Source organism: Lathyrus oleraceus, chromosome 4 (assembly GCF_024323335.1).
Source record: "Lathyrus oleraceus cultivar Zhongwan6 chromosome 4, CAAS_Psat_ZW6_1.0, whole genome shotgun sequence".
Classification (NCBI taxonomy): Eukaryota; Viridiplantae; Streptophyta; class Magnoliopsida; order Fabales; family Fabaceae; genus Lathyrus; species Lathyrus oleraceus.
The window spans coordinates 158,394,729-158,466,817 of NC_066582.1; the positions used below are offsets into that span (position 1 = coordinate 158,394,729).

The following is a 72,089-nucleotide window of genomic DNA, read 5'->3' on the forward strand; positions in this document are numbered from 1 at the left end:
GTACTGTCAGAACAGCATTGGACACTGGTTGCGGAGTAAGTTTTCATGTTGAATAATCCTTTTTGCCGTTTCTTTGTTTTTAATGCTTGGTGGCTCGGTTTACTTGCTTATAGAAGGTACCTTTCAATTGTTTCTTGATTGCTCTAACAATATAAGCTGTGAACAATTATGCAGGTTGCAAGCTGGGGAGCATACTTGCTAAAGAGAAATGTGATAGCTATGTCGTTTGCTCCAAAGGATAACCACGAAGCACAAGTTCAGTTTGCACTGGAACGAGGAGTACCTGCTATTATTGGTGTTCTTGGTACAATCCGTCTTCCATTCCCATCAAGAGCCTTTGATATGGCTCAGTGTTCTCGATGTCTAATACCATGGGCTTCAAATGGTTAGTGTTATAAATCTAATCTAGAATATGGTATTATTAGCATCTTTTGAACGTAGATGATGATACGCTTGAGGAGGAGGGTGAATATTTAAAAATCTGAGTGAAACGTTGTTTAGGGAAATTAACTTGTTCACTTTCTACTCGAAATTGAATGCAGATGGCACGCAGCTAATGGAAGTCGATCGGGTTTTAAGGCCTGGTGGATATTGGATTTTGTCTGGCCCTCCAATTAATTGGAAAACGTACTACCAGACATGGAAGCGGTCGAAGGAGGATCTGAAGGCAGAGCAGAAAAAAATTGAGGATTTAGCCGAAAGTCTTTGCTGGGAAAAGAAGTATGAAAAGGGTGATATCGCTATCTGGAGGAAGAAAATAAATGCTAAATCCTGTCAAAGAAAGTCTCCCGATTTATGTGATTTAGATAATGCTGATGATGTTTGGTAAGTCCTGCTCATCTTTACACGCGTCATTCAAACATCTGGACCGTTACAATCGTTTATAGTTAGAAGGATTTAAATAATTTTGTTCTTATGGTTCCAAAATTTTGGACTATGATGTGCTCATGAATAACTTTTCTCTATGCTCCGAAATTCGTAACGGTAGGTACAAAAAGATGGAGGTCTGCAAAACCCCTATCCCCGAGGTAACCAGCAAAACCGAAGTTGCCGGTGGGGAATTGAAGAAGTTTCCTGCTAGGCTTTTCGCAGTTCCTCCTCGAATAGCTAAAGGCCTTGTTCCAGGCGTAAAAACTGAATCTTATCAAGAGGACAACAAATTATGGAAAAAGCGTGTTACTAATTACAAAAGAATTAATAGATTGATCGGTACGACAAGATATCGAAATTTGATGGACATGAATGCAGGCCTTGGAGGATTCGCAGCTGCACTTGAATCACAAAAATCTTGGGTGATGAATGTTGTGCCCACAATTGCTGACAACACTTTAGGTGTTATCTATGAAAGAGGTTTGATCGGCATTTATCATGACTGGTTAGTTTCTAAAATTATCTTATTTCATTAAATTTCTAATTCTGCAACACTTCCTTACAAGTCGGTTTTTCCTATACACGCAAAAAATGAAGGTATGAAATTGCAATGACATTATTTTTCTTTCTTTAGGTGTGAAGGCTTTTCTACATACCCAAGGACATATGATCTTATTCATGCTAATGGTTTATTTAGTTTGTACCAGGACAAGTAAGTTTCTTCCTTTTTCATTCACAATTCATCATAATCTCATAGTGATAGTCAGAGCCGTCTCAAGTTTTTGGAGGCCTTCTGTATTCTAGCCGCAATTTAGTCCTGACAAAATAAATAGAGGCCCTATTTAAGCATATGATTTAACCGTGACAATATTTTATGAGGTCTTATTTAGCCATGGTTCAAATCATGACACATGGTCCTAATGATAGTTGGTAACTCGAACCACATTCGGTGAGATAAGACTTGAAAAATGTTTATATAAATGTTTTACGGTCCTCAGAGTTAGGTTCAACTTAAATTCTACGATGTTATCAGAGTCTGTCTGTCTAAGATTCATTGGGCCACCCGTCATAAGTTCATGTACTAGATGATCAGTTTCGACATAATATAACCAAAGTATTGCTGATTTGATTAACAGGTGCAACCTAGAAGACATCCTTCTAGAGATGGACCGAATCTTGAGGCCCGAAGGATCGGTCATAATCCGCGACGAAGTAGATGTGCTTAACAAGGTTAACAAAATTGTTGGAGGAATGAGATGGGAAGCTAAAATGATGGATCATGAGGATGGTCCACTTGTGCCTGAGAAGATATTGGTGATTGTTAAAGAGTATTGGGTTGGCACTAGTAAAAACAACACATCCAGTTAAAGGACTAAAACAAGATGTCTTCAAAGCTTAGTGTGCAAGATTCAAGCTTTATAAGAAAACTAAAGCAAAGAAGAAATGGAAAAAGTGATGAATAAAATGAAAAGAGAGAAGATTAATAGAAGCCAAATACAAGCAAAGATTGGTTATGTGAACTTATTCTACGTCTGCCTTTAATCAAGTGTAGAAGTGTAGATAAAATAGTTTTAACTAGTCTTTTTTTAATTGATTTTGGAGGATTTAGATCAGCAAGTTTTAGATCCTCACCCAAATAAATTAAGTTGGGAGTGAGTTCTCATTGAATGATGTAAGAATATTTAAATGTTTCAATTATATCCTGTTCGATATTTAAAAGTTTGTTTTGCTACTTTTGATATGGTTTTGGAGATGATAATAGAAGAATATTTGAGTAATAGTTTCTTTGACTCGAGAGTAGGAGAAGAACATTTGAGTAATAGTTTCTTTGATTTGAGAGTATTTTATAAGAGGTAAGAACGATAGCCTTCCATACTATATACTATGGAAGCCTATATTTGAAATTTGAAATTTATTTAAAATTGTGTCTGGTGCAAATAATTGAGGACAAAATACATACTCTGATATTCATTTTTTTTAGTACATTCATTTTGAATTGAGTTGGGCATTTGAGTGCTAATCTTGTAGGTTCACCCTAACGTCACCTTGTCGGAGATCAACACCACCGATTCAGTATCGTTTGTTTATCAATTGCATCTATTTCTGGTCTATTTCTGGTTCTAGTAGGAAACAGTGGCGACGTCTGTGAGACCATTGAATCAAGAACAATTATATCGTATGCGATCTAATTGATCATCATTTTTAACTTAGAAGAAAACGAACAATTGAACCTAGATCCAAATTCAGATTTACACTAGAATTATCAAAGAATGGAACTAATTCCCCTCAAAATCATACTGAAGGTTCCTGATCAACCTTCTAATCTCACATCACCTCAATTATCCGTAGCCAACACGTTACTGACAGTGTCGACTTCAAAGATACAACGAGTTTATGGTTATTGCCGACGAACATCTATTACCGAAGCATCTTTTCCAATTAACAAAGGATCTCCGAACGATGGACGGAGACCGTCTCAGGCTAGATCTAACCGATCATGATGAATATGTTATTGCGATTAAAGCCACATAATTGCGACGAAACTAAGCGAACTTCCGACCAAGATTACCCACGGTTGAAGCAGTAATCAGCGTGGATAGTGCTACACATCGCCATGACGCAAAATGTTAGCCATTCCGACTCTATTATACTATGCATTCCTCTCACCACTTAGATCTATACCGCAGTTGCTTCCAGTGGCGGTCCGCTGGTAAGATTCCTCTTCCATCTGACTGTTTAACATTGTGTTAGGGAATGAAGATGTCTGGGGCGCAAATACATTCAGATAACGAGGGCATTAAGAAAACTAGAATTACGAGCCACCCTATGATCACAATAGTTTCCACCGATGCAGAAGTCCATACGAGATAACTCGTAGACAACGTCCTCAAAGCATCCATTAAAAGCATCCATTATAGGCCTGGCGTGGCCATACTACCAGATCTCCATAGTTGGGCCCATAGGATAACATAAATTCATTGAATACGCACATAGAAACAACACCTCGGACCCTGGTAGCAGGGAAGCAAAGTCTCATCAAAGACACATTTGGTTGACATTTAGATTTAATTCCTTGCATGACCTCGTCAATTCGTAAGGAGATTATCAGGAGAAGGAAGCGAGCCAAACTCCATATGTGAGGGTCGAGGATTCCGGCCTTTCAAAGAATCTCACCTTTGTTTGACCATATCCTCGACCCTAGTAGAATCCAATTGTACGCCAGAATACAACTCCCACGTCTCCTATAAGCATACCACCAATAACTGTTATTTTGTTCTTTCCATAATTAAAATTTGATTTCATTTTAAGTTTTACACCGCAAGGGTTATCAATTTATCATTAATGATGGTTTTTCCATTTATAAGAAATGATATATATATATATATATATATATATATATATATATATATATATATATATATATATATATATATATATATATATATATAACGTTGATACCAAGAGACAAAATTCGAATGATATAAGTGAAGCCAGTGTATGGCATTTCCGCTAGGGCCCTATTAGCATCAAACATTTGAAGGAACTCCAAAATGTTGGTCGTCTAAAGTCATTTAATTTTGAATCATTTGAAACATGTGAATCATGTCTAATGGGCAAGATGACAAGGTCACCATTCATTGGTACAAATGAGAAGATTCCCAAGATATTAGCTCTCATACACACCAATGTGTGTGGACCTATGAGCATAGAAGCTAGGAGAGTCTATCGATACTTCATTACATTTACTGATGATTTTAGTAGATATGACTAGATCTACTTAACAAAGCATAAATCTGGGTCTTTTGAAAAAAATTTCAGCAAGGAGTTGAGACATAAACATGAAAAAAGATGAATGAACTTCGATCAGATTGATGGGGGTGAATATATGAGCCAAGAATTCGAGCATCATTTAAGGAGATGTTGTATTCTAACACAATTGACTCCACCAAGTACACCTTACACCACAAATGGATGGTGTATGTGAGAGGAAAAACATACATTGTTAGACATGGTCCGCTCAATGATGAGTTTTGTTGATCTTCCTACATCACTTTGGGGTTATGCCTTCACTACCGATGCTTTCACACTAAGCAGGACTCTATCGCGATCAGTTGACAATATAACACATAGATATGGTATGAGAAGCCTCCCGACTTGTCACTTCTGAAGGTTTGGGGTTGCGAGGCTTATGTAAAGCATTTACTAGCTTGCACATATATCAGACAAATGCTTATTTATATGTTACCCCAAGGAAAAAGGGGTTATTTTTTCTACAATCCCATTGAGAACAAATTATTTTTTGCTTGGAATAATGTCTTTTTGGAAAAAGATTTCTTTTCCAATAAGTCAAGTGGGAGAAATGTTCAGCTTGATGAGATTCAACCCAAGCAACAAACTCTACAGCACGTGAATGTGAGGGCAAAGATCCCTTGTCCTTATTTTAATGATGCAAAACCTTTTTAGTTGCTCATAATGTGTGCTTTGGACGGTGTCATCATATCATAAAATGCATTCATCCTCAAACATGCTCAAAGTATAAGTGAAATGAGTCCATGCATATAAGAGCATTTCATAAATGTGAATCATGCACTTGATCATCATTGGTACCTTAGGTTCATAAGAAAATGGTTTGAATTGACCAAAATATTCAAAAAAAATCTTTTTTGACAGTTTAAGAATTTTGAGTTGACTCATGACTTGGAGCGTAACTGTCTGGTGTGAACGGGTCGAGTCATGAGTCGACTCATGACTTGGAGCAGTAGAACTATGAGTTGACTCATGACTTGGAGCGTAACTCTCGGTTCTGAACAGGTCGAGTCATGAGTTGACTCAACTCTAAAAAAAACCTTGTTTGAGTTGACTCATCCCCTGTTTGAGTCGACTAATTGGCTGTTTGAGTCAACTCATTGGCTGTTTCATTTGAACCATGTTGCCATGGGTCTGAACAGGTCGATTCATGAGTCGACTCAACTTTAGAAAAACCCTATTTGAGTCGACTCAACTGTGTTAAAATGTCGACTGGTCGCTGTTGGCACTCAATTTTCTGCTGTGCATTTTTGTAAACTTATTTTGTTATGTATGTTACTTTGTCCATGCATCATATAAATATTCTAGCATCTTTTCTTCAACATTTAACAAGAAAAGTTAAAGATATACACCAAAGTGCTCATCATCTTCATTCTTCATTGCATTTCTCAATAATCACACATAATAATCTTTGTTGAGCATTATGCATTGCTGTTGTGATAACATTCAAATAAGATTGGATTATCTTAGTTTGGGTTGAGACTTTGTGTGGGTTTTTCTTGAATAAAACCATTGAGGTTTTGTCCTCCAAGAATTGGGGGGTTTTGCACTAACCTTTGCTTCGCAGATTCAGCCAAGTGAAAATTTTGAAGAACAGAAGGTTCGGTCAAACAAGTAGCGGTAACCGGAGGATTGTGAAGAAAGCTTAGGGTTCAAGTGACTTGCGTTCGAAATCAGCCGAGCTGAAGTTTTAGAGAACATGACATTCTTGCAATAAGGTAGCGGTAATCGGAGGTTTGTTCGAAGTGCTTAAAGGACTTGGTTCAACTCGAATCAAGGGGAGAGAATAGAATAGGATCTGCAATAACTCTAGGGGTTGATTAGTGATGATCATTTATTCTCTTGTATTGACTTTGCAACGTGTTAATAAAAACATCTCAATTCTAGATTTAGAATTGACAGTAGACGTACCCTAAGCGAGGACGATAGGGGAACTGCCTCAACAAATCTGGTCTTGTTCTCTCTATCTCTTAACTCTTTAAATTCTGCATTAATTATGGTTTATATGAAATTAATAGTAAAATCAATATCGCTTGATTGTTGTGCATAGTAAGTGTTCGATAAATTGTTGCAATCACTTTGATTGCAACTGAGTAAAATTCTGCACATTCAGTTTCAGTGAAATTGAAACTTGGTGTGGAGTGCACACCAAGTGTTCGAGAAAATTAATCTCACACAAACTTAGTAATATTGTACTTGATCTCTTATTGTGTTTAAGCATTATTAGAGGTAACTATATCAAGGATTATAGTGGTTAATCGATTGATTTAGATAGTGGTTGATAATCTTTATCTTAAGTAATTCCATCCGGTTTCACGCATATCCGATCTTTCCATTAACGGATCGTTTAGACGATTATAATCTAGGGTGCTTTCGCAACCGTTAAAAACATTTTTAAAAAGCGCTAAATTTCAAAACTGATCTATTCAATCCCCCTTCTAGATCGGTACTATCGTCTAACAAGTGGTATCACGAGCACCAATTCATCTAGTGCTTCGCATATAACTTCTTAGAAAATGAGTAACGATCCTAAAGGGGCATACAATAGGGCACCTATTTTTACTGGTGAAAACTATAGTTATTGGAAAGATTGTATGCGTATCCATATCAACTCTATTGATAGGAAAGTATGGAAAGTCATCGAAGATGGTCCTATGGAAATAACCATGACCAATGCGGATGGTTTTGTTATACCTAAACCTGAAGCACAATGAAATGAAGAAGATGAGAAAAGTATAGCTATGATTGGAAAGTCAGAAATATGCTCATTACCGCTTTAGGTGTTGATGAGTATTATAGAGTTTCCCATTGTACTAGTGCCAAAGCTATGTGAGACTCATTGCAAATTATCCATGAGGAAACCAATGATGTCAAACTAGCTAGAATCAACACTTTAACTCAAGAATTTGACCTTTTTCATATGGAAGATGGTGAAACCATTGCCGATATGCAAAAGTGATTTTCTCATCTAATCAATCGGATAAATGCTCTTCGTAGAAATACCCCTAATGATGTTGCTACTAATAAAATCTTAAGATGTCTTAACAGGGATTGACTACCAAAAGTCACCGCGATTAAAGAAGCCAATGATCTAAGAACATTGGACATGACAACATTGTTTGGCAAGCTTCAAGAGCATGAACAAGAGCTCATGAGTCTTGAGAAACATGAGAGGAATCAAAAGAAGGAGAAAAAGGAGAAAGATAAGAACACCGAAAGGAAGTCTATCGCTTTAAAGGCTTCAAAATATAAGTCATCCACCAATGATGCGTGTGAGAGTGAATCAAGTGATGACGATAAAGATTCGAATGAAGACATGAGGCTGTTTGTAAGGAGTTATAACCGATACCTTAGAAAGAATGAAGTCCAACATTTGAATAAAAATCTTATCAACTACAAAAGACAATCAAAATTCCTGAATCAAGAGGAAGGTAAGACAACACAGTCAAAAGGATCATGCTTTAATTGTGGAAAGGTCGGTGACTATAAGTCGGATTGTCCCTTGCTGAAGAAAGACAAAGGAAAAGAAAAATGACACAAAAAATCTAGCAAGGATAGAAGAGCATACATTGCATGGGAGAGCGATAATGATTCCTCAAGCGATGATAACTCAAGTGATGAAGAAGAAATCGCCAATTTTTGTCTTACAACTCATCGAAAGAAGAAAAAGAATGTAAGTCATTCTAAATATGATCATGTTGATAAAATGTCCTATTGTGATTTGCAAAATGCTTTTATTACTATACACAATGAGGCCAAGGAAGCTTTCAAACGCCTAGCCTCAAATAAGAAAAAATTCTGCTATTTAGATAATAAGATTTCTGATTTCGAAAAGGAATTAGAAACTCTCAAGAAATCTATGATAGAAGTTACTAAAGTAAAAACTGAAGATGATAAGGGATTCTGGTTTGGATGGTCCGAATGTGAAACCTGTCACATTTGGCAAAGAGAGGTTAGAACTCTTCAAGCCAAACTAGACAAGACTTTACAAACTAAAGTTACTTTTGCTATTGATCAATCACATTTTAGAAGTAACATGAATACTCTTTATCAAAAATACACTTATGTGGTAAAGGATCAAGTTAGTAAAAGCAACTCTCATCCTAACTTAAATTGTCTATATTGTTGCAAAAAGGGACATACTATTGCTAAATGTTGATTTAGGAGATTTCTAGTCCCTAAAGGTATTTTTCAATGGTTGCCCAAATACAACCAAAGTTTCACTAACACACTAGGACCCAATGAAAATTAGATACCTCCTTCCCTTGTTTAAATTTGTAGGTGGAATGTCTTGAGAATACGGAGAGAACATGGGTTCTCGATAGTGGATGCTCAAGACACATGACGGGTGACATCTCCTTGTTCTTTGACTTTGTGGCTAAGAAGAAAGGGTTTGTAACCTACGGTGATAATAAAAAGGGAGCTATAGTCGGAAAAGGTAATGTAGGTAATCCCTCCTCTACTACTATCTGAGACGTCCTCTTAGTTAAAGGCCTTAAGCACAATATCATTAGTATTAGCCAATTATGTGACAAAGGATATAAAGTATTGTTTTTAAAGAGGAAAAGATTGAGCGTCTTAGCAAATTTCTACTAGAACAAGGATTCTCAAGAGGGAAGGTTGATACAACCCTTTTTATTAAGCGTCAAGGAAAACACTTTATCTTAGTTCAAGTCTATGTAGATGACATTATTTTTGGATCTACTAACATAAATCTGGTCAAGGAATTTTCTAAGTTGATGCAGGGAGAATTTGAAATGAGCGTGTTGTGGGAGCTAAATTACTTCCTCGGACTTCAAATCAAGCAACTTGAAGAAGGAACTTTTGTGAGCCAAACGAAGTATTGTAATCACTCAAGCTCTTCTACATGGCAAACTCCAAAGTAATCGACACTCCAATGCCTACTGTTGTAAATATGGATCGGGATGAAAATAGTAAGGCCGTAGATATAAAAAGGTATATAGGTATCATCGGATCTCTCCTCTATCTTACTGCATCTCGACCAGACATTATGTTTAGTATATGTATGTGTGCTAGGTATCAATCATGTCCCAAAGAATCACATCTAAAGGCCGTCAAACGCATACTTAGATACCACTATGGTACTTCAAAGTATGAGCTTTGGTTTTCTAAGGGAAGTGATTTCTTTTTGGTTGGCTACTCCGATTCCGAATTTTCCGGTTGCAAATCGGATAGGAAAAGCACTAGTGGAACCTGTCATTTTTATTAAAATTCCTTAGTGAGTTGGCACAACAAAAAGCAAGTTTCAATTGCCTTGTCAACAGCTGAGGCCAAATACGTTGCTGCGGGTAATTGTTGCGCTCAAATTTTATGGCTAAAACAACAATTACTTGACTTCAATGTTCAACTTGAACGTATTCCCATTTTTTGTGACAACACAAGCGCCATCAATTTAACCAAAAATCCTATACTACATTCACACACTAAACATATTGAAATTCGGCATTACTTCCTTAGGGATCATGTTGAGAAAGGTGATGCTGTCTTCGAGAATGTTGATAGCAAAAATCAACTTGCCGACATTTTCACAAAACCACTTGCGACGGAGCCTTTCTTCCACATCCATAGGGAACTTGGTGTTCTCGATATCTCGGATCGCGTTTAAATAAATATATTATGCCTGTCTATTCCTTGATTTATAAGTGCGGCTATGTGAGGGCACTCGTCGTCCATCACCATTGGAGGTAATATCGTTCCTATCCATTTGACCTATATTGATCAATTATGTATGTATGTACTTGATTTATGTAATTCTTGATGTTCATTTGATGGCTTGATCTAAGTTTGATCAATTTCTATGTTTGAGTTATACTTGAACTTGCTTAGCTATCATATTTAACATGCATGTTACTGGTTTTAGTTATTTGTCTTAAAGTTAATGCTAAACAAATGTAGCAATGTTATTTACTTATTTTCTTTTACTCCGTGTAATATTTATGCTTATACTTCTTCCATTGACTTCATGTTATGTGCATGGTTGTTGATATCTATATGTTGCAAAGTCGTTGACTAAGTGCTTATGAATATCTTTATATCATGTTAACCATTTCATTGTTTCTTTTTGATGTTGTCAAAGGGGGAGAAGCAATGGAAACACAATAGCTGATTTAGCAGATTTATAATAGCAGAATATAATAGCAGAATGTTTGAAGGCATGCATAAAATCAGGGGGAGGATGTCTATCAAAGTACGCGATTAGGATGTCTATCAAAGTACGATATTTTTCCACGGTTTGCCATCATCAAAAATGGGGAGTATGTGAGGGTAAAGATCCCTTGTGCTTATTTTAATGATGTCAAACCTTTTTAGTTGCTCATAATGTGTGCTTTGGACGGTGTCATCATATCATAGAATGCATTCATCCTCAAACATGCTCAAAGTATAAGTGAAATGAGTCCATGCATATAGGAGCATTTCATAGATGTGAATCATGCACTTGATCATCATTGGTACCTTAGGTTCATAAGAAAATGGTTTGAATTGACCAAAATATTCAAAAAAACTCATTTTTGACAGTTTAAGAATTTTGAGTTGACTCATGACTTGAAGCGTAACTGTCTGGTGTGAACAGGTCGACTCATGAGTCAACTCATGACTTGGAGCAGTAGAACTGTGAGTCGACTCATGACTTGGAGCGTAACTCTCGGGTCTGAACATGTCTAGTCATGGGTCGACTCAACTCTGAAAAAACCCTGTTTGAGTTGACTCATCCCCTGTTTGAGTTAACTCATTGGCTGCAAAAAGGGACATACTATTGCTAAATGAGGATGGTCCACTTGTGCCTGAGAAGATATTGGTGATTGTTAAAGAGTATTGGGTTGGCACTAGTAAAAACAACACATCCAGTTAAAGGACTAAAACAAGATATGTCTTCAAAGCTTAGTGTGCAAGATTCAAGCTTTATAAGAAAACTAAAGCAAAGAAGAAATGGAAAAAGTGATGAATAAAATGAAAAGAGAGAAGATTAATAGAAGCCAAATACAAGCAAAGATTGGTTATGTGAACTTATTCTACGTCTGCCTTTAATCAAGTGTAGAAGTGTAGATAAAATAGTTTTAACTAGTCTTTTTTTAATTGATTTTGGAGGATTTAGATCAGCAAGTTTTAGATCCTCACCCAAATAAATTAAGTTGGGAGTGAGTTCTCATTCAATGATGTAAGAATATTTAAATGTTTCAATTATATCCTGTTCGATAATTAAAAGTTTGTTTTGCTACTTTTGATATGGTTTTGGAGATGATAATAGAAGAATATTTGAGTAATAGTTTTTTTGACTCGAGAGTAGTAGAAGAACATTTGAGTAATAGTTTCTTTGATTTGAGAGTATTTTATATATTATGGAAGCCTATATTTGAAATTTGAAATTTATTTAAAATTTTGTGTCTGGTGCAAATAATTGAGGTTTAGTTCATCTCAAATTCCATTTTACTTGATCCAAGATATAAATTTTGATCCAAGATATAAATTCAGTTCACATGGAAAACAAAATACATACTCTGATATTCATTTTTTAGTACATTCATCTTGAATTGAGTTGGGCGTTTGAGTGCTAATTTTGTAGGTTCACCCTAACGTCACCTTGTCGGAGATCAACACCACCGATTCAATATCGTTTGTTCATCAATTGCATCTATTTTTGGTTCTAGTAGGAAACAGTGGCGACGTCTGTGAGACCATTGAATCAAGAGCAATCATAATTGAATCCAAAGATCTGTCGTATGCGATCTAATTGATCATCATTTTTAACTTCGAAGAAAACGAACAATTTAACCTAGATCCAAATTCAGATTTACACTAGAATTATCAAAGAATGGAACTAATTCCCCTCAAAATCATACCGAAGGTTCCTGATCAACCTTCTGATCTCACATCACCTCAATTATCCGTAGCCAACACGTTACTGACAGTGTCCTTTGCTGAAGGAAGGTAAGACAACACAGTCAAAAGGATCATGCTTTAATTGTGGAAAAGTCGATCATTATAAGTCGGATTGTCCTTTGCTGAAGAAAGACAAAGGAAAAGAAAAATGACACAACAAATCTAGCAAGGATAGAAGAGCATACATTGCATGGGAGAGCGATAGTGAGTCCTCAAGCGATGATAACTCAAGTGATGAAGAAGAAATCGCTAATTTTTGTCTTACAGCTCATCGAAAGAAGAAAAAGAATGTAAGTCATTATAAATATGATCATGTTGATAAAATGTCTTATTGTGATTTGCAAAATGCTTTTAGTACTCTACACAATGAGGCCAAGGAAGCTTTCAAACGCCTAGCCTCAAATAAGAAATTTTTCTGCTACTTAGAAAATAAGATTTCTGATTCTGAAAAGGAATTAGAAACTCTCAAGAAATCTATGATAGAAGTTACTAAAGTAAAAATCGAAGATGATAATGGATTCTGGTTTGGATGGTCCGAATGTGAAACCTGTCACATTTGGCAAAGAGAGGTTAGAACTCTTCAAGCCAAACTAGACAAGGCTTTACAACCTAAAGTTACCTTTGCTATTGATCAATCACATTTTAGAAGTAACATGAATACTCCTTATCAAAAATACACTTATGTGGTAAAGGATCAAGTTAGCAAAAGCAACTCTCATCCTAACTTAAATTGTCTATATTGTTGCAAAAAGGGACATACTATTGCTAAATGTTAATTTAGGAGTTTTCTAGTCCCTAAAGGCATTTTTCAATGGTTGCCCAAATACAACCAAAGTTTCACTAACACACTAGGACCCAATGAAAATTAGGTACCTCTTTCCCTTGTTTAAATTTGTAGGTGGAATATCTTGAGAATACGGAGAGAACATGGGTTCTCGATAGTGGATGCTCAAGACACATGACGGGTGACATCTCCTTGTTCTTTGACTTTGTGGCTAAGAAGAAAGGGTTTGTAACCTACGGTGATAATAACAAGGGAGCTATACTCGGAAAAGGTAATGTAGGTAATCCCTCCTCTACTACTATCTGAGACGTCCTCTTAGTTAAAGGCCTTAAGCACAATCTCATTAGTATTAGCCAATTATGTGACAAAGGATATAAAGTATTGTTTTTAAAAGATTGTTACATGATTGAACATAATAATAATAAGAATGATGTGCTTAAAGGCTGGAGGGAAAATAATGTATACATGCTTAACTTAAATGAAGTATCTTTGACTAGCGCTAAATGTATCGTCTCCATGAGTGAAGACTCGTGACTTTGGCATAGGCGATTAGCGCATGTCAACTTTGACTTGCTAAATAAAGTTGTCATAAAAGATCTAGTAATTGTTCTTCCCAAAATCAAAATTTCAAAAGATCACCTATGTGATGCTTGCCAAATGGGAAAACAAACAAGAATCTCGTTTAAATTTAAAAATATTGTTTCCACAACGAGACCCCTTGGACTTCTCCATATGGACCTTTTTGGGCCATCCAGAATTAAAAGTCTAGGTGGAAACTACTGTAAAGGCAAATTGTCAGACAACATACAATCACAAGTTTCGATGATGACAAATTACCATCATGGACGAATCGGCATTGTCGATTCCATGTCTACAAACAAATGCAACACATCACTTATCATATCCTTTCCTATGCTTATCTAAATCTGTTATAACTCATAAAACATATGTGGACAAAGTGTGATCATGACGAAATGCATGAAAATCACAAAATACGAATTTTTGCAGATTTGAAGGCCTTGAGTCGACCATAAGGGTCGGCGCATAGCCCACGGGTCAGCGCATAACTCAGACCAGTTGGTGACTGGTCAGCGCATGCTTGCTTGAGTCGACCACATGTCGGCGCATGGCATAGTGCTGTTGGCCACGGGTCAGCGCATGGAACACTTGAGTCGACCATAGGGGTCGGCGCATTTCCCACGGGTCAGCGCACGCCGACCTATGGTCGACCGCTCGTGCGTAAACTCAGTTTTCTGAGTATTTTCCACTGTTTGAAAAGCTGTTATTTTTGGTTGGTTAGCTAGTTACTATAAATAGAAGTCAAATCACTTTTATCAACTAACATTTGTCAAATTGATTTCAAGTGTTCAAGGAAACAAGAAAGAGTGAAATAGGTGTCCAAGATTCATCATCTTCATCTTCAACATTTCACAACTCATCAACTACACACAACCATTTTTGATGTGCTTCGTGATCGGTTAAAGGTGATAAGGTTCGAAGCTGAGATCGGAGAATCCGGTTCGGGTTGAAGCTTGTGGCAGGTTCTTTCTTGAATAAAACCGTTAGGGTTTTGCCCTCCAAGAACGGTTTGTGTTTGGGGTTTTTTGGACGAATTGCTTCATCAATATTCAGCTGAGCGAAGGTGATTGAGAAGAGGAAGTCTTCATGAGTCTAGTAGCGGATTCAGTGATATTGAAGGGAAGGATTCAGGTTCGATTCGTTGTGGTTGAGATCAGCCGGGCCGAGGGTTTGAAGAACAGAAGGTTCTTCAACAAAGGGGCTGGAATCGGAGGTCTATCAACAACAATCAAAGGTCTTGATTCATCTTGAATCAAGGAACAAAGAGAGGAAACAACATTCAACACCTTGAGAGTTCTGTTGTTTACTTGCTTTGCAATCCTTGTATAAACGGTTAAATTCTACAGGTGATATCTAATTAAATCATCTCAATTCTAATTTTAGAATTGATGGCAGACTTACCCCGAAGCGAGGACGGCGGGGGAACTGCCTCATTAAATCTCTGTCTTCTTTAATTTTCTGCATAATTGTTTTTCAGCTTAAAAATTAAGTGATTTTAGTTTAAGCACTTTTACCAAACATTGATATTAATTGAGTAAGAGATTAAAACTCTGTTTTTGAATCCCAAGTACAATAGTATATTGTACTAGATCAATTTGAATTACTTACTCAACACAAATATCACTTGGAGTGTTTATGCATACCAAGTGTTTGATAATTTGCCTAAACCAAAGTTGTCTTAAGTTTGTAACTAGTTTGATTTGGTATTTGGATCATTGGAACTAGAAATCCTAGTAAGTGAAACATATCATTGATTGTGCAAATAGTGTAGTGATTTGTATTTCACTTTATCTCTAATCCATTAGCTTAACGCATATCCGGTTTTCCAATAACGGTTCGTTTTAGACTATATTTTTCCTCGGCCGCTTCCGCACTTAAAACAAATTTTCAAAACCAATTTTAATTGGTAGCGCCGACTCAAATTTTAATTGGGATCTATTCAACTCCCCCTTCTAGATCTGTGCCATAGTCTAACAAGTGGTATCAGGAGCTCCGGTTAACTCCGTGCTTCAAAATATAACTTTGACAGAAAATGGCTAATGAACCTAAAGGGGCTTACAATAGAGCTCCCGTTTTCAATGGTGAAAATTATAGTTATTGGAAAGACTGTATGCGGGTGCACATAAATTCCATAGATAGAAAAATATGGAACGTTATTCTCAATGGTCCAATTGAAATAACCATGACCAATGAGAACAATGAATTAGTGCCTAAGCCCGAAGCACAATGGACCGATGATGATGAAAAGAAATACAATTATGATTGGAAAGCCAAAAATATCCTAATCTCCTCATTAGGTGTAGATGAATACTATCGTGTATCCCATTGTCCTACTGCTAAGGCCATGTGGGATTCACTACAAATTGCCCATGAGGGGACGAACGATGTTAAGTTGGCTAGAATCAACACACTAACACAAGAGTTTGATCTCTTTTTCCTGGAGCAAGGGGAAACCATTGCTGACATGCAAAAGAGATTCACTCATCTCATCAATCGATTACATTCACTTGGTAGGCCTGTTTCCAATGATGTTGCTACTAATAAGATCTTGAGATGTCTTAACAAGGAATGGCAACCGAAAGTGACCGCCATCAAAGAAGCAAATGATCTTACCACATTAGACTTGACAACATTATTTGGCAAACTACAAGAGCACGAACAAGTACTCTTGAGCCTAGAACAACATGAAAAGAAAGATAAGAAGGACAAAGCAAAGGTGAGTGAAAAGAAGTCAATAGCTCTAAAGACTTCCTCCTCGAAGTCTCAAGCAAAAGAGAAAAGTGATTATTCATCAAGCGACGAAGAAGAAGAGGACAAGAGCGAAGATATGGGGCTGTTCGTTAAACGCTACAATCGTTACGTGAGAAAGAACGGCATCCAACACTCCGAGAAGAACTTGGTAAACTTCCGGAAACAATCTAGGTACTCTAAAAATGATGACTCAAAAGGTAAAATGACTAGAGGCTCGTGCTATATATGTGGAAAGCCGGGTCATTACAAACCGGAATGTCCGATGAACAAAAAGACAAAAGAAAAGGAATCATACAAATCACATAATAAATCATCAAACCCAAGGAGAGCATACATAGCTTGGGAAAGTGATAGCGACTCCTCCGATGATGAAAGTTCTAGTGATGAAGATGAAAATGCAAACCTATGTCTCTCTGCTCATCAAAAGAACAAAAAGAAACAGGTACGACATGCTAAATATGAAAAATCCTCTAGTATGTCTCATCATGAATTGCAAAATGCTTTTGATACTTTACACTGTGAAGCGAAAGAGGCCTTTAAAAGGCTTGTCTCAAATAAGAATTTTTTTTCTCATTTGGAACATAAAATTCAACAATCCGAAAGGAAACTTGAGGCACTTAAAGCTTCTATAGTGGAAAGCACAAAAACAAGTTGTGAGGACCTTAGAAGTAGGATGATTAACTTTGGGTGTGATACTTGTTATATTTGGCAAGGTGAGGTAAGAAACCTAAAGGCCAAACTTGACAAGGCTCTTGAGCCCAAGATTACCTTTGCTATCAACAAATCAAACTTTCGAAAAAGTATGGTTAATCCATATCAAAAATATAAATATGTTATAAAGGATGAATATAGCAAAGGCAATCAAAATGTAAATTTCTCTTGTCTTTATTGTTGCAAGAAAGGCCACTCCATTGCTAAATGTAGGTTTAGGAGATTTTTAGTTCCTAAAGGCATTTATCAATGGATGCCCAAATGCAACCATTTCGTTCCTCACCATTCAGGACCCAATAAGCCATTGGGTACCTTCTCTTGTTAATTATATTGCCATAGGTATAATGCCTCGAGACTACCGAGAGAAGATGGGTTCTCGACAGTGGATGCTCAAGGCACATGTCAGGAGACATATCACTCTTCATTGACTTTGTGGCTAAGAAGAAGGGATATGTAACTTATGGTGACAACAACCGTGGAGCAATACTTGGTAAAGGTAGTGTAGGTAACCCTTCTTCCACTACTATTTCTGATGTATTGCTTGTCGAAGGTCTTAAACACAATCTACTTAGCATCAGTCAATTATGTGACAAAGGATACAATGTATCGTTTTCAAAAGATTGTTGCAAAATTGTACATAATGATGATAAGAAGAGTATGTTTAATGGCCTGCGTGTGAACAATGTCTATATGCTTGACTTAAATGAAGTATCGTTAACAAGTGACAAATGCCTTGTAACAATGAGTGAAGATTCATGGTTATGGCATAGGCGTTTAGCACATGTTAATTTCGATTTACTAAATAAAGTAGTCTCAAAAGATCTAGTCTTAGGTCTCCCCAAAATAAAATTCACCAAGGATCACCTTTGTGATGCTTGTCAAAAAGGGAAGCAAACGAGGATCTCATTTAAATCCAAAAATATCGTTTCAACAACGAGACCTCTCGAGCTTCTTCATATGGATTTATTTGGGCCATCTAGGATTAAAAGTCTAGGAGGAAACTATTATGGTTTCGTAATAGTGGACGACTTTTCTCGATTTTGTTGGACTATTTTTTTAGTAAGCAAGAGCGATACGTTCGCCGCCTTTGAAAGATTTGCTAAGCTTTCCCAAAATAAACTAAATACAAACATTGTTGCAATTAGAAGCGATCATGGGGGTGAGTTCGAAAATCACTTATTTGAAGAATATTGCGGTAACCATGGTATTGATCATAACTTCTCCGCTCCACGTACTCCTCAACAAAATGGGGTTGTGGAGCGTAAAAATCGAATTTTGGAAGAATTGGGAAGAACAATGATCAACGAAAGTGGCTTACCGAAATATTTTTGGGCCGACGCCATTAGTACGACTTGTTATGTTCTGAATAGGGTGCTCATTCGCCCCATTCTAAATAAAACACCGTATGAGATTTTAAAAGGGCAAAAGCCAAATGTTTCTCACCTACATGTTTTTGGTTGCAAATGTTTCGTATTGAATAATGGAAAGGAAAACTTGGGAAAATTCGATTCCAAGGCCGACGAAGGTATCTTCCTCGGATACTCTCAATCTAGCAAAGCATATAGAATATACAACAAACGATTACTTGCTGTAGAAGAGTCTGTACATGTCACTTTTGATGAATCCAATCCGAGAAACGTCGGAAAGGGTAGTGTTTTTCATGGTGCAGGTACATCTACTGAAGAAATACTCAAAGGTGGCGAGCCGGGAATTGATCAACCCGACAAAGTCAAAATTGAGGAGGATAAAGATGTACACCATGATGAAACCGAGGTAGCTCATCCGCCTTCAAACGATGATCTCCCTCAAGCTTGGAAGTCTTCCAAAGACCATCCAATTGACAACATTCTCGGAGATATCTCAAAGGGTGTTACAACTCGATCTAAGCTAAGTAATTTCTGTTATCACTTCGCTTTCGTTTCGCAAATGGAACCTAAAAACCCTAAAGAAGCCCTACTCGATCAACACTGGTTTTTGTCAATGCAGGAGGAACTTAATCAGTTCACCAGAAATGAGGTTTGGGACCTTGTCCCTCCTCCGCGAGATCATCGAGTAATCGGCACCCGATGGGTGTTTAGGAACAAGCTGGACGAAAACGGGGTAATAACCCGCAATAAGGCGCGTTTAGTCGCGCAAGGGTATAACCAAGAGGAAGGCATCGACTATGAGGAAACTTATGCGCCGGTTTCCCGACTCGAGGCTATACGCCTTCTCCTTGCCTTCGCTTGTGCTAAAGACTTTAAACTATTCCAAATGGATGTTAAGAGTGCGTTCCTTAACGGTCACATAAATGAAGAGGTTTACGTCGCATAACCTCCGGGTTTCGAATCCCATGAGTATCCTGATCATGTTTATAAACTGAAAAGGGCTTTGTATGGCCTCAAACAAGCTCCTAGAGCTTGGTATGAGAGACTAAGCAAATTCTTACTCGATCAAGGTTACTCAAGAGGAAAGGTTGACACAACCCTCTTCATTAAACGTCAAGGAAAGCACTTGATATTAGTGCAAATTTATGTAGATGATATCATATTTGGGTCTACTAACATGAATCTTGTGAGAGAGTTTTCAGACCTTATGCAGGGCGAATTCGAGATGAGTATGATGGGGGAGCTCACATACTTTCTCGGTTTGCAAATTAAACAGCTCAAAGAAGGAACCTTCGTGAGCCAGACAAAGTACTGTTTGGACCTTATCAAGAGATTTGACATGGCAAAAGCTAAGGCCATAGACACCCTCATGCCTACTTGTACAAACTTGAACAAAGATGAAGACGGTAAGGAAGTAGATGTAAAACGGTATAAATGTATGATTGGATCACTCTTTTATCTTACTGCTTCTCGTCCCGATATTATGTTTAGCGTATGCATGTGCGCAAGATATCAATCATGTCCCAAGGAATCCCATCTAAAAGTTGTCAAACGAATACTTCGATACCTATCCGGTACTCCGAAGTATGGACTATGGTATTCCAAAGGTAATGATTGTTCATTGGTAGGGTTCTCCGATTCCGATTTTGCCGGTTGCAAATCGGATAGGAAAAGCACCAGTGGCACTTGTCACTTATTTTCAAACTCTTTGGTCAGTTGGCATAGCAAGAAACAAGTTTCAGTTGCTTTGTCAACCGCCGAAGCGGAATACGTTGCCGCCGGTAGTTGTTGTGCTCAAATCCTATGGATTAAGCAACAACTATTGGATTTTAACCTCAAACTTGAACGTATTCCCATTTTTTGTGACAATACAAGTGCCATTAATCTTACCAAGAATCCTGTGCTGCATTCTCGCACCAAACATATCGAAATTCGACACCACTTTCTTCGGGATCATGTAGAGAAAGGTGACATTGTATTTGAACATGTTAATACTGAAAATCAACTAGCGGACATCTTCACAAAGCCGCTAGCCACTGAACCTTTCTTTCATATCCGCCGAGAACTTGGTATTCTCGATATTTCCGAACGGGCACTATAATCTGCTGTTTTACCTTATTCCATTTAAGACTATAATCTTGTACTTCTAACAAGTTGATGTTGTTGCAAGCACAAATTTATTGTTCACCGAGTCACTCCGGCATCGAGGTGATACTGTTCCCTTCTCTCTCTCTATCTGCAAAGTTTCATGGTTAAAACAGCTATACTACATAATGATATTGTATATATATGTATGATGTATCTCTTTGGATGTTTATTACTGTATGGCATTTTAATTATGCATCAAACTTGTCAACGTATGTGCAGAATAGCGAAAAACTGAAATTTTGTCTGTATGAGTCGACCGTAATAGGGCTATGGTCGACGCACACTTAACATTTTTTGTGATTTTTCAAAAATCAAACAGTATGCGTCGACGCATGCAGAGATATGGTTGACGCATCGCTCAAAAATTCTGTTTTTCTGCAGAAAAATTTAAACCTTCTCATGCATCTACATTCAAAAACCATCATTAAGTATGCATTTACATTCCATTACCTTTCAAACTACCCACTACCTTGTAACCTGCATCTACCTAGTGTCTATTGTCCCTTGATCTTTCATCTTCCCAAAACCCTAACTTCTCCTCTACAAATAGGGAAAAACCTCTCTCTAGCAAATTCACTCTCAAAAACCCTCACAAACCTTCACTCTCTACCCACACACACTAAGTTTCAAACCTGCTCAAATGGCTTCCACATCTCGCAGACCTACCGGCAAGAGATCCCGAGAATCATCCGCCGCATCTCTACCTATCTCCGCTGTGTCGCTAGTTCCACCGGCTCGCGTCGAATCCTTCAACAAAGATATCGGCAAAAGAGGAGTTGTTCGACAACATGCGTTCTACAAGCTTACCGCCGAACGCATGCACCTCGTAGAAATCATGGCTCTGCTACAGCATCAAGGCATTGTCAAATTCTTGGAATGCAACGCTAAATACAACGAAGATTTAGTCCGAGTGTTCTACGCCGGCATTCATGATAAGTTTCACGGGCACAAGTTTCACTCCAGGATCGGCACGACAAAGGTATCATTTAAGTCAAACGTTTGGAACAACTATTTTGATATGTCATTGGATGATGCTGAAAATCCTCTAGCTGAGGTAATCGACTCTCACCAAATAGAAGGTTACGAGTTTAGGAGTGCGTTGAACGATATGCTGAAACGGCCATATCCTGATCATATTGTTAACAGTGACTCGTTCCCACGAACTGTCACTGCCGACAAGCTGAAAACCGGAGAACGGATTCTTCAGTGGATTGTTTCACGCATTCTGCGACCAAAGAAGGGTGGTCTCTCCAGAGTTGAACAGGCTGAGGTTCATCTCATGTACATTCTGAAGAATAAGCAGAAAATCAACTGGCCCTACTACATTGCCAGTAGGATGTTCAGCCTACGTGATTCCGGACGAGGAACGTCTCTTGCCTACGGATCCTTCATTCAAGAAGTCCTTACTGCAGCCGATGTCAATCATCCGTCCTTTTCGTATACCTCCATCTCATCAGACAAAGAGTTCAGCCCAAAAACTTTGTCTATGATGGGATATTTTTGGTGTGATGAGCGAAGGATGTACAAGTTTGTTCGAAGAGGAAATGTTCCTCCGCCTGTTGCAGCAGATGATGATAGTGATGACAGTGAAGAAGAAGAAGATGAAGAGGAAAATGAAGAAGAGGAAGCAGGACAAGCCTTTGATCACCATGGTGGAGATAATAGTCCTCCACAAGTTGATACTCACGACTACTCCGACTCCGTTGGGTTCAGCATTCACATTCAACAGAAGAAGATGCCTCCAACCAGGGTGGCTGGGGTGAATGGCAACATACTGGCTGGTCAACACAACGTCAATTCTACCAGCCGTATCACCATGATGATGAAGCATCTCCTCCGTCTCCTCCATAACACGCTCACTCCTCCGAACTATTGGATATGATGCGAAATATACAGCTCGCTCAACAATCCTTCATGCAGACTCAGGATGAGCGCTATGCTCATATTAGCAGCCAAATTCAAGCGCAAAATGAGAGGCTTGATAACCTTTCTACAAGCATGAATGAACGGTATGCTGCATTTACCGAAACGTTTGAGCGCCAGGAAAAGTCGGTCGACGTGGGTATCAAGTATCTAGGAGGGATTGCTGACCAAATATCGTCGCTAGTTGACCCCTACAGAAACCCGAATATCTGCTACCATCAAGGACGACACCATTAGGACATAGGATTGCATATGCATCTAAATTTGCTTGTTGTTTGAATGTATTCATTTCTCTGTTATGCTTGTTTGTGCAACATTAAAGTTAATGTGTATCTTCTTTTAATTAATGATTATCGTTCAGTAATGATATTTGGTGTGATATTATTATCTGATTGTGTTATTTCCTGTTGAATTTTATGTTAAGTTGAATAATCACTCCTTGTCTCTTTTTGATGTTGTAAAAGGGGGAGAAAGTGTACTACAGGCAGCCAAAAATGTTCACCACAACTAACAGTCATTTCTTTTGCAGATAGCCTTAGGTTACAAAAGAAAGGGGGAGTGTGCATAATGTGTCAATACTGCATGTTGTTTGTCTCATTGGTTTTGCACAGGTTGTCATCATAAAAAAAGGGGAGTATGTAAAGGCAAATTGTCAGACAACATACAATCACAAGTTTCGATGATGACAAATGACCATCATGGACGAATCGGCATTGTCGATTCCACGTCTACAAACAAATGCAACACATCACTTATCATATCCTTTCCTATGCTTATCTAAATCTGTTATAACTCATAAAACATATGCGGACAAAGTGTGATCATGACGAAATGCATGAAAATCACAAAATACAAATTTTTGCAGATTTGAAGGCCTTGAGTCGACCATAAGGGTCGGCGCATAGCCCACGGGTTAGCGCATAACTCAGACCAGTTGGTGACTGGTCAGCGCATGCTTGCTTGAGTCGACCACAGGTCGGCGCATGGCATAGTGCTGTTGGCCACGGGTCAGCACATGGAACACTTGAGTCGACCATAGGGGTCGGCGCATTTCCCACGGGTCAGCGCACGCCGACCTATGGTCGACCGCTCGTGCGTAAACTCAGTTTTCTGAGTATTTTCCACTGTTTGAAAAGCTGTTATTTTTGGTTGGTTAGCTAGTTACTATAAATAGAAGTCAAATCACTTTTATCAACTAACATTTGTCAAATTGATTTCAAGTGTTCAAGGAAACAAGAAAGAGTGAAATAGGTGTCCAAGATTCATCATCTTCATCTTCAACATTTCACAACTCATCAACTACACACAACCATTTTTGATGTGCTTCGTGATCGGTTAAAGGTGATAAGGTTTGAAGCTGAGATCGGAGAATTCGGTTCGGGTTGAAGCTTGTGGCAGGTTCTTTCTTGAATAAAACCGTTAGGGTTTTGCCCTCCAAGAACGGTTTGTGTTTGGGGTTTTTTGGACGAATTGCTTCATCAATATTCAGCTGAGCGAAGGTGACTGAGAAGAGGAAGTCTTCATCAGTCTAGTAGAGGATTCAGTGATATTGAAGGGAAGGATTCGGGTTCGATTCGTTGTGGTTGAGATCAGCCGGGCTGAGGGTTTGAAGAACGGAAGGTTCTTCAACAAAGGGGCTGGAATCGGAGGTCTATCAACAACAATCGAAGGTCTTGATTCATCTTGAATCAAGGAACAAGGAGAGGAAGCAGCATTCAACACCTTGAGAGTTCTGTTGTTTACTTGCTTTGCAATCCTTGTATAAACGGTTAAATTCTACAGGTGATATCTAATTAAATCATCTCAATTATAATTTTAGAATTGAGGGCAGACGTACCCCGAAGCGAGGACGGCGGGGGAACTGCCTCATCAAATCTCTGTCTTCTTTAATTTTCTGCATAATTGTTTTTCAGCTTAAAAATTAAGTGATTTTAGTTTAAGCATTTTTACCAAACATTGATATTAATTGAGTAAGAGATTAAAACTCTGTTTTTGAATCCCAAGTACAATAGTATATTGTACTAGATCAATTTGAATTACTTACTCAACACAAATATCACTTGGAGTGTTTATGCACACCAAGTGTTTGATAATTTGCCTAAACCAAAGTTGTCTTAAGTTTGTAACTAGTTTGATTTGGTATTTGGATCATTGGAACTAGAAATCCTAGTAAGTGAAACATATCATTGATTGTGCAAATAGTGTAGTGATTTGTATTTCACTTTATCTCTAATCCATTAGCTTAACGCATATCCGGTTTTCCAATAACGGTTCGTTTTAGACTATATTTTTCCTCGGCCGCTTCCGCACTTAAAACAAATTTTCAAAACCAATTTAAATTGGTAGCGCCGACTCAAATTTTAATTGGGATCTATTCAACCCCCCCTTCTAGATCTGTGCCATAGTCTAACAACTACTACGGTTTTGTTATAGTAGATGACTACTCCAGATTTTGTTGGACTATCTTCTTAGCAAGTAAAACTGACACTTTTTCTGTTTTTGAAAAGTTTGCGAAGATGTCTTAAAACAAATTGAACACTAGCATAGTTACTATTCGAAGTGATCACAGAGGTGAATTTGAAAACCACCTCTTTGAGGAATTTTGTGAAACAAACGACATTGATCATAATTTTTCTGCTCCAAGAACTCCACAATAAAATGGAGTAGTGGAACGTAAAAACAAAATTTTAGAAGAGCTTGGAAGGACTATGATCAATGAAAGCGACCTTCCTAAATACTTTTGGGCCGATGCCATAAATACGGCTTGTTATGTATTGAATAGGATACTCATTCATCCTATTCTAAACAAAACCCCTTATGAATTTCTAAAGGGAAGCAAGCCTAATGTTTCACATCTTCATATCTTCGGATGTAAATGCTTTGTATTAAACAATGGTAAAGAAAACCATGGTAAATTTGACTCAAAAGCCGATGAAGGTATCTTTCTCGGATACTCTCATTCTAGTAAAGCATATAGAGTATACAACAAAAGGTTACTTATTATTGAAGAATCTGTGCATGTTTCCTTTGATGAATCTTATCCGAAAAATGTCGGAGAAGGTATTATTGTTGATGGTGCAGGTGTTCCTTCGGAAGACGTAATAACAAATCAAGAAGAAAAGCGTGTTGAACCCCATTCGAAAAAAGTTGAGAAGGAGCCAAATCAAATTTCCGAAAAGAAAGAGGAGGATCATTCCATTAATAACAATGATCTTCCTTTGGAATGGAAATCTTCTAAGGATCATACCATCGATAATATTCTAGGAGATATCTCAAAGGGAGTTACCACACGGTCAAAGATAAGTAACTTTTGTTATCATTTCGCTTTCGTCTCTCAAAATGAGCCTAAAAACTCCAAAGACGCATTACTCGATGAACATTGGTTTTTAGCGATGCAAGAGGAACTTAATCAATTCAAAAGAAATGAGGTGTGGGATCTTGTTCCCCCTCCGCGAGACCATCGAGTAATCGGTACTAAATGGGTGTTTAGGAATAAGTTAGACGAAAATGGAGTTATAACTCGCAACAAGGCTAACCTTGTTGCTCAAGGGTATAACCAAGAGGAAGGCATCGACTATGAGGAAAGTTATGCTCTGGTTGCCTGACTCGAGGCTATATGCCTTTTGCTTGCCTATGCTTGTTCTCAAAATTTCAAATTATTTCAAATGGATGTTAAGTTCGCTTTCCTAAACGGTCACATTAATGAAGATGTCTATGTATCTTAACCTCTTGGTTTTGAAAACTATGAGCATCCTAACTATGTTTATAAGCTTAAACGTGCTTTGTACGGTCTCAAGCAAGCCCCTAGGGCATGGTATGAGCGTCTTAGCAAATTTATACTAGAACAAGGATTCTCAAGAGGGAAGGTTGATACAACCTTTTTTATTAAGCGTCAAGGAAAACAATTTATCTTAGTTCAAGTCTATGTAGATGACATTATTTTTGGATCTACTAACTTAAATCTGGTCAAGGAATTTTCTAAGTTGATGCAGGGAGAATTTGAAATGAGCATGATGTGGGAGCTAAATTACTTCCTCGGACTTCAAATCAAGAAACTTGAAGAAGGAACTTTTGTGAGCCAAACGAAGTATTAGAATGAGCTACTCAAGCGCTTCGACATGGCAAACTCCAAAGTAATCGACACTCCAATGCCTACTGTTGTAAATATGGACCGGGATGAAAATGGTAAGGCCGTAGATATAAAAAGGTATAGAGGTATCATCGGATCTCTCCTCTATCTTACCGCATCTCGACCAGACATTATGTTTAGTGTATGTATGTGTGCTAGGTATCAATCATGTCCCAAAGAAACACATCTAAAGGTCGTCAAACGCATACTTAGATACCTCTATGGTACTTCAAAGTATGAGCTTTGGTTTTCTAAGGGAAGTGATTTCTCTTTGGTTGGCTACTCCGATTCCGAATTTTCCGGTTGCAAATCGGATAGGAAAAGCATTAGTGGCACCTGTCATTTTTAATCAAATTCCTTAGTGAGTTGGCACAACAAAAAGTAAGTTTCAGTTGCCTTGTCAACAACCGAGGCGGAATACGTTGCTGCGGGTAATTGTTGCGCTCAAATTTTATGGCTAAAACAACAATTACTTGACTTTAATGTTCAACTTGAACGTATTCCCATTTTTTGTGACAACACAAGCGCCATCAATTTAACCAAAAATCATATACTACATTCACACACTAAAACATATTGAAATTCGGCATCACTTCCTTAGGGATCATGTTGAGAAAGGTGATGTTGTCTTCGAGAATATTGATAGAAAAAATCAACTTGCCTACATTTTCACAAAACCACTTGCGACAAAGCCTTTCTTCCACATTCGTAGGGAACTTGGTGTTCTCAATATCTCGGATCGCGTTTAAATAAATATATTATGCCTGTCTATTCCTTGATTTATAAGTGCGGCTATGTGAGGGCACTCGTCGTCCATCACCATTGGAGGTAATATCGTTCCTATCCATTTGACCTATATTGATCAACTATGTATGTATATATTTGATCTATGTAATTCTTGATGTTCATTTGATGGCTTGATCTAAGTTTGATCAATTTCTATGTTTGAATTATACTTGAACTTGCTTAGCTATCATATTTAACATGCATGTTACTGTATTTAGTTATTTGTCTTAAAGTTAATGCTAAACAAATGTAGCAATGTTATTTACTTATTTTCTTTTAATTCGTGTAATATTTATGCTTATACTTCTTCCATTGACTTCATCTTATGTGCATGGTTGTTGATATCTATATGTTGCAAATTCATTGACTAAGTGCTTATGAATATCTTTATATCATGTTAACCATTTCATTGTTTCTTTTTGATGTTGTCAAAGTGGGAGAAGCAATGGAAACACAATAGCTGATTTAGCAGATTTATAATAGCAGAATATTTGAAGGCATGCGTAAAATCAAGGGGAGGATGTTTATCAAAGTACGCGATTAGGATGTCTATCAAAGTACTCGATTTTGCCACGGTTTGCCATCATAAAAAATGGGGAGTATGTGAGGGAAAAGATCCCTTGTGCTTATTTTAATGATGTCAAACCTTTTTAGTTGCTCATAATGTGTGCTTTGGATGGTGTCATCATATCATAGAATGCATTCATCCTCAAACATGCTCAAAGTATAAGTGAAATGAGTCCATGCATATAGGAGCATTTCATAGATGTGAATCATGCACTTGATCATCATTGGTACCTTAGGTTCATAAGAAAATAGTTTGAATTGACCAAAATATTCAAAAAAATCTCATTTTTGACAGTTTAAGAATTTTGAGTTGACTCATGACTTGAAGCGTAACTGTCTGGTGTGAACAGGTCGAGTCATGAGTCGACTCATGACTTGGAGAAGTAGAACTGTGAGTCGACTCATGACTTGGAGCGTAACTCTCGGGTCTAAACACGTCGAGTCATGGGTCGAGTCAACTCTGAAAAAACCCTGTTTGAGTTGACTCATCCCCTGTTTGAGTTAACTCATTGGCTATTTGAGTCGACCCATTAGCTGTTTCATTTGAACCATGTTGCCACGGGTCTGAACAGGTCGAGTCATGAGTCAACTAAACTTTGGAAAAACCTTGTTTAAGTCGACCCAACTGTGTGAACAGGTCGACTGGTCGTTGTTGGCACTCAATTTTCTGCTGTGCATTTTTGCAAAATTATTTTGTTATGTCTGTTACTTTGTCCATGCATCATATAAATATTCTAGAGTGTCTTCTTCAACATTTAACAAGAAAAGTGAAAGATATACACCAAAGTGTTCATCATCTTCATTGCATTTCTCAATAATCACACATAATAATCTTTGTTGAGCATTGTGCATTGCTGTTGTGATAACGTTCAAATAAGATTGGATTATCTTAGTTTGGGTTGAGACTTTGTGTGGGTTTTTCTTGAATAAATCCATTGAGGTTTTGTCCTCCAAGAATTGGGGGGTTTTTCACTAACATTTGCTTCGCAGATTCATCCAAGTGAAAAGTTTGAAGAATGGAAGGTTCGGTCAAAAAAGTAGCGGTAACCGGAGGATTGTGAATAAAGCTTAGGATTCAAGCGACTTGCATTCTAAATCAGCCGAGTTGAAGTTTTGGAGAACGTGGCGTTCTTGCAATAAGGTAGCGATAACAGGAGATTTGTTCGAAGTGCTTGAAGGACTTGGTTCAACTCGAATCAAGGGGAGAGAATGGAATAGGATCTGCAACAACTCTAGGGGTTGATTGGTGGTGATCATTTATTCTCTTGTATTGACTTTGCAACGTGTTAATAAAAACATCTCAATTCTAGATTTAGAATTGAGGGCAGACGTACCCTAAGCGAGGACGATAGGGGAACTGCCTCAACAAATCCGGTCTTGTTCTCTCTATCTCTTAACTCTTTAAATTCTGCATTAATTACGGTTTGTATGAAATTAATAGTAAAATCAATATCGCTTGATTGTTGTGCATAGTAACTGTTCGATAAATTGTTGCAATCACTTTGATTGCAACTGAGTAAAATTATGCACATTCAATTGAGTGAAATTGAAACTTGGTGTGGAGTGCACACCAAGTGTTTGAGAAAATTAATCTCACACAAACTTAGTAATATTGTGCTTGATCTCTTATTATGTTTAAGCATTATTAGAGGTAACGATATCAAAGAATATAGTGGTTAATCGATTGATTTAGATAGTGGTTGATAATCTCTATCTTAAGTAATTTCATTCGGTTTCAAGCATATCCGATCTTTCCATTAATGGATCGTTTAGACGATTATAATCTAGGGTGCTTCCGCAGCCGTTGAAAATATTTTTAAAAAGCACTAAATTTCAAAACTGATCTATTCAGTCCCCCTTATAGATCGGTACTATCGTCTAACATTGGACATAAAAGATGTCATAGAGGAACTTGATTTTGGAGGCATACCTTCTAAAATGGAAACCACCTATATGCAAGATGAAAATCCTCAAGTAGATGAATCACTTGAGGTCCCACATATTGATGTGATCAATCTTCCTGCTAAAGTATCTCCAACTATTGGACCATTTTGGAGATCAAATAGGCCAATGCAACAGCCTAGACGATATGAGGATCTCGTCTTGAATGCTAGAATTGGCGTAATTTTAGAGAATGATGAGCTTGCTACCTATAAACAAGCAATAACGGACACCAACTCACAAAAATGGCCTGAAACCATGAAATATGAAATGGACTCCATGTTTGAGAATCAAATATGAGACTTGATATATTTTCCTAATGGGGTAAAACCCATTGGATGAAAATAGGTGTTCTAGATCAAGAAAAATAAGGATGGAAATTTTTGTCTATAAGACAAGATTAGTTGCTAAAGAATTTATACAAGTTCATGACTATGATGAAACATTTTCACTAGTCATTATTACCGGGTCCTGATAAACCTACCAATTTTCGCTTATTATAACTATTAGCTATGGAAAATGTATAGAGCATAAGTATATATGAACAATTTGCCATAAAAAAGAAACAGTTACCTATGAAGAGCGACTATACAAAGAGCATAAGTCATTTTAGTTATATTGTTAGATTTGATTAATAGTGAGTTGAGAGGCATTTGTATATATATTTTTAAAATTGTTTATTTGTTATAAACGTCAACCAAACCTCTCCTAAAATAAATACATAAACATTAATCTAATCTAAAAAATAATTTCAAACAATATTCACATTAGTAATCCAAATAAACGAGTTCATGTAAAAAAATGGAACTCATAAGACACTGTCCACTAAAATTGAATCATCAAATTAAACACTAACTGATAGGTTATTCTCCACTTACTAACTAGAAATTGAGGAAGAAAAGTGCACTCACGTTTCATCGTTTTATATGATTTTAACGAGTCAACAACAAACAGCCCGTCTAGCTCAGTTGGTAGAGCGCAAGGCTCTTAACCTTGTGGTCGTGGGTTCGAGCCCCACGGTGGGCGTCCTTTTTTAAAAATGATAGTTTTTTCTTAATTAAGTTTCAATTGTTTGGCAATGATGATTACTTTTATAAATTATAAACATCAAATAAATTAACATAACTTTCGATAAGGACATATTAGTTTTTTACTTGGAAGAACCTTTCAAATTATTGTCTTTTTACATGAAAAAGTTTGACTCAATTTATTCCATTAAATTCGAATCTAAAAATTTAAATTTAATATGTAACAAATTCTCCAAACAATATAGGTTAATTGTCGAAAATAATTCAATTTTAAAAAAAGAATTTAAGACAGTAAAATAAATGAATTTCAAAGTAGGATAAAAATTGGTGTGTTAATTTTTTAACTAAAATATTTTTAAAAACCTACCTCATTGTATTGATGTATTTGTAAAGGCTCTAGAGAGGGTGATATGGAAGGGAAATGACATAACACACCGTCCCAACATCTTTTGGGTCGTCTGTTCATTGGATCGAGCGTCCATTATTTGGATATGACGCCCATTTCTCAAATATGTCGCTCACTCCTTAGATGACTTGCCTGATTTATGAGAGCGTGTGAAATGACGTGTCCACGGTACACAACAACGCTAAGAAGAATTCATAGTGAGATTAACCATGTTCTCCTGAATAATATGAGATTAATTGATCCATTTCCACGCTTCTAGAAGCGCTTGCCACTTCCTGGAATTCTGAGGTCTAGACCGAAGGATTTTTATAAATACCTCAACCCTAAGGTTGAGTAGAATCGAATCTCATCATACAAATAACACATACATAGTTTCTCACCTCACTGCGTGAGCTAGCTCTAACCTCACAACAAACTTTAAATTGTTTTGACAACCATTAATCACTAAAGGTTGTTTCTTATTGTACTTTTAGCAAGTACAATTGGTGTACACCGTGGTTGTAACACCCTATTTCCACAACGCATAATTATAATTAAATCATAAATTTTTCACAACATTTTCATATAGGATATTACACCTCTCAAAACACATACACCTACTGATCATGTAACACTTAATTAAAATAAACATGCAACACAATATTTTAATGCACACAATTGCACTTATGATGTTTACATGACATCAATTCATCTGATCTATACTTTGAAATCAAATCCAATTTTCCTCCTTAGGGTATCCAAAACCTTTTCACAAAGGACGTGTTACTTCCACTCTACCGTGGTATGAACAACGCTTAGCCTCTTATACGTGAGCACACAAGTTATGTTTAACTGCTAGAATACGATCCAAGCGCATCCATTCTACCGCAAACAAACAAACACTTAAGTCTCTCATGATGCGAGCATACAAGCAAGGTTAGCTGCTAGAACGCGAACGTTAACATAGTATACTAAAAACAAACAGCAAACCCTCCGTTTTGTACTCAGAACTACGAAACTCTGACTTCTTTATTGCACGAATGAGGATACGTAGGCACATGGGTTCGAATCTTTGGCGAGCACACTAATTAATAAACTTATTTTTCTCCATTAACCAATAGCAAATAACCTTTAGATAACCACATCCATATGCACGGAGAACAAGCAAAGTGGTTCCCGTTGTGTACAGCGGATGTGAGAGGTGTTAATACTTTTCCCTTGCTTAATCGACTCCCGAATATGCTCTTGGCTGCGAAGACCATTCTTTTAGGGGTTTATCTCTATTTCCCTTTCCTTTGGAATAAATAAAATCCAGTGGCGACTCTATATTTTTTGCGGCGCGACAGCTGGCGACTCTGTTGGGGAATGTCATAAACGAGTCAAGCCCAACTTTGCATGTATCCTTTTTGCTTAAGATATTTATCTTTATTTTTCTTGCTTATCTATTGATGTTGTGTTATATATCCTGTATATATTATCTTTCTCTTGTGGGATTAGTTTCTGATGCTTAAGTGATAAGCCCAATACCCAGGCTTGGAGAGTACACCTGAGATAGATTGAGAGCTTTATTCTGACTTGTCAGACGTAGTTGTCTGGATGTGAAGGTACGAAGACCCCACCTAGAGTAGATTCCTTTTGAAGTATCGTGGGCACGTAAGTCATTTTGCGTTGACAACCATTATTTCAAAGGGGATCTATGAATCTAGGGACCTTTAGAAAACATGTGGCTTTTGAAGTTAAGGGTGACCTCACTTAGAGTAGATCCTCCTGATGGTATCATTGTCGCATAAGTCATTTTGTGGCGACAATGATATTTTCGCCACAGGATTCGTGACTAAGCATCTTCATAAAGCTTTAGTACTCACTTGTGAGGGGACATGGGTTTTCTTGTATAAAAACTAAACGTCCACCTACCTTAAGCTTCATGATCATATTAACCAAGATGCTGCAAGCCTTTGAATCTATGATGTTGCATGTCATTTAATCGTACCATAAAAACTGATTCAACATATACATTCCTTTGGGAACACAAAAACCTTTTTGCATACACTCATGCATCATATTGCATTTCATCAGACCAAATTAGAAGGACTCACTGTTGTTTGGACTTTGTCCAGAACCTGCTACTGTCAAGTTGACTTCCAGGCATCCGTACAACACGCATAACAAGCAAAGACCGATAATGGACCAGTTAGAGCAGAACCAAGTTGCAATGAGGGAGGACATGATCACTGTGAGTGCTCGGCCAGGTTAACTTATGGAAGATGTTCAAGCTATAGCCAGAGGCTAGGAAGAAATACGACAGGATAATATGAGGTTCGCTTATGCAAATAATGTTATAACACTTCTAGTGAATCCACTAGGGGGTACTGGTACACCTATTGTGACTCAGCCACCTCCTAAGGGAGATCCCGTGTATCAAAATGTCGGCCCTACATTCAACATCCCTGTTAGTGGTAGGGGTTAACTTGAGATAGATGATCATCAAAATGCTTTATTCACTACAAGAGATGATTCGGTTTATGACGCCTTTGGACCATCGACTGCTAAGATGGAAACGAAGCTCCGTGTTCTGGAAGACATGATGAAAGCTATCCAAGGATCTAGCGCCTTTGGGTTGGATGTTGCAGATATGTGCCTAGTGCCTGGTGTGATGATTTCTGCTAAGTTCAAGGTCCCAAACTTTGAAAACTACAAAGGGGGTTACCTGTTTTAATACCTACATCCGATCCTTTTGCAGAAAGATGACTGCTCATTTTGAGGATGAGAAACTGTTAATGCACTTCTTTCAAGACAGACTCAGTAAGGCTTCACTTGAATGATGTATACATCTTGAACGCACACATATACGAACGTAGAGGGAGCTAGCTAAAGCATTCCTCAAACATTATTAGTATAATACAAATATGGCTCCCAACCAGACTCAGCTCTAAAGCCTCTCTAAAAAATTAGATGATTCGCTCAAGGAATATGCCCAACGGTAGAAAGACTTGGCTGCCAGGGTTCAACCTCCTCTGTTGGAGCGAGAACTTGTAGACATGTTCACGAGTACCCTTCAGGGGCCTTATTTTGACAGGATGGTTGGAAGTGCCTCCTCAGGATTTTCAGACTTGATTATTACCGACAAACAAATCGAGAACTGCTTGAAGATCGATAAAATCCAAGATACAATCGTTGTGGCTAATGGAGCAAAGAAACCCCACTCCGAATTCCCAAAGAAGAAGGAAAGGGAGACCAATGCCTCTATGACATCCAAAGGGGAGGATAGAGCCTACCGAGTGCCATACTATCAAGTGGAAACAGTAGCACCCAACCAGTATCAACAACAAACATATGCAATTCCTACTGGTCCTTCACTAATGCAATATCAACAACACTACACTCCTCAATAACCCTACGGTCCTCAATGATAGAATTATTATCAGCAGGAATAACATAAACAAAGGATATCAGAAAGAAGGATAAATCTGATTCCCATGTCGTATAGTCAACTGCTTTCTCATTTGCTTCGAGGCTTGTTGGTACAATTAAGGGAAATGGGACCTTCTCCGACACCTCTCCCTCAGGGCTATGACGCTAATACTAGATGTGAATTTCATTTGGGGGCACTCGGGCATACAATCGAGAATTGTAGAGCCCTAAAGCATAAGGTCCAAGACCTGATCAACTCAAAGGCTATATCGTTCACACCAAACGGTCCAAACATAATGAATAACCCCATGCAGGAAAACACATCTAAAATGCCATAACCAGTGCAAGTGGAAGCAGTGGTAAATATGAAGACGTTGCACCTATGGGACTGTCACATCAATTTCTGCAAGCACAATGACCCCAAGTTGTGGGAGGAATAAGGCTAATCACGTCGCCAATCACTAGAATGTTCAATCATTTTCATATGTAATTTTCTTGTTTGTCATTGTAATATTCACTTGTAAAACTCGTTTGTTTTTGAATCATTTTCAATAATGAAATGAATATGCATGTTTTAAATCAATCCATTCGTGTCCACTCATATTTTATTCATCGATATCAAACTTTTGTTTAAGCGAAATCAAAAGGACGATGATGAAATTGAAATACACGAAATTACTACACGTATGCTTTTGAATAAAACCTTGCTGATGATGTAAGACATTGTTTTAAATCCCCAAACACATGAGTTATAAGGAAGATAATGTCTAGTTAACCCCTTCGAGCCAAGGAGTAAGAGTTTCTTTATGTATATAAAACCCTTAATCTTAACCCCTGGCAGGGTAGTCGTCAGTTAATTTGACCACACGTTCAAATTTCAAAAAAGGAGTGTCCTATCTTAGGATCAACTATATCTTATCCCTCACGGGAGGTCAGAAACCACAAATCCGTAATGGTTATCCCTCACCAATAGAAGAAACGAGGCAATCATAACCCCTTCAAATCAAGAGAACAAATGTCACACGATTTATTCCAACAAAAGGAAAAAGAAACAAGAAATCCAGAAAAAGAAAAGAAGAAAGAAAGCCCGCTAAATATAAACGAGTGACTTAGGCAAAAATTAGGGCATCCGTGTGGATTGCAAATTTGAATCCATCCAACAAAAGTTGGGAAATCAAAAAAACAGAGAAGCAAAAGAGGAATCAAAAGAAAATCCTCATCAAGAACAAAGTTGTGTGGCTACAAACCAAACAAAAGATGGGCGACTGCCACTCTCAAAACCTTGTTATTTTATCACTTCGACAATTTAAAATCCCTTTTGGAAAATAAGCGCTTGATTTGAATTAGCTGAACGTAGGACTGTAGAACATCAAGGAGAATGGGCGGGTTAGAATAGGTTTCACGCCATAAATCCTTTCTTTATAAAACCGTGAACCAGACCACGTCACAACCCTCAAAAGACCTAATTCAAACATGGTTTATTTCGAAAGCATACTATAATTGGTAAGACCTTGTTAAAACTTACTCCTAAATATTTGCCTATCATTTGTGTTGGTATTGATATGGCATCCCAAATAGTGATCCGTTCACTATATGTCATAATTCCAGTGAGCATGCTTAGATTTCAAAACTATCATAAACATAACATTGCAATGATAATTTCCAAAATGAACAATCTCTACTCGTAAGTAAGCATTTGACATCAAGAAAGTTTCCACAATAAGCATGAATTGAGGAGGTTGATCATACCAAAGACAGAACGCCTGAAGACTACGCTGAGCAAAAAGGAAAGTCACTTCAAGATCCAGTAAATTTGGGGAAATCACGTCGAGATTCAATAAATCTCTTAAAGACCAGTTAGTCAGCGGAACTCCCTCAAATATCAACCAACCAGGGGAAAAGTTACTTCAAGGCTCGTACTGGGGAAGGCCACCTCAAGAGCACAAGAAGTGAACCACTTCAAAATATGGTTAATCAGAGGTATATAGTTCCAAAACACTGGGGAATGTTAGATCGAGATCGTTCTATGCCAAAAGTGCTTCATAACTTGTGATTGGGGAATCCATGCAGACACCCAACAAATTGGGGGCAAGATTGGACATAAAGGGGAAATTCCTCTCCATACTTCCAAAGTTGCTCAGATCAAGCCCGGGGCATCAGAAGATCCATATCAACTTCACCATTTCAGCAATACCAAGAGATCATGATTTTGGGAAGTCATGTTAAACACATCCCATAACCTTTCAACAGGAAGCCTTGTAACCAAGCAGAATATCTCTCAGTGTCCATAATATATGATCCACCTCAGAGGCATTTGTTGGACCCTTAAAACCATTGCATAAATCATCATGCATAAATCATGTCATGCATATCATTCATCTCACATAGAATGAAGCCGCTCCCTAACAGGATAAAGCCCAATCCTTGTTGGCATCCTAAAAAATCGACCTCGATTAAATCCCACAAAATTGTCTAGTTGGCGTTCCCAACAGGGTTTCCCAAGGTGTCTCTTTTTTACTTACCTTTCGTAAGTCCTCGTTGCCTTTTGCACGATAAGGTTATCTTTTTCAAAACTTTTCATCCTGAATACAAGATAAGGTATTGGACGAATGGCCTACTCCCTTTCTCAATTATTTTAAAATACCTGACATGAGTTTGACAAGTCCTAGAGTTGTAGCCATATTTTGAGAACTTCATCACCGTCGTTGTGCCTGAGGGACATCATGAGGTTTTCGTGCCTACTTTAAAGTCCCCATTTGACATAGCGTGTTAAAGCCCAATTCCTGTCTAAAAAACCTCTTCAAAGCCTAGTTCATGTCTAGCAAACCTCCTTAAAGCCCAGTTCCTGTATGAAAAGTCTCTTTCAAAGCCCAATTCCTGTCTGAAAAACCTCTTAAAGCCCAGTTCCTGTCTGGAAAATCCCTTTTAAAATTCCAGTCCCCGTCTGGCCCTTCATCTCGAAGCCCAATCCTTATTGGCCCATTCCAAAAGCCCAACTTAGTTGGCATCCACAAAGCCCGATAACTGGCATTCTGCACATAGTGATTGTCATCATATAAAGCACCTCATCCTCAAATTCAAGTATGCATACGAAGCATAAGCTAGGTACTCGTCCGTATTGACCCTACTTTTTCCTAACATTCGTCTGTGTTAACTGTTTTAACACCTGTTCATGTTGACAAGTTTTTCCTTAACACTCATCTGTGTTTCTCCTAAAGACATTCTCAATACTCGTCTATATTGATTCCTAACACTCGTCCATGTTGATTCTTATCTCTTTAATACTTGTATGTGTCAATCTTCAACTCGTTTCTTAAGACTCGTTTGTATTGAGCTCTTACACTCGTCTGTGCTAATTATTTTTCCATTCACTCGTCTTTATTAATTCTTTTTCCAATACTCGTTTGTATTGAGCTCCAACACTCGTTTGTGTTTATCCCTTTTCAATACTAGTCTGTTTTAATTCACTCGTTTGTGTTAATTTTATTTTCAATGCTCATCCGTATTAACCTTCCACACTCGTCTGCGTTAATCCCCTTTTCCAATACTCGTATGTATTGATTCCCAATGCTCGTCCGTATTAACCTCCCACATTTATGTGTATTGATTTCCAACCCTCGTCTGTGTTTATCCTTTTTTCAATACTCATCTGTATTGATCTCCGACACTTGTATGTGTTAATTATTTTTCCAATACTTGTTTGTATTGAGTTTCAACACTCGTCCATGTTTACCTTTTTTTCGATACTCGTCTGTATTGTATCGATTCACTCGTTTGTGTCAATACTTTTTCCAACACCCGTTCGTATTGGTCGCCAACACTCATATGTGTTTATCTATTTTTCAATACTCATCTGTATTGGCTCCCATCACTGGTTTGTGTTTGTCCTCTTTTCAATACTGGTCTGTATTGATCTCCCACACTCGTCTGTGTTTATCACTTTTTTCAATACTCGTCTGTATTGATTCCTAACACTCATCTATGTTTATCATTTTTTCAATACTCATATGTATTGAGCTCCAACACTCGTCTATGTTAATTCTACCCCAATACTCATTTGTATTGAGTTCCAACACTCGTTCATGTTAATCGCTTTTTTCAATACTCGTCTGTATTGATTCCCAACACTCGTCCATGTTTATCCTTTTTTCAATACTCGTCTGTATTGAGCTCCAATACTCGTCTGCGTTAATTCTTCCCAATACTCATCGATATTGAGTTCCAACACTCGTACGTGTTATTCTCCTTTTTCAATACTCATCTATATTGAGCTCCAACACTCATTTGTGTTAATCTCTTTTTCAATACTCGTCTTTATTGATTCCCAACACTCGTCTGTGTTTATCCTTTTTTTAATGCCCGTCCGTATTGATTTCCAACACCCGTCAGTGTTAATCGTTTTTTTCAATACTCATCTGTATTGATTCCCAACACTCATATGTGTTTATCCTTGTTTCACTACCCGTTTGTATTGATTTCCAGCACCCGTTCGTGTTAATCGCTTTTTCAATACTCATATGTATTTAGTTCCAACATTCTTCCGTATTTATCTGTTTCTTCAGTACTTGTTTGTATTGATTTCCAACACTCGTATGCGTTGATCAACTTTTTCAATACTCATATGTATTGAGTTCACACATTCGTCAGTGTTAATCGGTTCTTCAGAACTCATTTGTATTGATTTCTAACACTTGTATGTGTTGATAATCTTTTTCAATACTCGTCTGTATTGATTTACAATATTCGTCCGTGTTGAACTCACCCTTTTTTCACTCGTCTGTATTTGATATCCATCCCTCGTCCGTGTTGATCTCACCCTTTTTCAGTACTCATCCATATAGGTTTCTAACACTCATCCTATTAATATCAAATACTCGATCATGCTAACCTTATCTCTTAAATACTCGTATGTATTGACTTCTAACATTCGTATGTGTTAATCGCTTTTCGACACCCGGCCATGCCGACCCTATTTTCCTGACAGAGCATATTTAAGCCCAAATATTTTGTTTATCCATCTCCCACAAAAGCCAAAACTTTGTTTGGCCATCTCCTCTTTAAGCCTAAAATCCGTTTAGATATCTCCCTTAAAGCCCAAACGTCAGTTGGTCTCCATTTCCATAAAGCCTAAACTTTGTTTGGCCACTGCATTTAAAGCCCAGTTCTTGTTTGGCCAATCATTTCAATCCCCAACGAAGTCATCAATCCCTCCAAAGCCTAGGTCCCACTGGCAAACCTTCTTCAAAACTCTTTACAAATCTTTTTGCAAGTATCCTCTACCTTTGTATCGGAGAACCGTGTCACAAATTACCAATACCTGCTAAAACTTATTAGTGGAAGCAAAAACAAAAAAAATCAAGCAGATACGACATGCATAGCATATTGCATACATCATGCTTGACTAATATTTCTTTTACAATTACTCCATATTCCCCACAGATATTTCAGCTAATCCCCAACAGATGACCCTATACAAAAGCCAATTCATCATTCCATATCTCTAGGGGCAGCTGTCATACCCCAAAATTTTCCCTACTTTTTTCTATTTTTATCTGGCTTACATTAAAATCATCTACATACATGATCCTCAATTCATTCAATTGGGTCATGCATTTAACATACCATTCATCGCATTTTGCATATTACAATCATTAGGTCAAAGTTCAGTAATAGTAGATGTAATCGGTTTAAACGGATTTTCAAGACATGTATTATTCGGTAATTAATCGAGTTTGTTTCTCATATCACTGGTGGTGTGGAACACCTCTTTATTTGAAATTCATGGTTGTTAGAGGGAGCAAGATGTTTGTTATTTGATTCGATTGCTTTAATTTAAGGAAACAAGTCAAAGTTGGAAATTCAAAGAATACTTCATTCATTCATGGAAATTCATGGTACAATGCTTATTACTTGACATACAAGTTGAAAGAAGGGATTAACAGGAAAGAGGATAAAAAAATTACATCAATTTGGTAAAGTTGACTTTTTGGTAAACTGTTAACTTTTGGTCAACTTTTGATCAACGACTCGATTATGACCCCTGAATTTTCCTAAACCTACCCTATAAGCATTTAATCAAAAATCAAGAATTTCATGCTTATGTTACATGTTACATGATGCAAGTTTCCAACAATTTTTTCTTCCATGAAGCTTCATTCCCATGGCTTTATCTTCACTTTCCGATGTTTCCTCGAACCCATTCTTCCACCCCCAATGCTCACTTTTCTGCAAAGAAGAAGATACACCAAATTGATCATCAATGTCATGGATTGAAATCATCCAAAATTCATCAAAAAGTCATTAGAAAAATTCTATACTTAGAAAATTCTGCACTTAGAAAAGTTTGTTTTCATCTTCCATAAAGCCTCATTCTCATGGCTTTAGCTTCACTTTACGATGCCACCTCGAGCCCATATTTCCACCCCTATGCTCACTTCGTTGAAAAGAAGAAGATACACCAAATTGATCATCATTATCATGGATTGAAATCATCCAAAATTTATAAAAAAGTCATGAGAACAATTTTGCACTTCGAAAAATTCAGCGCTTAAAAAATTCTGCATTATATGACATTTGGTTTTTCAATATTTCCCAACTCTGTTTCAAGCAATTTCATGCACAAAGTATTCGATTTTCGATCCATAAATTTACGCCACTCAAAAGTACTTATTTTCAACATAAGACCACTCCTCAAAAGCACTTAAGTCCATAGTTTGATTCATAAAAAAGACATGGAAAAAGTGGCAAAAATTTAAAGTAAAAATCAAAGTAAATTTAAGCCAATTTCAAGTTCTAACCAAGTGACCATTTTACCTTACCCCCTAACTTGGTACTTTTGCTAAACTCCAACATCATTGATCTCTATCTACCCTTAACTACCTATTTCTCCACAAGTCATCCATTTACCTAATTACTTTTAACTTCTTTAACTACCAAACTAACATAACTTCTAACTTTCGATTTTCAACCATTGACAAAAGTTTTACTTGGATCGTAATTCAAAGGTTCACAATCATTCACAAAACTATGTAAACATGTCATTCTTCCCAATTTTAGGGTTAACCACTTTGAACCATTTTAACCACCTTAACACTTTCTCACATTTTTTTCCATTTTCTCACCATTTCTCACAATCTCTCATCATTCTCTTCATCCCCTAACCCTCACCAAAGTTCATATTCATCACCATTTTAGAACTTCACATTGAAGTTCTAAGTTGGTGAAACTTAGCCACAATCATTCAACAATTCACCATTCAATTTCACGTATAATCATCAAAGTTTGAACAATTGTCAACAATTCAAGAAAACTCATCATCAAGAATTCATCAATTTCAATCATCAAGATTCAAACACAATCCATCAAATTCTACATTCAAACTTGGAAATTAATGGAAGTGTAGGAGCTTACCTCTCGAAACCATTTCTCTTTGATGCGTCATCCACAAACAACTTCTAACTGGAGCAAACCTCCGTTCCATCGGTAATTCTTCATCTCTTCTTTTCCATACCATTGTGATGAATGCTTGGGTGAATGATTCTTGTTGAATGTATGTGGTGGAGCCTTAATTTATCCTCCTGTCCAAAACAACTTATTTAATAAGCATTTTTGGTTACATCTACAAAACCATATTCAAGTAGCAAAGAAAAATCAACATAGGAGTTTCTAACATAGTTTTTTTTTGCATAGAAGTGAATTAAGTATTGCATTAGCATTGATACAAGCATATAAGATGAAGCAACTTATTTGAAAAATCACTTTTTTAAACTAAAACCCCAATTTTAACATAAACTCACAATAAACATTTTTCTTGAATTTCAACAACCAAAATCAAACCCCATTTAGAACATTAGCTTAGAATTAATACTAGAATCTTAAAACCCATAGAAAATCTAACATAAAACTCTTTTGTTTCATGGTTTTTGAGAAAAAAATTGAATTTTCACTTTTACTTCATAGACCTATAATGGAGGAAGGCATGAGGAAGAAGGTGAGAGAAGACAAGAAGTCGCCCCCTCTAGAGAGGGGGACCACCACGGCTGGTCGGCCTACCTCCCCTCTATGCCCAAGTACCATCGTGAGCACCATTGAGGAGGTTGCTGCATTTCCTCTTCTTCGTGTGTGAAGATGCGTTAGATTGGGGGACGGGGATTAGGAGCTGGACCGGTTTGGTCCAGTTCAGCCCGACCGACCGGTCCAGTTCAGGGATTTTGTTTTTTTATTTATTTAATTTTTCTCTTTTATTTTCATTTTGTTTTTTTAGTATTACTTTCAGCCCCTTTTTCTTTAGTGTTTTCTATCCACACTCCACTTTTTTTTTTCTGCACTAGTAATGAGACCAATTTTTCTTGTGCCTATTTTACTTTTATTTCTTAAGTCCAACACTGTTTATTTTTACACATACACTCTCATGCATAATACTTACTATTTTATTTCTTTTAAGATAGTTTCCTTACTATATTTTTAGAATTTCTTTCTAGATTAATTTTTGGATAATAACCTTAGAAATATCCTTTTCATTTGATTTTTTTTTCAATTTGATATGGTTGTATTGTGTGCTAATTTCTTTAGTATATCTTACATGAATTTTTATTATTTTTACTTTGCATGGTGGATGTGTTTAAGTTTTGTGCATGATTAATGGTTGTATGGTTTGAATGCTTGTATGAATTTTTTAATTCTTGCATGGTTCATGATTCATCACCTAGTGTGGGTAAAATGTTCCCATCTCCTATGAACATGTACTAATGTAGGATTTACTTTTCTTTATCGCTTTCTTTTGCATGCCAACGAACAAGATAAAATCGAACGATAAAAAGAACTTTTCCAAAGAATAAAAACACACTTGATCTAATGTCAAGTGTTTTCCCAAATCAAATTCATTTGATGACTAACGTGAGTGCTTGATTCAAAGTCAAGTATCTCATCCATTCCATTCCATTTTCACACTTCTATCTCTATCTAAATCTCTTTCTTCTCACACACCTTTCATAATTAAATAAAAAACACTTGATCTAACATCAAGTGCCTTTTCAAAAAAAATTCACAAAAAACTGGAAGGAAAAAGTGGGGTGTACATACTTGTGCACAACACTCAAGTACTTGGGTTGTCGGCCGTACCTAGCAAGTGGCCTAATGCTTAACTTCCACTCAAAACACTTAACAATAAAACGAGTTCAATCTGGTGCTATGAAAGTGAAAAAGAGTGGTTAGGATGCCACTGTCCTCTCAAATCCCGAGTATTCTGATTGTTGGTTGTACTTAGCTAAATGTTATATTCCTGTCTCCCTCTAAGTACCAATGATTAAACCCACAATTTTTTTTTCAATAAACACAAACTCTTTGGATGAAAAGAGAGGTTATGATGCAAATGTCCTCTCAACTCCAGGTACTTAGATTGTCGGTCGTACTTAGCTTGTGGTTTGATACTTTATCCAAGTCTAAGATCAACCACAACCAATCAAATCTAATTTTCCGCCTTAGGGTATCCAAAACCTTTTCACAAAGGACATGTTACTTCCGTTCTGCCGTGGTATGAACAACGCTTAAGCCTCACATGCATGAGCGCACAAGTCATGTTTAACTGCTAGAATACGATCCAAACGCATCCATTCTACCGCAGATAAACAAACACTTAAGTCTCCTATAACACGATCATACAAGCAAGGTTAATATCTAGAACATGAATGTTAACATTGTCTACTAAAAACAAACAACAAGCACTCCATTTTGTAATCAGAACTACGAAGCTCTGACTTTCTTATTGCACGAATTAGGATACGTAGGCACAAAGGTTCGAATTCTTGGTGAACACACTAATTAATAAACTTATTTTTCCATTAACCAATAGCAAGTAACCTTTAGATAACCACATCCATACATACGAAGAACAAGCAAAGTGGTTCCCATTAAGTACAACGAATGTGAAGGGTGTTAACACCTTCCCCTTGCATAACGGCCTCCAAAATCCGCTCTTGGTTGCGAAGACCATTCTTTTGGGGTTTTATCACTATTTTCCCTTTCCTTTGGAATAAATAAAAAATCTAGTGGCCACTTTGTATTTATTGCGGTGCGACACTCATCACACCAAAACATAAACATATGACAACATACATTGTCTCTCAGAAAATCTCTACATAAAACAAAGAAAAATGCTCCCTGTTGTTACATATTAGAGCATAACCAAAACTATAACAACAAAACTAAAGAAAATAGCTCTAGGAACTAGTTTCCATTCACACCAACGTCTCTACTCTTAAGTATCTGCACAATGCCCATTGTCGTACCCCAAAATTTGCCCCTCCCTTTTTACTTCTCATCTGACCCATGACTTGAGATTCATCTGTACACCTTCATATTTCATTCATATGCATCATAAATTCAAAGCTTGTGGATAATAAAAAAACTAGGGTGTTGCTTGAGGATTATGATATTGCTTTATGCCTGAAAAACCCTAATCTCATGCCTTATGGGATCTTGATTCATGGAGTTCACCTCATGACATTCATTTATGTATTCAAAACCCTAGTTCTTGACTTTGGGTATTCTTTTTGCCTTGAGTATGTATGAAACCTTAATTCATTGAGGAAAAGGCTCTTGGATTACATGCCTTCTTGCTTGGGATGTCATCTGATTCAAGGTCGGTCCAGACAACCATCCATATGGTGATTTCAAGACTCATAGATCTGAGATTCATGTTCACATTAGTGCATTGACCTTTTGCGTCCTTGATTTGTCATTTGGTTCAGGGTTTAATCTTGGTCCATTTGTATGGTGCCTTTAAAATCATTAGTCCTTGGTCTTTGATTTGGACCTTTAGTGCATTTCTTACTAGCCCATTTTTTCACATCATTGTTATATCCATCATGGTGTTATGTTAATTCCACATTGATTTTAATTTCAAAATTGATTCTAAATTTAAACTAATTTTATTTGATTTTAATTTTAATGGATTTTGGGTTTTCAAAATTGATTTTAATTGGATTTTGATTTTTAAATTGATTATTAGATTAATTTTAGCAATTATTTTAGATATATTCCACTTTAATAATCATGATCATTCAAATCCAATATCCATAACCACCATATCCATTTTAACAACCAAGTATCCCCATATCCAATAAGCCAAAAACCAATTTTTTAACACACATCCAACCACATTCCATTTATAATATATTCATTGTTCTTCTCATCACAAGTCCATTCAATATCCATTATTCACATTCAATACCATTCAAACTTTTATTTATTAACACATTCATGTTCAAATTTTTACACCTTCAAAGTTCCATAGTTTCTCATTAATCTACAAATATTGTATTTCCATTACTATTATTTTACATGAATAATTCAAAACACTTTCAAAGTTAACTCAAATCAAATCTAATACCATTCAAATGATTTAGAATATCCAAATTAACATTTAAAATTACAAGTGTACATCCATGATATTTACAAATCTACATTTCAATTCAAAAAAACCAATTCTATTGCATCTCAGATTAACAATCCATAGCCAACTCCAAGCAACTCTGGTTTACAACATTCCACGAACAAAAATCCGAACATGAATTCAACTTAACACCATGGTTTTCCAAACATCTCCTAACCTGAAAAAAAAAACATCATGTTTCTTCATCACTACATAAGCCATATGTGCATTCAATTAATTACTTAACTACACTTTAAGTCCAACCTAACTGAGCTAACCATATCCATTAATTCACTTGCAAAAGGTTGGTAATCCACCTGCATTTTCCCTGCATAACACATGACATGAGGATCACTTTAAGATATAACAAAAAAAATCCAATGTTCACCCTGTATAATTTTGGAACTAACATTAAGTTCTAACTATGAAGCTCATACTAGCACTAAGTGAAAATATAACAAGTACAATCAATTATTCCAATTCATTGTAAGTGACATTCGAAACCTATTGAATTAACTCCGAACTTTTTACTCCCTCATTTTGCTTCAACCAAGTAGTAACTAATAATTAAGTCAATTAACAACATATTATATTTAACTGCTAGCAAAATCAGGATAATATGAAAATATCGGAAACGAAAAAATTCTGCAAAATTGATCAAACCTGCATTTGAAACAAAACCTATTTAACAGGTCATGATCTTCGATCCGTAAATTTCACATGACTCCTTCAACCATCACCTGCATTAACCAGTCACAAGTTTGATTAACTAACACTAACACTTAAACCCAACTAACGACATGACACTCGTTAATATTCGAATTTCATTTCAATTTCTAACTAACCTGTTAACAGATTTTGTTCATCTCTAACCAACTCTCGGATTTAACTTTCATTTAAGTTGAATTTCACTCATATTCCTAACTGATTCGATAACAAAAAAAAAACTATAAATACTTCACTCTGCACGAAGGGTCCATTCTTTCATCTCCTTCTTCAACCTTCTGCTTCAATCCATTCTTCATCTTCAACAAAATTCTCTACTCTTCAATCTCCATATTCAACCAATCGATTCTCACTCTCAATCTTCTTCTCTATTTTGCATCAAAAGACTCAATTCTGAATCAAAAGAATACACACTGCACTATTGTTCTTCAATGCCGCGACCGAGTTTCACCATCATCCATCATCTTCTATTCAACCTGTAACAACCACACAACAGAATTCCCAAACCTTCTTCAACCTCCTCCAATCCTTCAATTATTCATTCTCTCAGTGGCATCTTCTTCACCCAAGGATACGTGAAGAAGAAGCAAGGATTCGTACCTGTTTTTCCGTAGAGAAGAAGCATAAAGAAGGATAGGTGAAGAAGAAGCATAAAGAAGCAAGGATTCGTACCTGTTTTTCCGTAGAGACGAAGCCGGTAAATCCACGTTAGTTTAAGCTTGAATAATTCGCTTTGGATCCTTGATGCACGAACGCGACGTCGTCGCTGTTACGAATCTGTAAACACAATGATAAACTTGTAGTGCGTCCCACCAATTCGAAGATGATGCTCTGGGACGCCTGATGCATAAGCACGACACACTCCTTGTTGCTTCGATATCTCTGGACGCAATTAAAGTCTAATGAAGAAAGCGATGCCATGGGGAGTTGCGACGAACACTGACACCCTCACGCGACGATGATGCAAGGAGCTGGGAACGGTTGAAACACGAATCATGAGCAACGAGTCGAGTTTTCTAAATACGAAGCCGCGACCACTTGGAAATCGACGGATGATACCGCATCCAAGACGTGAATCCACGATGATTGATGAGCACAAGGTGAATGGATTCAATCTCCGTTATTGTGTGAACTGAAGCGCCGCGAATGCAAGGTTGGTGGTGAAAGGACGCGCCGACGCGAAGGGAGACTCGTGCGCGAAGAAACTCCATTGAACAATCGCCTTGCCATTTTCAGTGCGAGCTTGCACAAAGAATTCAAGGGCAGACTATGGTTCCGCATTTCAAAAATTTTACTACAATTTAAAAAAAATACTAATTGTAGCCTTAAGTGATTTTAACCAATTTATCATTTCATTTTTACCATTATGTTGATACTTCCCAAAATTACCCATTTCACCCTTGTACCGGAACTCCTGGAAAAAGAATTCCTGTATATATTTTTTCCAAACCAAAAGATTAAACAAAAGACATTCGGAACACACCAATTAATAAACCGAAAGACTTCAACCAACAGTTCCGGTTCTTTAATAAAAAAGAAACGTTCTGAAACACTAATCGAAAGAGTTTCGGTAAACAAAGTGACACATACCGGACCTCTTTGAATAAGTTTTCCGGTATTGTTTTTATGTATTCCGGCACTCTTCTTTAAAGACTTCCGGTTTGCAATTTTATTTTGGAATTTTTTTTATTATGCAGGAATGGAAAATCTTCCCCAAATATGTGTAGATACTTCTGATGCATTTCTAACGACTGAAAAATTTGGTACACGAGAAGAGGTGATCAGATGGATTAAAGAGGTTGGAATCGATAATAAAATAACTGTTATTATCACTCGTTCAGATACTGAAATAAGCAAGAGAGAGAGAAGTAACAAATTAATATTTGGTTGTGATAAAGGTGAGAAACACAAGAATACTGATAGTGGAACCCAAAGTGCATCCAAGAAATGTGGATGCCCATTTAAAATCAGGTCGACTCCGGCGAAAGATGAGTCTGGTTGGAAGATTGATGTAAAATGTGGGTTACATAATCATGGTTTACCTGATAGATTAGAAGGTCATTCCTTTATTGGTAGGCTGACCACAGATGAGAAGCAACATGTCGCTGATTTGACAAAGAGACATGTACCACCTAGACACATATTGCTTTCCTTGCAAGACCGAGATCCTGAGAATGTCACTCGGATTACGCAAGTATACAAGCATAAGAGTGTGATACAAAAAGAGATAAGGGGTCCTAGAAATGAGATACAACATTTGTTTATTATTGAGGATGCAGGCTATGTGTATTGGAGTAGAAAAAAGGATGACTCGGAAGTTGTGAGAGAGATATTTTGGGCCCATCCTGATTCAGTTAAGTTGTTGAATATTTTTCCTATTGTGTTAGTTATGGATATCACCTACAAGACAAACAAATATAGACAACCTTTGTTTGAAATTATTGGCATGACATCAATCGAGTTGACTTTTGCTTTTGCATTTGCGTATATGGAGTCTGAGCAGACAGAGAATTTTTGTTGGGTATTGGAGAAACTAAAAGAATTGTTTGTGAAGAAAGATTTGTGTCCACAAGTGATTTTGACAGATAGAGATCTTGCTTTGATGAAAGCAATTGAAATTGTGTTTCCTAGGTCGATTAATTTGCTATGTAGATTTCACATTAACAAAAACATTGGTATAAAATACAAACAATATGTGGTGAATGACCTGCAAAAGACGGTATACGCATTATGGATGGAAGTTGTTTGGGCTAGTGATGAGGTTGAGTATGGTCAACGGTTGCATCAACTTGAGCAAGCATGTGTTGATTATAGTGGATTTATTAATTATGTGAAAGACACATGGTTGACTCCATATAAACATAGATTTGTTGGAGCATGGATTAATCGAGTGCTATATTTGGGTAACACAACGACTAATCGGTACGTGTTATAATTTTTTCTATGTTATTTTTATATGTGATATTTTTTCTATGTATTTTAATATGTGTTATTTTCAATATTTTTAGGGTTGAATCTGCTCATTGGAAGTTAAAGCAGATGTTAGGAAACAGTATAAGTGACATGGTCAAATGTTGGGAAGATATGTTGGGAAACATTTGAGCTTCTTTTCAAAAGAGTTTTTACAAAGTTGAGCACACACACTTTTATGGTTATTTGCGTGGTTCCGTGTCTCGAGCTGCTTGAGACGTGTTGCTGAAGAGTTATTGAGAGTTGATTATGTTGGAACTAACAGAAAAATATGTGGTTGTACTCTTAGAACATCTTATGGGTTACGTTGTTCTTGTGAGTTAGGAAGATACACACTAGGTGGTGTACCGATACCCATAGATGTTGTTCATGTTCATTAGAGGAAACTAACTATGGAAGTTGAGTTAGAGGTAGGTGCAGATGATGGATCAGAGGTGGATATGACTTGTGCAATAGATGAATTGTGGAAACGATTTAGGTTATTAGATGTTATTGGGAAAAGGGAATTAAAGAGTAGGGTATGTGAACTAGCATACCCAACAATGACTCCATTGTGTCCACCACCCGAGAAATTAAAAACCAAAAGAGGAGTGAAGAAGAAAGGGAAAAAACCAGCAGAATATGATGTTTATAGGGACCCTTCGTATCATGAGTATGTTGATAAGGCATCTCAATCTTCACAAAGGCAATCTCAACAATCATAGACTTCGAAGAAGTTAAAATTATCAAAGAAACAACCATAATTCACTCTTCAATTTCCTAATCATATTAGGTCATACATTGAAGATGTAGTTAATGTTGAATCAGATGGTAATTGTGGATTTAGAGTCATTGCATCATTGCATGGATATGGTGAGGATGGTTGGTCAATGGTTCGCAGAGAGTTGGGGTTGGAAATAATAGACAAGGATAGGTTAACTTTGTATGACAAGTTATTTTCTAATCGGTTGTCATAAGTGAGAGAATCTTTGATGATAGAATCCTTTGGTTCACAGCCACTTGAAAAATGGTTGACTCTACCAGATATGGGTTACTTGATAGCGAATCTCTATAATGTTGTACTTGTCTGTTTAGGCAATCCGTGCATGACTTTCTGTCGTATGACAAGTTCACATTCACCAAATGTCTCCATTTATTGCATTGGTTTTGTTAACCAAAATCATTGGGTTCAGGTACGTATTTTGTATGAAAAGTTATTTTATATGACTTAATATTTTAATTATTTCACTTTATTAAATATATGTTTTAACTATTATCATCAGGTTAACATGAAAGAGGGGTTTCCGTTGCCACCGGTCACATTAGATTGGAAGAAGTTTCGTTCTCATACAACAACATCTTGGATGTTAGGATTTGCAGGACGTCTACAACATTGACAATTACTTACGCCTATATTAGCATGAATATGTACTCAAAACATGAATATGTAATCAAAACATGAATATTATATTATGTCTATTATATTCAGTTCTAAAACTTAATACATAAATCAATGTGAACGAGAAATATGCAAAGCTTCAAATAAATAAGCAAACTGTGGATCTTCCTCTTCGGTATTAACTTGTCTCAGATAACGATGAATCAATGTAGATACACGAGCCTAATTAGGATCAGATGGTCCTGCATCATAAACAGGAATTGGTACCTCTCTTGGATCATCACGATGGGGAGGGACCAAACGTGGATGCGAAACACAATAATACCACTCCAGATAACCATCTTGTATATCAGATGGAGTGGTGGCCAGGGTAGTTGGACGGATCACAGTGACAACGCTCTGATGGTAACCAATCCAATCAACATCAATATCAGCCGCCATCATACAATTAAGAGGTGGGGATGGAACATACTGCTTGTACCCGAACTGACGTAAACATCTGTCATGCAAGTATGGAACAACTATGTCACCCCACTTTAAACACCCCATGTAAAGACATAACTCATTAAACTGACACCATGCTCTATGGTCCTCAAATGGACGCCATATGATGTCGGCAGGTGTCAGCTCGTCCAAAATAGGTCGTAAATCATCAACCTTCAGGACTCCTTGCCTATAGGACCATCTCATAGCTCGAGGGAGACCACAATTATCAGTTGGTTTCCAATTCTCTCCTCTTTTTCCAACAGTTGGAAAGTATTCGTGAATCCAGCACTGTTACAAAATAAAAACATAATAAACAAAATAAATTAAGTTAACATACTTTATAAAATGAATCCAACACTTCATAAATTAAATTAAATTATATACCTGTAGGAGAGTAGGATATCCACCGAGTTGTTTGCAACTGAACATGGACGTATCTCCAAGGTATCTGTATAGGGTAACCAGTGCAGCTGCTCCCTAACTATATCCCAAACATCTATCTAAGTTCGTAAACAGTAGGAGGTATCGTGCCTCGACAAGTGTAAAGGTCTTGTCAGCAAAAATGGTGGAACCCACCAACATCAATAAATATGCTCTGGTCGCATATGCCCAGCTAGAAGCAACTCTATGATGTACGAATAAATCATATAACCACGCCAATTTATAATACGAACCCCTGCAGCTCCGAACATGTGATTGTGCCTCACCCTGTGACACTCTTAAGTAGTCAACAACAAGTTCAACAACAACCTCTTCCTTGACATCCTAAGGACTCCAGAAGACACCCCTGATGGGCAAGTGAAGCAGATATGAGACGTCATCCAAAGTAATGCTCATTTCACCAAACGGCATGTGAAATGAAGATGTCTCTAGATGCCATCTTTCCACAAATACAGATACCAGATTTGTGTCTATCTTGTTCAAACTAGTTCTCTGAAGTGAAGATAAACCAAATCTAGATATCCAACTCTCCACCTATTGTGGAAGAGCTAGTGGAACTCTCGACGTTAGCTTTAGTCCGTGTCCAGCAACCTTTAACTCTTTCTTCGGTCCTCTTTCCTAAAAACAATTAAAACACATATTAGAAAACACAATATAAAATATTCAAATATTATTCATTTTCAAATATATCCTGTTTATTTACCTCACCAAACCATAAATGGCGAGCAACATGATGCTCGTACTTCACCAAAAGAGACGTATCATACAACCCTCCTGGATATCCAGCCGACTCTGCTGCAGATGAAGATGCGCCTCAGCCTAAACTGCGGTCTGAAATCCTACCATATGCGCCTCGTCTTCGAACCACTACAAAAAAATATTATAACAAAATAATTAAAAATACAAAAAATACAAAAAAAAGATAAAAAAACGCACCGGAACACTTCTTAGAAGAGTTTCGGTGTGGAAAAAAATAAGGTTGACTATTGAAACACTTATTAAAAGAGTTTCGGTATTGTTCATTCAAACCGGAAGTCTTTAAGAAAGAGTTTCGGTACATACACTTACAAACCGGAAGACTTTCTTAAAGAGTTCCGGTTCAATGCCCCAAAAATGCAGCGAACCGGAAGTCTTTGAAGAAGTGTTCCGGTATACATTTTATGAACGGAAAGACTTACTCTCAGTGTTTCGGTTTACAATGCCAAAAAATGTCAAAAATTCTCTTCCGGAAGTCTTCAAGCGCAAATGAAAAAAAATTCCATTTCTGAAAAATATACCCTATTTATATGAGGGTATTTTGGTAAAAAAAATTATTTGTAGGGGTATGGGTACAATTGTAGGGGTACAAGGTAAAATTTTCCCACAGTTCATATGCTGACCCAATATTGGACCCGGGTTAGGCCCATGGCCCAAACGATTTTTGGACTCCACACGCTTCCTTCTATCTGCACCCCTGGGACCACTGGACCTCAGCCGAATATGGTTGATGGGCCTCCACCTTAGGGCCCATCCAGAACCTTCCAATAATTTATGTTATACTGGGCCTGCATCTTTTCCTTGGTCCAATACACTTTCATGTGTTATTGTTATTCAATTTCTAATTAGAGTTTAGGTTATGATTATGTGGGATTCAGGTAATTAAAGTTAATTAGGGGATAGTTTATGGATTACATTTAGGATTAGGAAATAATTAATCTTGGTTAGAAATATTAAAAAATTGAATAGTTAATATACGTTTTAGAATATTAGTCTAATTAGATGTTAGTGTAATTAGGCTTAATCAAATTTTGGGAATTCATTAGTTTAATACATTTTTAGAAACATTAATTTATTAGGTTCAATTAGAATTAATTGGATTTATTAGATTTAATTATTAGAAATTTAACTCAATATTTCTCTAATTGACCAAATGTATGCATCATGACCATTTTTCCCTTAAGGCTTAAAATCCTGATTTTTGTTTGTTCCCTTAGTTTTAGGGCCTTGATCAGATTTATCTGACTTTTATTTTAGTTGATTAATTCAATAAGATATTATTGTACATAATTCAACTATTATTTTAATCCCATTTATTAGTATTGACCAAAGGTCACTTTGGTCAACCAAACCCTTTCAATCGTGCTGTAAGCCCCTAGCCTATTTCAAGTGATCAAAAGATACTTGATCACTTGATATGGCAAGTTCATTACGCTCAAGCTATCGTGGATACGCTGAATCTCAGGAGCTCAAGACCTCAAGGTTCAAATGAAATATTAAGACTTCAAGTTAACATAAATCAAGCATAACCAGCAAAGTGGACTACTTCTCAAGCACAAGAAAGGTATCAACATTTGATAAGTGCGATTCAAATTATAAGCTATAAGCCTTATGCAATGAGGAATGATGAGACATAGTTTCTCCTATCCTTGTTTATAATGACTTTGCGTAGGGGGCGTAGGCCCTAACTATTCAAAGAATTCACCCTCATTCATAAGCTTTAGCATAATTCATATCAAACAATTCAAGCCTTCTCAATACTACAAACAACATGGCATCATCAAGATCAATAATCAGAAGCGTCTAACAACACTTATAAATCATGATAAGAGTTATACGGTATAAGCCTTAAGTAATAAGGAATGATGAGATATAGTTTCTCCTATCCTTGTCTAGAGTGACTTTGCGTACGTGGCGTATGCCCTAGCTATTCAAATCACCCACCATTGTTCATAGACTTCAGTACAATTTGAATCATGCAATTGACAAGTATTCTTCTTCAAGCAAACATAAATCATTCAACACTTCAACAGTGAAACATCATTGCACATCAATCCTCCTTCAGTGTTAGACTCTCCTCCTGGAGGTTCATACATTTCTTGGGATCATTATCTAGGGGTCACATACCCATTTCTCAATCATTTGCTTCTTGCATTGCCTTGTATAGTTCAGACTATGGCATACTTTGTTGCTTTCCTCAAGGTGCAGACCTTGATAACTTCTTTTAGCCTATGGAGTTCAGACTCTGGCTTTGTTTCTTGCCCACAAGGTACAGATCTTGACAACTTCCTTCAGCCCATGGAGTCCCAACTCTGGCTTTATTCTTTGCCCATAAGGTGTAGACCTTGGCATTCTTGCCACGTTGAGTCCATACTCTGGAAACCCTTGATTGTGCCCATACTGTTCAGACGGTGGCATCTTGTATTCTTTGCCTATAAGGTGCAGACCTTGGCATTCATCCCATGGAGTACAGACTTTGGCTTTGTTTCTTGAGCACGAGGTGCAGACCTTGGCAACCTCTTTTAGCCTATGAAGTACAAACCCTGGCTTTATTCCTTGCCTATAAGATACAGATCTTGGCATCCTTGCCCCATTGAGTTCATACTCTGGCCACCTTAATTTTTTCTATACAATGCAGACTTTGACATATTATTCTGCCTTACAGTTTAGATTTTGGCATTCACCCAACCCCTTAAGTTCAGACTCTGGGTACCTCTCTTATTGCGTTACAGTTCAAACTTTGGCATCATACTCTTTTGCCTTTATGGAGTTCAAACTCTGGCATTCAGATCGGTTCCTTTGCCTTATATAGTTCAGACTATGGTATGCTTATACATCTTTCCCATGGAGTTCAGACTCTAGAAACCTTTGACATTGACTTGAAGTTCAGAATTTGGCATTATATCTCCTTTGCCTTATTGAGTTCAGACTCTGGGAATCTGTTCCTTGCCTTGGTATTAGTTCAGACTATGTCATTCATCTATCTTGCCCTGTGGAGTTCAGACTCTGGCTATATCTCATTTGTCCTTATGGTTGATTACCATCATTGGTTAGTGTCACGCTCTTGCTTATTAAGCAATCTACCTTGCCTATGAGCAATCTTATCAAATATCCCTTTGCTTTCAGCCTTAGTAGGCTGAAATACGAAAGCTTTGATTTCCTTATTGCATTATAAGGATACGTAGGCATGAGAGTTTATATTCTTCGCGAGCTACCCTATTTATCAATCACATCATTCTTCATTCATTCAATCAATACCATATTTTTTAGATCAATTATACTTCTCCTTGGACTCCATGTACATCCTTTTAGGATGATATAACGGTAGTCCACCTCATCAATCGAGAGTTGTTTGGATCATCCCCAAAAATTTAATTCATTCTTTTTTGGCTTAGACGCCGGTTTACTCTTCGATTCAGAGTCTATCTCTTTCATGGATCCAAGATACTATTCTCCTTTGGTCTTGAACTATTAGTTCCCCAACCAATGATATACCGTTCTTTGTATACAATAATACTTTCTTTTGGGCCCCGTATATACCCTTTTAGGATGATATAGCGGTAGTCCATCTTGTGAATCAAAAGTTGTTTGGATCATACCCAGACATTTAATTTGCCTTGTTTTTTGCCTTAACCTATAGTGGATGCCATGCTAGCCCATATATCGGTAAACACCAGTTTTACTCTTTGATTCCAAGTTCCTTCCATTTGTGGGTTCCTTTGATACCATTCTGTTGGTACGAGTTATACTTTTCATCACTTATCTCTCTCTTTGTTCTCATGGTTCCACGAACTACGATTACTTTGATTTTCTCATTGCACGATGAGAACACGTAGGTACGAGGATGCGAGTCCTTGGCAATCATACTTATAGTTATTCCTTCCGCCTTACGACACCATTCATATCTTTCACTATCCATTATCTACCTTTGATCATGAACCATTCACCCCAGTGACATACTATTTCTTTGACACCGAACCACAATTTTCTTTGGAATTCCATATACACCCTTTTTGGATGATATAACGGCAATCCACATTCGTACCTAGAGTTGTTTGGCTTATACCCAAATATTTAATTCCTTCATTTTTTAGCCATACCATATAGCGACAACCATGTTAGTCCATATATCGGTTAAGGCCAATTTCCCTCTATGGTGCAAATCCCATTTCTCCTATGGATTCCAATATATCTTTACCTTTGGTTTCAAACTATACCTATTCAGTCATTTGTTACCAATTCCTTCAATTCTGTGACTTTGGTCACTTCATTCCGTTCATCTCCATGATGCATTCTTTTCTTTTCTTTTCCCTCTTTCTTTCTCGAGTAATCTTTAGATATAACACCTGTTCGAGCGAGAACAATCAAAACGGTTCCCATGAAGTACCATGGATGTAAGGGGTGCTAATACCTTCCCCTTGTATAACCGACTTCCTTACCCATCATATCTCTTTCCCCCGGGTTTTATCGATGTTTTCCATTTCTTTCGAGAATAAATAAAGTTTGATGACGACTTTGTTGTATGTTCGAGCATGCGATACGTTCAGGTATATTTCCGCTAGCTTCACCCATGTAAAGGAAACATTCAAACAGAAGATGTGAGAAATCATAAACAATAATAACAGACATATACTGTAAGATAGGATAATAACATAACACTTCTACACAATTTCATTCACAATATATCTCATCACAATCTCACATCCAAACTCATCAATCAATCAAAACTAAACTATCATGCATTTAAATCATTATGCAATGCAACTCGACTATGTAACTATATGAATATGTATGTGGTACCAACTCAATATTTAGTTCCCTCTAGAACCGGGTCCCCTATTTTGAACCCATGAGCCCCCTTTCTTGAGCTCCAAGCCCCATATTCTGAGGTTGGGACAAACCACTAGTCCCCTTTCTGAACTAGCAGACATGCCTCTTGACACAACTCTTATGATGCATGATCATACCATCAATCAATGTGTTAAGACCCCTCTCTGATCCTAACATAAATGCATTGATAACTCAAGTAATCCCCTCTCTGGATTACATCATACAAAAATCACAGAATGCACATTATTAATCAATGGTGCAACACAAACATGCTAATAATTCATCTCAATAAAATTATATTTCAAACAACAGATCAATTTAATCAACTCATTATGCAAACATAATGATCACAACAATTAATCATACAATATTCCATAGACAACATCAAAACATAAATAACATACAACAACATAGTTCGCCCTTCGAACTACCACCACCACCACCACAACAACTATGCATATTCACATACAAGCATCACACAACTCAAATATTCATACATCACATACAACCAAATTTATGCATACAAAACATCATCTTTTGTTAATAACATAATAACACCAAATAACATTATCAATTTAATTATAACAATTAAATAATTTCTCTAAATCAATTATTAACATTCAACAATCCGATGTAATCATGCGATTAATTAATTTAAGTCACCCAAAACATGCCCAACAACAACTAACATAAATCGAATGACAACACAAAACATAAAACCCAACTCAACAACTAGAAACACAGCCACCGACATTACATCTTAAGTAAAATAGTATATTCACGTCATTAAGTGTACATTCAACCTCTTAAGGCATCACCATAAGATAATACTACATGTTAACTTTCCAACACTTCGAACTGCATCCCAAACGGAGTCATGGATCTCAAGTTATGATATTTTTAGTTAGGCATATCATAAGTCAAGAGGGTTGACTGGCGTCACCCAGAATTGGATTTTTCCCACGGCCAGTTCGTTGATAATTCCCATAATCCATGGGTAAATACCCAGAATTTACTTTTCTACATTTTCCACCATAGAAGCCCTTCCAGAGCTCCAATTTCGATCCCGTAAAAAATCCCGATCTCAGAATTAGACGTACTACAATTATCTAATAATTAAAACTGCAATTTAACACATATAATTATCAATTTTCTCAAAAACATATTAACCCCAAAGCTTCAAACCTTTTATAATGGTGGAAAATATCAACAATTTCAAAACAGTAATCACATACCAAATTATACACGTCAATACACATCAATTCCGTCAATCAATATCATATATCATAAAAACTTTAAATTTCATGAACAACCAATGCCCTATTGGAGGTTAAGGACTCATCTACCCTACCCTTCATGCAAAAGCCCTATTGAAAACTATTCTCCCCCTTACCTTAGAATTCCAGCAAACAAGCTCTTCTCCCATGGTTTTCTTCTCCTCTTTTAGGTCTAGTGTTCTCCTCTTGCCTCTTTCTCAGGTTCTCTAAGAAATCGATGAAACCTAGCTCTCCCTTACCTTTTAGAATATATACTCAAGATTTTCTACACAATTCTTTTTAATTACCTCATTAGCCCTTAACACTTTTAATTCATACTATCATTCAAAACTCACATTATTCTAGTTTCTAATTTAGTTATTAAACTCATTAATAATAAATTTATTTTTTCACATAATCTCCAATTTATAAATAAAACTTAATTCTCCATTTAAGTATTTCTCTACTAACTCCTATTTTACCTATTTTATAATTAATTAAATAATTTCTAATATAAATCCACATATTTCTATTTTTATTTATTTCTAATATTAATTAACAATACTAATATTCTAGTTATTTTCTAATTATTCTACCAAACTTTTATATTCTCACCACACTCTATCGTTACCATTGCACACCAACAACACATATAATTATCAAATTTATTTTAAAGGCACACCAAACACCAAATAATAAAATAAAAATATAAAGTATTAAACGAAATTAATTAATCGAATTTAGGGTGTTATAATGGTGCCCGACAAAACTGACTTTTGCCACACTGATCATTACTAACCATTCATTTTTACCACCTTCCCCTAGAGGATGCTAAAATGAAGTTTCAAGACTTCTGTCAATACTATTGTCAAAGGTTTTACTGGCGGAGGAGAGTCCAGTTCCTCATGGAGGAAATACGACAAATAAGTTTTAACGACAAACATCGTAGCGCTAGCATCCCCAAAACCCCTGGGAGAGAGCCAACATCTAAAATCACCTTCTCTCGTAAAGATGTTATTAACATTCTCTACCACAATAATGATCTCGTGGTCATCATGGTGTAATACGGCGTTTGGGATATAAAGCAAGTATTAGTCGACCCTGGAAGCTCATCAGATGTCCTATTCTAGAGCAATTTTCGAGGACTCCAGCTTGACCCAGACAACATCAGAGCGTTACGAGACTCTCTGGTTGGTATGTCAAGCGAACATGTACATGTGAATGGTCATGTAGCACTCGATACAATGCTTGGCTCAAAAGTAAAGTGTCTCGTAACCAACCTAGGCACCTCCTTATTTGAGTATGAGGAGGAGAAGTTGGTCGCCTGGCTGAGAAGGAATGTAGATTTATTCTCTTGAGTGCTCTCTGATATGCCATTGACAAATACAAGAGTGGTCTACCACCACCTCTTCATTGATCTTACAGTGAAGCCAGTGTCTCAGAGGAAATGAAAGTTAGGGAGTATAAGAGAGTAACCCATTGATAAAGAAGTTAAAAAATAAAGAAAAACCGACTTTATCAATGAGGTAAAATACCCATATTGGATGGCTAACATAGTTTTGGTCAGGAAAACATTAAACAAATGATGCATGTACGTCGATTTCACTGACCTTAACATCGTGTGCCCTAAATACCCATATCCCCACCCCAACATAGATCATATGATTGACGAATCCTCACGCTACAAAACATTGAGTTTCATGGATGCATATTTTTACTATAACCAGATCAAGATGGATCCTATGAAGGCACCCAAGACAACATTCATGTCCAATCATGACAAATATTATTACAGTGTCATGCATTTTGGGCTAAATAACACAAGCGTTACCTATTAGAGACTCACAGACGCGGTGTCCCCGAAACAGATATGGTGTAACCTGAAAGTGTATATTTCCGATATGATAGTGAATACATCATAAGGGAAGAGTCACACAACAAACTTAGAAGATATCATGGGGTCAGTCAAGAACTACAACATGCGCTTGAATCCTGTCAAGTGCTCATTTAAAATGCAAGCGAGAAAGTTTCTTGGTTCTATGGTAGCCAAGAGAGGTATAGAGGAAAACATAGATAAGTGTCAGATTGTTGGGCTATTTATATATGTAAAAGTAAGAGTATCGATCCCACATAGATTGAAATAACTTAAGTTAATTCTCAATTTAAAACTTTGTGAATAATCATGAGTAAAAATGTAACAATAATAATTGGTTGTCACAAATTTAGGTTGAGTAGTAATAAATAATAAAGAAGAAATTAAATCAATAGTGAGAGCAATATTGTGAAATGATCCACTTAATGATGTTTATATCTTGTATGTGTCTCGTGAGATTTGTCGTGACAGATGATGTAACACCCCAATTTTAATATTTTATTTTTAAGAGGGTTTTGGAGTGTTTTTAGTTTAATAATTTAAGTTGGTAAAATTTTGATAGAGTTTTATGGTATTAAAATTAGTGTAGAAGTGAGAAATTATGGTTTAGTAGTAAAATAGAATGTAATTATATTGTTATTTATTTAAATAATGGAGAAGTATGAAAATATTGAGACTTTAGAGAGAAAAGTAGATTTTTAATAAAATATGGAGGTCAGTGGAATTAGTAAGAGTTGAGGGGAGTTTATGGAGTTAATTAAAATAAAATGGAAATTAGGATTTTATTTATTTAAATAGAAAATTTGGGAGAATATAGAGTTTTATTTAAAATTAGAGGGAAAGAAGTATTTTAAGTAAAAAGCTAGAGTGTGGTGAGAATTAGTGAAAATATTAGAATTTCTATTTTAAGTGAATATTTGAATTATTGGAATAATTAATCAATTATTATTTTATTGATTTAGATATTATTTTAAATAAAAATAAATAATACAAATACAGATTTAGTGAGGGTGTGAGGAGAATTGAGATGTGAAAAGAGTAAATGGAATATTAGGTTAGAATAAATAGTAAAGTGAAAGGAATATTTGGAGGGTACATGCAAAAGTTGGAAATGAGGCTGAAAGAGAGAGGAAAAACTAAGAGGATTCAAAGAGCGAGAAAAAAAAATCTAAAATACAAGAAAGCTCAACGACCTTCAAATCTTCGAGGTAAGGGGGGAGAATTATTCATATATGGGTAGTTACACATATGGATAGTGAGGGGTCCTTACCCTAATGTCTTCTTCCTTTCTTTATTGTATTTTATGTTTGTGGCCAAAATGGTACCAACAAAATCTATGGGGCGATTGATTGATCATGTTTTTACTCTCAGATATGATATGTATTCTCATAAATATGTATTGATGTCTTGTTTAACTTTGTTGATAATCTTGCTGATGCCTTGTTGATATTATTGTCCTATTTGTGTATGATGATTGCCTATGAGTTATAGATCTATTAAATAAGGAAAGAGTTATAGATCCATATATTTTTGGGGCGGTGAAAACTCAAATAGGAGAAACAAATGAGTTTCGAATCTGTTTAATAGGGAGAAAAATGCATAAAATCGCAGATAGGTATAAGAGGGGATTGATCGTATTGTTTCAGGTATAATTTAAGTTTCGTAAGTCGGTTTAAGACACCGTCAATTGTGCTGGAAAGATAACACAATAATATTTCTGTCTACATAAAGAAATTGGATCTAGGAATGCTACAACAGTAGAAATCCGCTGGTTTTATACCAGAGGCGTAGTCAATTTTAGTCTCGTGTTGGTCATCATGTTTTATGCTTAACTTGAGTTTCATAAGTCCTTTTGGGGCAAAGTTAGTTGCTTTAGAAAGATAATTTAATGATCATTTAAACTGGAGAGTTTTATAATTTTATCATGAGTATATAATTTTTCGTGCTATTTTGAAGTCAGACATTCTATTTTAGAGCTTATGCATGAATTATTGCGATATGACTGAACTGACACGAATATAATTGAAGTTTCGTAACTCCTTTTGAGGTGAAGTTAAGTGCCTGAAAGAGGGTTTAAATAAATTTTATACTGGAGAATTTCATAATTTTATCATAAGTCTATAATATTTGGTTCAATTTTGAAGTTAGACAATTTTAGAGTTAGGTTCAGAGTTTTAAGCAATTTTGAGTGTGATGACCTTTTGTTACCTTTTTAAAGAGTTTAAGAGTCCTATTTTATTTGGTTAGAGTTGTTATAGAATTTTCAGAGTTGCTTTTAAGTTGTTTATAGTTGGAGATAATTATCATTTTGAGTCATTTTGACAATTGAGAGTTGTTGAGCTATTTTTGAACTTTTCGAGAACTCTATTGAGTTATAAAAGAATATAATAAATTTTGTAGACTTTCTGATTAACTTGGTTGATTTTAGAGTGGCTGAGTAATAACATACCTTTATTATACTTGAGGTGTAAAATTTTTGTCTTTAAATTATATTTTTGAGATTAGTAATCCGGTGGGATTACAGTGATACCTGTTTATTGACAAAATTATATTTTTAAAAATTAGTAATCCGGTGGGATTACAGTGAAACCTATTTATTGGAAAAATTATATTTTGAGATTAGTAATCCAATGAGATTATAGTGAGGTCCGTGATTGACAACCTTATGATTCAAGAGTGGAACCACATTTTTGATGATGATTTTTGAGGTGATTTTTGATGAAGATTTGCGATGATTGTTTGAGTTTCATAATTGTTGTTGCCATGTTCATGTGTGTGTGTGTGTGTATATATATATATATATATATATATATATATATATATATATATATATATATATATATATATATATATATATATATATATATATATATATATATATATATATATATATATATATATATATGAGTTAGGTAGGACTTTTGTCCAATGAGGTCAGGTTCAGAGAGGAACCATGACGGTCTCGTGTCTAGAGAGGGACACAATTCAGAGATGAATCAAAGATATGGATAAATAAGTAATACACCTCTGAACGTATAAACAAGTATCATTGTAATCCCACCGGATACTCAGGTAGGAGGGGAAGTATAGTTCACCGTTAACATTATGAACATATTTCTTACCCCTTTTGTTTGCTTGTGTGACTTTTTGGGACGATGCTACAGATACTCAGGTAGATGAGCCTTATTCGTTGTTGAGTTGGAGGAGAACGTAGTGACATTCTTAATTTTGTATTGATTTGAGTTTATTTTAGATTCCCTGTGTCGCTCAGATAGTGTTACACTGAGATGAATTACCTTTCTATTTTGTGCTTGAGAGTTTGAACTATTTATTTTTATTTAATTGAAGTTGTTTTGAATTATGATATAATTAATTTGAAACATGTTTTTGAATTCCATTGCATTGTTCAAAACTTTTGGGGATGGTTGTTTTATGAGAGAGATGTGACACCCTTTGCTGAATAAAAAAAGTATTTCTTTTATATGATTTTATTTAAATAAGAGTTTTGAGGTTAGGGTGTTCCAGATGAGGCAAAAAGTGATATAATGTTGTACATCTATAATATCAAAGTATATGCATTAATTCAAGGGAATAAATCTCGAGCTCTCACAATAACATTAAAACATGTCTACTTTAACTTATGATTTCCCATAATGGTTGTAGTCCTTTATGTCTAAAGTGACTAACCTAGTGAATATGTCTATTATACTAGTTTCAACCATATTTACTTATGAGTTCCATTATTTAATAGATCTCTCAATCATCAACTAACTTTTACCTATTTCTAAGGTGATCAAGCAAAGAAACGCATGTATATTATTACTTTACATAGTAAAATGAATCACTTCAAATCACACCATTTAACACAAAATACTAATTTTCATTAAACTTCACATTGCTAAACATAAAGAGGTTTAGCTCATGGTGAGCAAAAGAAATGCATAAACACAAGTTCTTATAGCTAACATTTCTAAACACAGATGAAAAGGAAATGTAAACTTAAGGGTAACACTCTACTCCTTGAAATCTTTCAATTAACAAGAGGCAAGTTATGTCACACTAGAAAGCTCAATACTTCTTCAATGTAGGAAGAATGAAAGGAACTTATCACTACTAGTTCAAACTTCTTCTTCTTCTTCTTCTTCTTCTTCTTCTTCTTCTTTAAAAGGAGATATTTTTTAAATTTATTTCTCAAGTCTCTCAACTTCCGAACTTCTATTCATTTCTTCCAAGTGGTACTTTTATATCCTTTAAAATTTAGAGTTTCATCTTGGCGTTGGATCACAGGCCTTGTGAATTTTCATTGTTTTGGCTCATGTGAATCAACATATTCCTTCACATTATCCTATCATACCAGAATCAGGTAGTACGACTCATCGTGCAGGGGAGAACATGTTCTATGGAAGGCATGTTATGCTGAGAGACAATCAACTCACAAAATTCAATGTTCAACAACTTTTGCAGTTTTTATCATGTAGTGCTTGATCTTATCCATCCAATGTTTCAGCTATCCTGTGCTTCATTCTCCACACTTATGCCACATTTTCCCTAATGCTGAAGACCTTCACTCCTTGCATCATCTTCTGGCTCTAAGGCCTACTGGGAAGTGGGGTTGAATTGATGCTTCAGTTTTGTCGTGCTAGAACTTATCATCTGAGCAGTCCTACACAAGTAACAAAAACATAAAAATCACAAAAGAGAGCACCTAGTGTGCTCTATATAATTTTAACTAAAAGAACAAGAATCTACTTGAAATAACCTAATAAAGCTTGCTAACTTAAAATAAAATAAAGTAATATGGGCTTAAATAACTCACAAATAGTGAGGTATCACACCTCCAAACTTGAATCATTACTTGTTCTTAGGTGATGCGACATATAATATAAGAAAAATAATACTTTCCCCATTTCTTACTTCAAGAACACATTTCATATAACTAAAAAATTTCTCAAAGGAATGTATCCAAAAAATTGGCATAACTTGGTCTTTGTTACATATTAGCCTTGTGTGTGTGTGTGTGTGTATGTGTGTGCGCGTGTGCACGCGCATATGTGTGTGTGTAACCCACCATGCCATAGTCATGCCAGAAGTATTCATTAAAGATAATTAGTCAGGATCCTAGTTTGGTTATTCTATCATATGGTCCAAGGTTTCATTTTTAGTTTCAGCAGAGGGGATTAACTAACTTAATGTTTTCATTGGATTTTTTGTTCTTTATGAACTTTGGGATTCTACATGCACCATTTTTCTTAGTAACTTTCTAGGTGCTTCACCTTTTCACATGATGGGATCTCACTTGTAATGATTCCAACCTATTACTTAGAATAAAACACCCATTATTCCTCCAATTTCGGGAACATGAACTATATTCATAATGCCCTTTGACATTTTCATTCTTTTTGTAAACTTTTATGTGGTTTCTCTTATTTTAAAATGCATTAGTAAATGCAATAGGTCCATTACATATAATTATTTACTAGTGTTTTCCTCCCCTAAACTAAATCCTAGAATAAGTCTTATTACATACTTTAGAACAATTCAAACTTTTCAAGAGGCTAACTACTTTTATGACTTCTTTTAGCGTGAAAAAGGTCCCTCACAAAGTCACAACTTATGCATTGTTTCTTAACTAAGACCTTATTTCCAATATTTCAATTGTCCAATTAGAATTTTCCTAGGTTAACTTAGAAATTCTGTTATTTTTGAGATGAAGTTGGTTAGTATTTTTTTATGTAGCACAAAATATCACACAAAATATCACACAAAAAACACAACTTAAAACATCATAATTTTTATAAAGGTTCCATCACCCCCACACTTAAAGTAAGGATAATGTCCTAATTGTAAGCATGGCGAGTTTCAGCCCATCAGACAACAGTAAATTAAAAGTTCAGTAAAACTAAAATGATTGGTTGGAAATATAAGTTAGGTCTGAAACCTACTGCTTTTCCTGGTTAACTGAGGTTTTTCACATCTCTTCCTCTTCTTTCCTTCTTTTTTCTTCTTGATTTTTGAGGGTGTATCGTCAGACTCATCCTCTCCTTCAGAAACAACAACAGGTTTGTGCTTGGATTTCAGTTTTAGAGAGGACTAAATGGTCCTCTTTTTCTCCTCTATTGAGGGCTTTGTGATATGTTATTTCGTGTCATATGGTCCTATTTTCCCTTTTCCTATCTTGGAGTATATTTCATTTGTTTTGAATGGGATAAGGCTTGTAGGCTTCTCAGGCCATTTGGCACACTAGTAAACTTCAAGGAGTCATAAGCTTATCTATAATTTCCAATCATGCATATAGCTTGATGCAACCGCAAGTGCACGACTGTCGTGAAATAATAAAATAGATATTGAACCACAAGAACCAATGGTTTAAGTATCGAATCCTTATCCAATTGGTGTATATCTAGAGAAATCAAAAAGAGATTTTTAGTGAACAACTTGAACAAAAAAACAATTAAACAGAACTAACAGAAAAATCACTTAAGTACCAAAGTAGGGAAAACAGGACCCGAGGTTACATTTCATATTTCTAAAATCATACGATCCTTGTCACACCTATAACAAGAATTTTGCCTAAATTATAAGAAATAGATAAAATTGGGCACTCCATGCTTTCATCAGCACATTGCCCCTATCATCAATAAATAATCTGTCAGCTTTTGCATCGTCCGAATTAGGTTGTTTAAAAATTTGTGTTATGGTATCGACACATATCCTTTAAGACTACAATTGATACCTGAGAACCACTTTCTTTTGTAACAAAGTTGGAATGCATGAACTTAAATTAAAAATAAGTTTAATCAAAATCATCGCAATCGATAGTAATAAATCATACGATAGGTCATGAAACAATCTCCATAACCCCTAGTCCATAGGAAACTACTCACTCATAGTGAGGGTTAAAACAACCACAAAGATATTCACCATCAAACTCATATCAATCAAACAAAACAGATGAACAATATTAAGAGCATGAATAGAAAACTTGAATTAAATTATAAACTTGTTCCATAAATTGCTCCCTTGGAGACTTGAGTTACAAAGAGAATAGAAAAATAGAAACTTTAGAAATCAGGAGAAAAATACAAAAGTTGGGAACCCTAAACTCATAACATGCTATAAGTTTTATAGGGGAAAATAAAAGTAAAAAATATCATTGATTCAATGCAAAATATTCAGACTTAATTCATATCCAATCATGCCTAAGAGCTAAAATTAAGAGGAGATCTTCCCATTTATGGATGCAAAACAAAATCTTGAATTTTCTCTCGCCTCCTTGCTACATCCCGTAGCAGATGCTATGGGTGGCCTTAGCAGGTTATTTCATTTGTGCTCCAAAATCAACAACTCAGAGGTGCTTCGGGTCCATGATGCTACGACCCGTAGCAGCTGCTATGGGTGGTCGTAGCAACCCTCTTATTTTGTATAGGAGAAATTTCCAAAAATGCCGTTTTTGCTCCGTTTCATTTTCCATTGGTACCTATTTGCTCGGATGCTCATTAGACCATGGAATTCACAACAAAACACAAAATAAGGCATAAAACATGAAAAATGAAAGGAAATTGAACAAAATGTGATAAAATACTAAAGGAAAACTACCAGAAAGAACGATGCAAATACCACTTATCAAACTCCATCAAACTTAAACAGTTGCTTGTCCTCAAGCAATAAAGCTTGCATTTTCATGAGTTTTTGGATCAAGCGGTTATGTCATGATAAAGCATACGAAAACAAGGTCAATGGTACTCATACATGAGTCTTTGTTCAGATCGGCTAGACCTAGTTCTCTTGGTAATCATCCGTCAACGATGGTATTGCAAGAACACTAACATTGGTAAAACCATGTACCTAAGTCTCCCTTTCGAACACCTCTCTTTGGGATTAAGTTTCTTTTTTTGATTTTCTTCCCCTTTGATTCGAATAATCATATTAAGGCATTTGTAATTATTGATGTCCTCACATGCACAAGAGTGATCAAGAATTTTTTTCTAGGCACCTTTTTATTTTATTTTTCTCTTTTTTGATGAATTTACGCACTTTGGCGTTTATTGGTCCACTTTGGGCAACATTTGAGAATCAACTACCATTAGGCTAAAAAACTGGGTGAGGGTTACTCAACTTAGAAGGTCTAGTTTTCTTTATTTCCTTTTCATCATTTTGGTGTCCAAATTATTTTGTTTCTCATCCGACCATACATACATGCAAGTCTTTTAATTATGTCAGATCATCAATATAAACTAATCAGGAAATACTTCTCAAATCTAAGTACTATGTCACAAATCTTCATGTTGGACTCACGTCCTTACTTCGGGGGACCTAAGGTGTTCGAGTCATACCTAAATTTTCAAACTTTCCCAATTTCCATAGTCCTAGACTTTCTTCCCTCAACTCTATATACTTTCTCATCTTCCCCAAAATCGAAGCTTGTCATAATTTTTTTTCATGGTCTTAGTATTGGGAAAACTACGAAAAGATGGTCTCAATGCATCAATCAAACTAGAAAATTGTTAAAAACTAGGAAGAAACAAAAACAAAAATTTGCAAGAAATAAAAATGCATTAAAAGTAAAGGAAAATGCAAGGAAGGAAATGGATACCCCCCAAACTTGAAGTATACATTGCTATCTATGTTTAAGCTCAATAAAGGAGAAGTAAAATTTATAAGAACCTCACTCGGGAGGCGGGAACCACACCATGAGTTGTTGCATCATCGCTTGGACATCATCTAAGACTACTCCTCATATTATTTTCTCCTCATTCATGGGATTTTTATTAATTGGTGTCAAGCCCCAATTTTGTCCTACCTTAATTGCATTGCATTTTATTTTAGTCCATTTCCATCTGCCTCAACATGACCATTGAACCCGGTCATGCATTTTCATCAGCCAAAAACTATTATCTGCATACATTCAAATAAAATAATTGTCATAGGTTTGACTTATATATTGATCTTGATTAAGCATTTTCATATTTGTTCACATTGGTCTCATGATTTTCATCTGCATCTTGCATTTTCCTTTAATCTGCGTTTGAAGAAAAGTCAAAGTCAAAGTTTGACTCTTGACTTGATGCACTTAGGTGTCATTGCACTTTATTTTTGGTCATTTCCTTTTATCATACTTCTATGTTAACTTGATTATTAATTTTAATACTACCACTGTTTCTTTATATAAGAGAAAACTCTTTAGGTTCAGTGAGTAATCAATGTATCTAGTCTATAAACCAACCAAATACATTGATTATTCAATAAGCCTAAATAGTAAGTTCTCTCTTATATAAAGAAACATAGATAGTATTAGTTAGTAAAAGTTAGAAGTTCTAAAATAAAAAAGAAAGACATTTTATCCTCAAGTTAGAAATAAATAGAATATAGTTTCTCCATCTATTTTTAAATAGTATTTAATCACTTGCATTGTTTACTTTTTTTATTCACCTTTTAAATATAATACTGTCCATTATGATCAATAATATAAAAAATGAAATAGACCAAAATAAAAGTTTGTTTTTATTAATGTTACACTTTGTATCAAATAGAAAATAGAAAAACTGAAATACAAGTTGTTTTATTAATTATCCATTTTTACAAATAATACAAAGAATTAAAATATAACTAAAATAAAAGAAGAAGAAATTAGCATTTGCTTTGTGCAACTTCTTTTAATGTTCAGTACCATCCATGCTCCATCGTTCACCATCTACCACATGAAAAAATCAAAGAGAGTTAGTCAGCATTATACACTATACATGATACATACATTGACATACACATACATGAAGAAACTCAGGACCATAAAACTCACGTTTTTCACCTCAAAGTAATTCAAATCCCACTATATTTCAAATGAATTTAAACAAAACCAAATGAAACTCAAATTTTATCAAACAAAATTCACAATAAAATAATCCCTAACATTGATCCAAAATGTTCACACAGATTACAGTGCGAGTTTCCCCCCAATTCCATTCCTCTAATCGCATTTTCCCCTCCAAGCTCACCATTCTTACACTATAAAACCACCTCATATTTCTCACTCCTAAGGATACGATAAAAACCACCTAAAACTTTGCAAAATTTCCAACAAACCTCACACTTTAGAGCTCTATCATAAAGTTGCTCAGAGTTTCACATTGAAATTCTGAAACAACTTGAGCTATAACCTATACACACCCACAAACAATCACAAACGCAACAGAAGGAGGATGAACATAATTGGGACTAAAGAAAAATAAATGTAACATAGAGAGAGGCGAAGAAATTTACCTGGAAATTGCAACTTTGGTAACTCATTTGTCACTAAATTTGTTGTTGAAACACTACTTTAATTCCTTCATTATAGCTTCGTTCTTTTCCACTTGGTTGTAATTTGTAACTCTTTGAATGAAATGAATAGGGGTAAGGGTGTGAACGAGATCAATTTTTTTTTTGCTTTTGGTTTATCTGTTTGATTTGAGCAAGGACCCTCTATTTAGTTTAGTTTTGGTGAAAATGTCGAGTTAGGGTTTCTTGACTTTGAGCGGCCGATCCAATCATTTGAGTTGGTTTTTGAAGAAATTAGGCATGGATTCGGAAAGAGTAAGAAAACCTAAAGGGGGTTGGTTTTGGAAGTTTTTGGTTCTGGGTAAGGTTTGCCGGAGGAGGCAGTGACAACCACAGTGGGCCACCGACGTTGCTGCTTCTGGTGAGATGTAGAAGATGAGATAATAACAGAGATATGAAGAAGAGAGAGAGAGAGAGAGATATGGAATAATATGAATGAATGATGGTGGAGGAGGATCCCATGTGGTTTTAGGGTTTTGTGTGTTTGCTAGGGTTTGGGCCATTTGGGCCCAACCCATGTCATTTCACAAGCCAATGCGCCG

The 72,089-nt window shown here is 36.3% G+C and overlaps 1 protein-coding gene, 1 long non-coding RNA gene and 1 other non-coding gene across 6 annotated transcripts in view; 2 read left to right on the forward strand and 1 right to left on the reverse strand.

The window, feature by feature from the left end:
* LOC127074289 (probable methyltransferase PMT14) overlaps nt 1-11,901 on the forward strand; it is a 13,538-nt gene extending 1,637 nt beyond the window's left edge. For 2 of the 3 annotated variants that reach the window (XM_051015594.1, XM_051015597.1), the window contains exons 2-7: nt 1-35; nt 175-385; nt 543-825; nt 989-1,375; nt 1,505-1,582; nt 2,007-2,602. The exon at nt 1-35 is cut by the window's left edge and continues 653 nt beyond it. In XM_051015594.1, coding sequence (XP_050871551.1) covers nt 1-35; nt 175-385; nt 543-825; nt 989-1,375; nt 1,505-1,582; nt 2,007-2,238 — 1,226 coding nt within the window. In that variant the 3' untranslated portion in view covers nt 2,239-2,602. Of the gene's footprint in view, nt 36-174; nt 386-542; nt 826-988; nt 1,376-1,504; nt 1,583-2,006; nt 2,603-11,480 lie in introns of those variants that run through there. The other variant, XM_051015595.1, reaches the window with a different exon arrangement.
* A 19,314-nt stretch (nt 11,902-31,215) lies between these two features.
* On the forward strand, nt 31,216-31,288 carry TRNAK-CUU (transfer RNA lysine (anticodon CUU)). Its single transcript has one exon. It is a non-coding gene; the product is annotated as a tRNA-Lys (tRNA).
* A 15,098-nt stretch (nt 31,289-46,386) lies between these two features.
* Nucleotides 46,387-48,530, reverse strand: LOC127074290 (uncharacterized). Of its 2 annotated transcripts, XR_007785967.1 has the most exons (5): nt 47,916-48,530; nt 47,363-47,843; nt 47,181-47,257; nt 46,782-46,845; nt 46,387-46,695 (listed from the first exon to the last, which is right to left on the reverse strand). It is a non-coding gene; the product is annotated as an uncharacterized LOC127074290 (long non-coding RNA). The 2 variants fall into 2 exon arrangements; XR_007785966.1 differs by having other exon boundaries at nt 47,363-48,530.
* Between the last annotated feature and the right edge of the window lie 23,559 nt (nt 48,531-72,089).